At 44.6% G+C, this 72,089-nt stretch overlaps 2 protein-coding genes and 1 non-coding gene across 3 annotated transcripts in view; 2 read left to right on the top strand and 1 right to left on the bottom strand.

Moving 5' to 3' along the window:
• Positions 1 to 4,380, top strand: part of LOC141155575 (uncharacterized) — a 7,855-nt gene extending 3,475 nt beyond the window's left edge. The window contains exon 2 of the mRNA XM_073642444.1: positions 3,706 to 4,380. Within this exon, the coding sequence (XP_073498545.1) occupies positions 3,706 to 4,107 (402 nt within the window). The 3' untranslated portion in view covers positions 4,108 to 4,380. The remainder of the gene's footprint in view (positions 1 to 3,705) is intronic.
• Positions 4,381 to 5,823: 1,443 nt separating this feature from the next.
• TRNAK-CUU (transfer RNA lysine (anticodon CUU)) lies at positions 5,824 to 5,896 on the bottom strand. The gene has a single exon. It is a non-coding gene; the product is annotated as a tRNA-Lys (tRNA).
• Positions 5,897 to 44,174: 38,278 nt separating this feature from the next.
• On the top strand, positions 44,175 to 71,801 carry PPP1R18 (protein phosphatase 1 regulatory subunit 18). Its single transcript, XM_073641786.1, has 4 exons — positions 44,175 to 44,681; positions 52,007 to 53,386; positions 69,088 to 69,280; positions 69,388 to 71,801. The coding sequence occupies exons 2-4, from the start codon at positions 52,151 to 52,153 to the stop codon at positions 69,405 to 69,407; spliced, it is 1,449 nt and encodes a 482-aa protein (XP_073497887.1). The 5' UTR covers positions 44,175 to 44,681; positions 52,007 to 52,150; the 3' UTR covers positions 69,408 to 71,801.
• The last annotated feature ends 288 nt before the right edge of the window (positions 71,802 to 72,089 follow it).

Raw genomic sequence — 72,089 nt, 5'->3', positions numbered from 1 at the left:
CACGTGGACTTGGGGATCCTCTGCCATTCTTCCTTGCAGATCCTCTCCAGTTCCGTCAGGTTGGGTGGTGAACGCTGGTGGACAGCCATTTTCAGGTCTCTCCAGAGATGCTCAATTGGGTTTAGGTCAGTGCTCTGGCTGGGCCAGTCAAGAATGGTCACAGAGTTGTTCTGAAGCCACGCCTTTGTTATTTTAGCTGTGTGCTTAGGGTCATTGTCTTGTTGGAAGGTGAACCTTCGGCCAAGTCTGAGGTCCAGAGCACTCTGGAAGAGGTTTTCATCCAGGATATCTCTGTATTTGGCCGCTTTCATGTTTCCTTCAATTGCAACCAGTCGTCCTGTCCCTGCAGCTGAAAAACACTCCCATAGCATGATGCTGCCACCACCATGTTTCACTGTTGGGATTGTATTGGGCAGGTGATGAGCAGTGACTGGTTTTCTCCACAAATACCGCTTAGAATTATCACAAAAAAGTTCTATCTTCATCTCATCAAACCAGAGAATCTTATTTCTCATAGTCTGGGAGTCCTTCATGTGTTTTTGAGCAAACTTTATGCGGGCTTTCATATGTCTTGCACTGAGGATAGACTTCCATATGGCCACTCTGCCATAAGGGCCCGACTGGTGGAGGGCTGAAGTGACAGTTGAATTTGTGGAACTTTCTCCCATCTCCCTACTGCATCACTGGAGCTCAGCCACAGTGATCTTGGGGTTCTTCTTTACCTCTCTCACCAAGGCTCTTCTCTCATGATTGCTCAGTTTGACTGGACGGCCAGGTCTAGTAAGACTTCTGGTGGTCTCAAACTTCTTCCATTTAAGGATTATGGAGGCCACTGTGCTCTTAGGAACCTTGAGTAATGCAGAAATTCTTTTGTAACCTTGCCCAGATCTGTGCCTTGCCACAATTCTGTCTCTGAGCTCCTTGGGTAGATCCTTTGAGCTCATGATTCTCATTTGGTCTGACATACACTGTGAGCTGTGAGGTGTTATATAGACAAGTGTGTGCCTTTCCAAATCAAGTCCTATCAGTTTAATTAAACACAGCTGGACTCCAATGAAGGAGTAGAACCATCTCAAGGAGGATCCCAAGGAAATGGACAGCATGTGACTTAAATATGTGTTTGAGCAAAGGGTCTGAATACTTATGACCATGTGATATTTCAGTTTTTATTTTTAATAAATTTGCAAAAATTTCTACATTTCTATTTTTTTTCAGTCAAGATGGGATGCAGAGTGTACTTTAATGAGAAAAAATGAACTTTTTAGAATTTACCAAATGGCTGCAATGAAACAAAGAGTGAAAAATTTAAAGGGGTCTGAATTCTTTCCGTACCCACTGTATCTGTGGCACCCTATGGTCACTATTACATGGTTAGTCTATGACAGACCTGGGCAAAGTGCGGCCTGCGGGCCACATCCAACCCTCTGGCTGTTCCAGTCCAGCCCGCAGACCGAGACAGCCGAGGAGCTGAAAACAGTGGCCCACGGGCCGCACCGTGCCCGCCCGCTTGCTGTCACCACTGTATCCATACATGCTGACTACATTGGTTAAGGAGGGGCCTCTGGCCCCTTCCTCCACCGATCAGCGTGTGAAACAGTTGACGCGATGATGGCATTTCATCGCGTCAGCTGTGTACTGCAGTCAGCGTGTCAGCGCACTGGAGACAGGAGCAGAGGTAGAGCGCCTGGGGAAGCGAGGTATGTGGTATATAGTGAAGCTATGTGGGGCTTATACGATATCTAGAAGGAGCTGGGAAGGCTGTGGAGCTTTAATGCTGGACATGGAGAGGCAATGGGGGTCTCATGCTGAACATGGGAAGGCTGTGTGGGGCTCATGCTGTATATAGGGAGGCTGTGTGGGGCTCATGCGGTATATAGGGAGGCTGTGTGGGGCTCATGCTGTATATAGGGAGGCTATGTGGGGGCTCATACAATATCTAAAAAGGGCTGTATTCGGGTTCAAATGGTATATAGGGGGATGTCAGCATATTTAATTCTGCTCAATTTTGAGTGATACAATAAATATTCATATAATTATTAATAATATAATAATTGTTATTAATATTGAGCAAAATTAATTTCAGTCTATTGGTTCGGCCCTCCACAACAGTCACTGTCTCTCATGTGGCCCCTTAGGAAAATTATTTGCCCACCCCTGGTCTATAGTCATTACAATGTGGCTGGCACTATTCTATGGCCCTCTATGGTCACTATCCCATGGTTAGTTGATGGTCATTACAATGTGGCTGGCATTAATCGGAGGCACCTTTATAATCACAATTTTGTGACTGGTCTATGGGTACTACTGTGTGACTAATACTAATCTGTGGTCCCTATGGCCATTGTCTTATGGGTAGTCTCTGGGTAATATTATGTGACTGTTTCCCAATTATGAAGACTATATTTTTATTGGTCTTTGGTCAATATTATGTGGCTGTGGCTGGCACTAATCTGTGGTCCCTTGTGGTCACTATTCTATGGCTGTCTACGGGTACAGATTTGTTGCTAGCACTAATCTGTGCCCCCCCCATCATGATCACCATCCTATGGTTGGTCTATAGGCATTACTATGTGGCTGATACTATTATGTGGCCTAATAGCTACTATCTTATGTGTGGCCTACAGGCAATACTATGCCACTGGCAATAATCCGTGTCCTCTTTATGGCCACTAAGCTCTGGGCATGGCTTATTATGTACACTTTGGTTTCCTATGTACATACAGTCGGTATGGAAAGTATTCAGACCCCTTTAAATTTTTCACTCTTTGTTTCATTGCAGCCATTTGGTAAATTCTAAAAAGTTCATTTTTTTCTCATTAAAGTACACTCTGCACCCCATCTTGACTGAAAAAAAACAGAAATGTTTGGCCACCTCTCCATGTGTGGCCACCTCTCTGCTGCAATTGGGGAAAACTAGACATTGAATTCCTAAATGCTGCCCTTGGACAGAATCAAGGGCCACATCTGGGGTCCATAAAATGTGTCCGGCTTCCAATCACCGATTCACACATTGTGATTTCCTTATATTTAGGTGTGCACTGATATGACAGGTGACTAATACCTAGGATGTCGAGAATTTGACCGCATGCCTATATCACCAGTGCTGAATATTACATATGGTACCAGCCTATCATTAGCTGACAAATTCTCCCAAGGTAATTACATGACCTACATTTGTGTCCTCTTGCATTTCAAAATATGGGACAAGCACTGGACTATTCATTATGTCACATAAACAATGGACTAACTGGTTTCTAATGTGTTTCAGAATTGGAAAATACATACAATTGATATATTGTGTGCTTTGTAACAAAATTTTAAAAAGGGGATCCTGTACCTTTAAATTAAAATAAAATTATGCTAATATAGTTTTTGCCTTTTGCTGCAATAAAGATATAGGGGATGATTCATTAAGGTGTTTACGCCAGAATTCTGGAGAAAAACGCCTTAGTAAGTCGCAATATTTTTGCGCAACTCAGAAGTTGCACAAAAATATTGTGACTTTTAGCATTTTCAGGCCAGTACCATGGCAGCCCCAGAGTGAGCACAATTACATAGATACAGAGAAAAGTACATATTACTAAGTCTCAATTTGTTGGCCTGTGGTGGAGAAGTACAGGACGAGGTCAACATTTCGGAAAGATGTAATAGAATAAGCAACGTTCTGATGTCAATATAATTTTCACCATGTATGTTCCTCCGCAGACCCTAACGCCAAGAATGTCATCTACATCTTCCGCGCTCTTGTTATTTGAGCTTCTCCTCTGCCTTTTCAATCCATACCTGTCGACTGGTCAAAAATGGGAATCTTTTAGGAAAAAACAGATCACCACCTCTGCGGTGATCAACTGTGCTCCTGTCATGGCAGGAGAATGTCCGGAGTCGCAAAACTTCATCTACACACATCCGAGAATCCTGGAGAATGTCTGCCAATATATCACCGGCGAGAAAAACGTCAGCAAAAGCAAAGAATTCAGCGTCAGTACCTGTAAGAAAATGCCAAACACGTCCTGTAGCTACGGGAAAGCAGATGTCCAAATTGGGGTGATATGTCTGACCTGCCGAAACAGGAAACCCGTCCGATTTGTTAAAATGGGAAATTGTTAGTCGGTTTCAATTAAAAATACAATGGTAACAATAAAAACATCAGCTGGCCACATACAAATTAAGCTCTCATATAAGGTTTACCAACAGGAAAATACAAAAAACATTTTGGGTCTCAGAAAAAAACAACACAACACATTTTATTTATTTATTTTTTTTTAGGCCATGTTCACACATAACATAAGTACTGTAAGTTTTTTCTTCTTTTTATCCGCTTGTTTTCTTTAGGAGTTCACACCAAAACATACAATAAAAATTGTTTCTGATGCATTTTTACTGAGCTTTTCGATGCTTTTTCTTCATTTTTTTGTTACTTTTTTAGGACTGATTTGAATCAGCAGGTTTATTTATCCATTTTGTACAGAAAAGTTTTGATTCTGTAACGCGCAACTGTGTTGTTTTTACTTGTGATTTTTCAGGCTCCTTATAGAGGCCTATAGAGAAAAAAGAATGCACCAAAAAAAAAAATCTCACTTTGGAAAAATAAAAGGCAAAAAAAAAAAGAAAGAAAGTAACGCAGCGGAAAAAAATGCAGAACATAATCTAGTTATAGTTTAAAATTAAAGAAATAAAAATGTCGGCAGCAAGAGCCGATGCAAAAATGACAGTAAAACCGCCAGCGAAGGAGCCGCTTCAGAAAAAAGACTGCCTGCTTGCGCCAGCGTCTTAAAGTCGCATAACCTTGGGCTTAGTTGATGGAAAAATAAAAAGTTATAGCTCTTCGAAGGAGAGAAGGAAAAAAATGAAAATGCCCAGTCCTGAAAGGGTTAACCTATGATACCATGTACTGAAAAATGGAAATAAAAAACAATCTTCATATAAGTAGTAAAATGGCGGGTCTGGAACATTTTATTAGGCCGCAGGCTGCCAAAATAATCATCTGCATTAACCAATTGCATAGATGCTACAGTTGCTATTGGAATATAAGACTGTGTTCACACAATGAGTATTTGGTGAAATATTTTCTGCACATGAGGTTACTTGCAGTTTTTTTTTCATTGCATTTTTGAGTGCGGTTTTTATTTGCACGCGATTTTATCTCGTTTTTGTCTCTGTTCGGTCGTGTTTTATAATGTCTGTGAAGCGTTGTGGAATTAATAGCGCTATATAAGTGAGCAAAATAAAGAAGTAAAATATAAAGCTGCTTTGTTTTTGATACTTCCTAGTATTTGGCTTTGACAAAGTGTTATTAATACAGTCATGTGCAGATTACACGTGTTTTTAGTGCGTTTTTTTACCTGTGGGTTTTCCGCATCTAACGCAATTCTATGGGGAAAGTCTGCACATGAAACTCAGCGTACACGCAAGAAAAATTGACATGTGGTGGATTTTAAACAAGCGCGGCAGGTCAGATTAAAAAAGCGTAAAAAAAAAAATAATAATTCAGATTACTACTAAAAAAAAAAATTAAAAATTGAAGAAAAAAAAAATCACAATGGGCAATGACATTTCTATAAATCTCCAACCACTTTGCTGCAGTTTTTTGCAGAACGAAAATATGCAAAAACTCATTGTGAGAACTTAACCTAAGGGAGTGACGTGATTTATGATTGTGGTGGCAGCAGGTAGGTGTCGACTGTCTAACACATCTGGTGCATACTGACCCGTGACATATATATATGTACATGACGTATTGGAAAGGGGTAAAAAAAATATATAAAGTTTCCAGAATTTAGGAGAAAAGTTCGGAGGATCCAGGGAGGCAAAAAAAAAAAATCCCGCCCAACGTGGGGCTCGAACCCACGACCCTGAGATTAAGAGTCTCATGCTCTACCGACTGAGCTAGCCGGGCTGGTTGCTACTAAACCTGGCCTATGTTTACATCTACGTAGGTGACCCACCTCCCCTCCCCCCTCATTGCTATCTGCAGGGACTCAAGTTACACTACATTCCACATATAGGGGTGGAGCACGGACCGGCGCTTTAAGTAGTCACTACTCCCGGGGAATTGGTAATGCCTTTTATTGTGAGCCAAGGCTCATACAGAGGAAATGATAATGACATGACAGTGATGGAAGAAAAGACGGCAATCCCTTTAAGAATTGACCGAGGCCTAGCAAGCATATAAGCCTTTGCTGACTGGGTTGCTCATAGCAACCAATCACAGCGCAGCTTTCATCTTTCAAGAGCAGAGTATGAAATGAAAGCTGAGCTCTGATTGGTTGCTATGGGCAACAAAGACAGTGCTTCTCCCAGACAGTTTAATCGGTTCTGTTTTCAGCCCATAGAAGTGAAGGGGTCGGATTTAATACCACGTGGTCCATGTTTTCATTGCACACGTGTATTTTTTTCATTTTCTGTCATCCGTATTATCATGTTTTTACATGATTACAAGGTATCATAACTACAAGATTATCTTGTTTTTCCCACTGAGAGCAACATGTTTTTACAGAAACGGTTAATGGTTAAGGAGCACTGAAACCAGCAAAGGATATGTTCACACATTGCATTATTTTTTTCCCCACATGGAATAAGCAGGAAAAAACGCAGCGTACGTTGCACGCGTTTTTGATGTGTTTTTGTTACATTTTCTTGTTTTTTTTTTTTACTTGCACACTTTTAAGCGTCATCATCTCACTCTTCCGATTTTAGAAACGCACCGCCATTTTTAAAGGGCAAAAACCCAACAGAAAAGGATGAAAAACTGACTTTTTTTTTAAGACACTCATTGATCTCAATGGGTAAAAAAAAAAAACTACAAATATGCAGAAAGGAAAAAAGAAAAAGTAATGCATGTAAAAAAAAAAAAGAAAATACAAGGGAATGTGATTTTAGGAATCTCATTTACTTTGCTGCTGATGTAAAATGTTGAACAATGATACAAGCAGAAAAAAAAAAGAATACATTTTGCTAGTTGTGAATGGACCCTAAGGGCATGTGCACACGTTGCGAATATTCAGTGTTTTGTTTTTTTTTTCAATGCATTTTTTAAATCAAAAATGAATCCAGCATTTTACAGTACCCGCAAAAAGAATGAGATTTCTGAAATCCACTGCAAATTCTCAACGGTTGCATGTACCTTAAAGGGGTTGTCCACTACTCGGACAATTTCTTCTCAATCCCTCTGTCCCCCCAGTAAAATAAGAACAATTATGCCAGATTAACCGGTAACACCACCTTTCATTTATAATAAACTCTGGAGGCAGATTCTCGGGGAGATCTATGTCGGGCCCATAGATCTTAACAGCTCATTTACATATTAAGTAAGTTAATTAAGATTTTTCTGGAATAACACATTGGATCATAGATATCAAGATATCATTTTATTCAGCTTTCTATGACCTGCGTGCCCATATAGACAGCGCAGGAGGGTTGATCCTAGTGACAGATTCCCTTTAAAAATGTTCACACAATTTACAGGATTGTCCAGCAGGTGTCACTGTTGACTCATTTAACTCAACCCGAACAGAACGATGGGTGGTAAGAAAGGATACAGCGGCAATCATAATTATTCAGCCTCAATTGCAAATTTGGTTCACAAGCAAAATGTTCAAACCTTCGGAAATAAAAACAATGTAAATATAACAAGTAGTGATGAGCGAGCGTGCTCATTTAACCCTTTCATCGAGCACACTCGGGTGCTTTCCGAGTATCTTCAGCGTGCTCGTATATTAAGTTCAAGTACCTGCGTCTGCATGATTTATGGCTGTTAGTCAGCCTCAGCACATGCAAAGATTGCCTGTTTGTTAGGGAATCCTCACGTGTTGAGGCTGACTAACAGTCATAAATCATGCAGATGAAGGGACTCAAACATAATATACCAGCACGCCGAAGATACTCAGAGAGCACCCAAGCATGCTCGGCGAAAGGGTTAAACGAACACGCTCGCTCATCACTAATAACAAGTAGTTTTTCTAAATTCAGCACAAATTGCCACTTTTTTGCTGGTTACTGCAGTTGCAGAATTATTCAACCTAATGATTAGAAACCACATTTGGCTCCAGTACCTGATGTAACAATCAAAGTCTTCATTAGTTGCATCAGATGAGCCGATTTAAAAGACATCAAATACCTGGACTGTCTGGGGGAGTCGTTGACTGTAGTATTCGATTGCAGGTTAGAAATATAATGCAAATTCAAGAGCGTGGTCCAAAAAGTTGTGAGCAGAGATCATTGCCTGGCACAAACATGGAAACAAATACTAAAACATACAAAGGCATTGGAAGAAGTGCTCATTGATCTCCAGACAGAGGACAGACAGAAGTATCCAGAAGCAGGTCACCGTAGGTCAAACTTATATGTGATATTATTTGGATACACATATGCTCCCATATTGGTCTCCTCTGCTAAGGGAATGGGGTAGGTGGAGACTTGTTTGCTTACCTTATTTTGTCCTCTCTTGTTTCTGCACATTTGCTCGTAGTTTCAGCTGGTGAACACTCCCAGGTTTCATCATCAACAACAAAAAAATAAGAAACATGGAACAAATGCCGTTGCAAATTCTTCTGAAGGCAGATGCAGAAGGAAGAGGGCATGGACTGGCTCCTAAAATTGCTGGCTTAAGGTAAAAATCTGTGCCTCACTCTCTCACAGAACAAGGCGAAAAGAACCTGCAGAGCTCGTCCACCTATGAGACTCAGCCTCAGTCTTTCATGGAAGGCCAGGAAGAAGATGCCCCCAATGCAGACTCAGGAGTCCATTTGCTTCCACCTCCTTCGGCAAAACCTCAACTGTTACGCATCTGCCTTGGCCTGGCAGGGCTTCACCACCTTCCCATATGGCTGCTGCCCTATGTTCTGCTCCACGCCAGGTTTTACAAGTGGCCTGGCCTGCTGTCATGATATCACCTGCCTATGCCTATATAAGGCCCACTAAAACACAAACCTGCATCTTGGTAATAAGACTCTTAGTTCCTGTTGCTGCATCAACGCTCAGGACCCATGTGCCCAATCAGACCTGGGGCTTAGAGGATCCACCTCAGAAGAACCCACATCAGTCGTGCGTGGGTGGCCGATAGCCAGCTGCCCACTTTCTCAGGCATAATCTGCTCCCGGGACTACCCAGTTACCTCTCAGATAGCCCCAACCTGTTCATCCAACAAGGCCCAACCTTTCCAATTCACATTTGTCAGCCCTTGCAGGTCTGCGACCTGAAACCAGGCCATACTTAATCTTCAGCTCCCAGATCCTCAGCGGTGGCTAGATGTCACATGCCGAACAACACAGGTTACATGTCGGCACCGGCCGGACGTAACATGGCCACCCTCTCCAGATCACTTTCCCAAGCGAGGATTCCAACAGCAGCTAAAAAAGTCCAAGACCCTTTTTGAGACCTCCATAGAGATGCTTACAAGATATATGGGGAATCTTGTTGGTCTAGATACGATGAACAGTCAATAAAAAAAAGAGGGCGTCCCAATTGATATGGGATAGGCAGGACTTTAATCTGTGGTTGTTAGTTATGATCTTTAGTCACTCCGCACAGCACACCTTTCCGGCAGGGGTCACTGCCCATGTTTTAAAATCGGTGTATTGGGAGAATATCACTACTACACAGGGGTAATTGACAGTATAGGTGGTAGTGCACTGAAAAGATGAGATTCTCCTAAGCCAAATTGGTGTAGATATTCTGAATATGATCTTCCAAAATGGCAATGAAGTAGTAAAGCATGGCAGTGGCTCGGTGATGCCTACCGTGATGCATGACAGTGGCTCAGAGATACCTACAGTTAAGAATAGTGGTGGCTAAGTGATGACTGAAGTGAAGCATGGTGGTGGCTCGGTGATGCCTAGAGTGAAGCATGGAGGTGGCTTGGTGATACCTATAGTAAAGCATGGCGGTGGCTCGGTGATGACTACAGTGATGCATGACAGTGGCTCAGAGATACCTACAGTGAAGTATGATGGTGGCTCAGTGATGATTGATGTGAAGCATGGTGGTGGCTCGGTGATGCTTATAGTGAAGCATGGCGGTGGCTCAGTGAGGTCTACAGTGAAGCATAAAGGTGGGCTCAGTGATGCCTACAGTGAAGCATGGTAGTGGCCCGGTGATGTCTACAGTGAAGCATAAAGAAGCATTGGTGACTCTTTGGGGCAGGTTTGCTTCTTCTGGCACTGGAAACCTGAAGCATGTGGAGAGAAATAAGGATTTATTCAAGTATCAGGAAATCCTAAGAGAAACCATCATACCTTCTGTGGGGAAGATGAAGCTCAGGTGTCATTGGACCTTCCAACAGGACAGAAGAAGTCCTTGAAACCCATAGAATATTTTTGATGGGTTTAGTAGAAAGTGGTTGCAGCAAACCCAAATATTAGTGACCTAGAGGCCAGAATATAACAGTATAGCACCAATTCCATAAAAAGTATAAGCACAAAGGATAGAGGATATAAATCAAATAAACTGTAAATCTTTATTATTATAAGGTAAGCAATTCCAAGAATATACACAAGGTGGTGACAGACAGCAGGTGGATATATATAATACTAGATGGTGGCCCGATTCTAACGCATCGGGTATTCTAGAATATGTATGCGGCCGACCGTGCGCAAGCAGCAGAGCGTTGTTTAAATTTGGCGCAAAAATCGTTGATTGGTCGCGGCCGGCAACCGCGACCAATCAGCAAACCGGTGTTTAAATTTGGCGCCTATATCGGTGATTGGTTGCGGGTGGCGACCGCGACCAATCAGAGAACTGTGTTAGTGAGGAACGGAGAGCTTGTTTAAATTTGGCGCTAAAATCGCTGATTAGCGGCGGTCGCAACCAATCAGCAGAGCGGTGTTTAAATTTGGCGCCAATATCGCTGATTGGTCGCGACCGCCGGCCGTGACCAATCAGCAGAGCGGTGTTTAAATTTGCCGCCAATCTCGCTGATTGGTCGCGGCTGGCCGTGACCAATCAGCGAACCGTATGACTGATGACCGGGCAGTGGCGCCGTCCCTCCCTTCACACTTGTCGGTGGGAGATCAGCGGCCCAAGCTGCTGATCTCCCGACGGTAGCCGCATGGAGGTCAGCGGCGCCGCCCGTCGGGGTACTTGTGCTGTCAGCATGGGGGAGATGAGCGGCTAGCGCCGCTCATCTCCCGGCTGCATCGCCGCTGACTTCCATCCGGCAGATGAGCTGCTAACGGCCGCCATCTTTTTGTGAAATCCCGCGTCGCTGATTGGCCGCGGCCGGACCAATCAGCGACGTGGGATTTCCTGGAGAGACAGACAGACGGAATAAGACGATTATATATATAGATATATAGATATATGATAGATAGATATGTATACACCGCGTGCAGAATTATTAGGCAAATGAGTATTTTGCTCACATGATACTTTTTATACATGTTGTCCTACTCCAAGCTGCATAGGCTTGAGAGCCAACTACCAATTAAGTAAATCTGGTGATGTGCATCTCTGTAATGAGGAGGGGTGTTGACTAATGACATTAACACCCTATATAAGGTGTGCTTAATTATTAGGCAACTTCCTTTCCTTTGGCAAAATGGGTCAGAAGAGAGATTTGACGGACTCTGAAAAGTCCAAAATTGTGAGATGTCTTGCAGAGGGATGCAGCAGTCTTGAAATTTCCAAACTTTTGAAGCGTGATCAGCGAACAATCAAGCGTTTCATGGCAAATAGACAACAGGGTCGCAAGAAGCGTGTTGGCCAAAAAAGGCGCAAAATAACTGCCCATGAATTGAGGAAAATCAAGCGTGAAGCTGCCAAGAAGCCATTCACCACCAGTTTTGCCATATTTCAGAGCTGCAACGTTACTGGAGTATCAAAAAGCACAAGGTGTGCGATACTCAGGGACATGGCCAAGGTAAGGAAGGCTGAAAAACGACCACCTTTGAACAAGAAACATAAGATAAAACGTCAAGAATGGGTCAAGAAATATATTTAAACTGATTTTTCAAAGGTTTTATGGACTGATGAAATGAGAGTGACTCTTGATGGGCCAGATGGATGGGCCAGAGGCTGGATCAGTAAAGGGCAGAGAGCTCCACTCCAACTCAGACGCCAGCAAGGTGGAGGTGGGTACTGGTATGGGCTGGTATCATCAAAGATGAACTTGTGGGACCTTTTCGGGTTGAGGATGGAGTGAAGCTCAACTCCCAGACCTACTGCCAGTTTCTGGAAGACAACTTCTTCAAGCAGTGGTACAGGAAGAAGTTGGTATCGTTCAAGAAAAACATGATTTTCATGCAGGACAATGCTCCATCACATGCATCCAACTACTCCACAGTGTGGCTGGCCAGTAAAGGTCTAAAAGAAGAAAAAATAATGACATGGCCCCCTTGTTCACCTGATCTGAACCCCATAGAGAACCTGTGGTCCATCATAAAATGTGAGATCTACAGGGAGGGAAAACAGTACACCTCTCGGCACAGTGTCTGGGAGGCTGTGGTGGCTGCTGCACGCAATGTTGATCGAAAACAGATCAAGCAACTGACAGAATCTATGGATGGAGGCTGCTGAGTGTCATCATAAAGAAAGGTGGCTACATTCATCACTAATTGTTTTGTTTTTGCATGTCAGAAATGTTTATTTCTAAATTTTGTGCACTGATATTGGTTTACCTGGTGAAAATAAACAAGTGAGATGGGATTATATTTGGTTTTTATTAAGTTGCCTAATAATTCTGCACAGTAATAGTTACCTGTGCAAACAGATATCCACCTAAGATCTAAAAAATCCCACTCCAACTTCCAAAAATATTAAGCTTGGATATTTATGAGTCTTTTGGATTGATTGAGAACATAGTTGTTGATCAATAATAAAAATAATCCTCTAAAATACAACTTGCCTAACAATTCTGCACACAGTATATATATATATATATATATATATATATATATATATATATATACACATTTACATAAGTCCATAGAAATATGTAAAAAATAAATTCATATGGGGCCAATTAATAAAAAGTGCATAGTGCAAAAAATACAAGATGAATATATCAACATAGAAGGAAAAAAAAAAATATATATATATATATATATATATATATATATATATATATATATATATATATAAACATCATACACTTAAAAATACATTGAATACATTATTTATACAGTAGCTTGAGAAAGTATTCACCCCCCCCCCCCCCCTTCTTGGCATTTTTTGTGTTTTGCTACCTCACAACCTGGAATTTCACAGGTTTTTTTTGAGCTTTTGCATTAGTTCATGTACAGAACATGCCTACAATTGTGAACATTTGGTTTTCTTTTTATTGTGAAGCAAACAACAAATAGGACAAAATAACTGAAAACTTCAGTGTTCATAACTAGTGTTGAGCGATACCTTCCGATATCAGGAAATATCGTATCGGATTGGATCGGACCGATACTCAAAAAGTATCGGATATCGCCGATTCCGATACCGGAAACCAATGCAAGTCAATGGGACAGAAATATCGGAATAAAAATAAACCCTTTCTTTCCTTGTAGGTTAATTCTACATGAAGTAAAACAACTAAGAATAATGTAGAATGTATTACATGAAAAGCCGGCAATTCAGCAGCGGCATACACCGGTTCCCGACAATTTACAACAGAAAGAATAGAGCATCACAAATAGATTAGATAGATAGAAACATGTCAGTCACATATATATGAAGTACAGTGATAGTGTTGCTTAATGTACTTGTCATTTAGTGCAAAGGATTTATTAAAAAAAATATTAGTGTTTTCATGCACCGTCTCTTTAAAAAAGCCGGCCGGCAATTCAGCAGCGGTACCCGACAATTTATAACAGACAGAATAGAGCTTCACACATAGATTAGATAGATAGAAACATGTCAGTCACATATATATGAAGTACAGTGACAGTGTTGATTACTGTACTTGTCATTTAGTGTAAAGGATTTATTAAAAAAAATATTAGTGTTTTCATGCACCGTCTCTTTAAAAAAGCCGGCCGGCAATTCAGCATCTGTACCCGACAATTTAGAATAGAAGGAATAGAGAATCATACATAGATTAGATAGATAGAAACATGTCAGTCACATATATATGAAGTACAGTGACAGTGTTGCTTACTGTACTTGTCATTTAGTGTAAAGGATTTATTTAAAAAAATAATAGTGTTTTCATGCACCGTCTCTTTAAGAAAGCCGGCCGGCAATTCAGCATCTGTACCCGACAATTTAGAATAGAAGGAATAGAGAATCATACATAGATTAGATAGATAGAAACATGTCAGTCACATATATAAGAAGTACAGTGACAGTGTTGCTTACTGTACTTGTCATTTAGTGTAAAGGATTTATTTAAAAAAATAATAGTGTTTTCATGCACCGTCTCTTTAAGAAAGCCGGCCGGCAATTCAGCATCTGTACCCGACAATTTAGAATAGAAGGAATAGAGAATCATACATAGATTAGATAGATAGAAACATGTCAGCCACATATATATGAAGTACAGTGACAGTGTTGGTTACTGTACTTGTCATTTAGTGTTAAAATAAAGGATTTATTTAAAAAAAAATTGGCGTGGGGTTCCCCTTAATTTTAGTCTGTAGCGGAGGTTAAGCAGACGGCTGGGGCAGATGTTTGAAGCCTGGGAAGGGGGTAATACCCACGGAGCTTCCCAGGTTACTAATATCAGCCCCCAGCGGAATACTTAGCCTTTACTAGCTAATAAAATGGGGGACCCCCCCCCCAAAAAAATGACGTGGGGTCCCCCCTATTTTAATAGCTAGCAAAGGCTAGGCAGACAGCTGGGGGCTGATATTAATAGCCCAGGAAGGGTGCCATGAATATTGGCCCCCTCCCAGGCTAGAAACACCAGCCGTCAGCCGCCCCAGAAATGGCGCATCCATAGGATGCGCCAACTCTGGCACTTAGCCTCGCTCTTCCACGCTGCCCTGGTGCGGTGGCAGGGGGTAATAGGGTTGGGGTTCATGTCAGTGCCAGCTGCCATGAAGCCCAGGTTAGTAATGATGGGCGTCTATAAGACACCCCCATTACTAACCTACAAAGTGTTAAAAATAAAAAACACACACTACACCCAGAAAAAAATAATTTATTTGAAATAAAACACACCATTTTATTTAATTCTTAGTTTACTAAAAAAAAATAGTTACCTGTCCACGTTCCTGCGCTGATCTCTCATGCACAGCTGTCACATCTGGAGATGGTGACAGCTGTGCATGGCTGCTGTAAGCTCACACTGCCGGGAACACGTCCGCTCCCGGCAGCGGGAGCCACTGACTGAGGTCACCGGAGTGCATTCAGTCAGCGCTGCTCCGGAGACCTCCTTTACGGCACTGCTGTACCGTGGGAATTTCTCACGATACAGCAGGGCCGTAAAGGAGCTGACCGGAGCAGCGCTGCCTGAACTCCGGCAAACCCGCTTATGCAATGACGGGGCTGCTTTACGGCCTCATCATTCTAGCGGCGGCAGCGGTTCAGAGCGGTCACATTCTATGTGGCTGCTCTGAACTGGAGATCATCGTGGGACACTCGTGGACTACTACGGAGGGGTAAGGATAAGGTTGTGGTTTATTATTTTATATTTTATTACAGGAGATCGATGGCTTCGGGGAATTAGGTGTCTAGGTGAGTATAGGTGTAGTTTTTTATTTTTTACTTTATTTTAGGTGGCGATCGGCGGGGACAGGTAATGTATAAACTAATTTATTGTAGGCAACCACTGGCCACCAATGACATGTATTTAATATTTATTGGGGACACAGTAGGGCAATTTAAATAGCAGGATCAGGCTGATGGGAACTACTGCTCCCATCGAGCTGATCCTGCTGGCACGAGTGGACGGGGGACAGACATAGGCCGATGGGAGTAGTAGTGTCACATCGGCCTATGTCTGCCTGCACGCACACACCCCCCAGACATCGCACAGACACCGCACACACCCGCAGACATCGCGCAGACATCGCACAGACACCGCACACACTCGCAGACATCGCACAGACACCGCACACACCCGCAGACACCGCACACACCCGCAGACACCGCACAGACACCCCACACACCGCGCACACCCGCACAGACACCCACACACACCAATCATGACCGGTCTGATGGTCTGGGAGGTGAGGCTGACCTGTGCGACCGTGGGAAAGTTCATGTGAGTTCATGCAATGCAGTCAAGCATGAACTCACATGAACCCTCCGAGGGCACCGTGGCGACTTCAAATGAACAGCTGATCAGCATCACCTGATACCTCAGCTGTTCATTTGAAATAACCGGCGGGAAAGCGCAGCACAGAACGGGAAAGCCGGCGGAGAAGTCTTTTCACTGCCGGCTTCCCCGCCCGGGTCCTTCGCTCCCCGCTCCTTGGTGCTGCGCTCCCCACCCGGTCCTAACTTACGATCGGGATGGGAGGTGGCGAGGGGAGCGGAGGATCGGGGTGGGAGGCTGCGGGGAAGCAGTATGGGGCTGTGTGATTGTTTAAAAGCCGGCGGCTTTTTACCGCGCGCCGGCTTTTAAACAATCAGGAGAATTCTCCCACGCTGGGATGGCATTCTGATGACAGGCTGGATCTCAGCTGAGCGCTGCCATCCAGCTTGTCATCCTTCAGAGACACTGCAGAGCGCAGGCATTATGGGAACTTCTGATTCCGGTATTCGATATTGTAAAAGTATCGGAATTAAGTATCAGAATTCCGATACCGCGAATATCAGCCGATACCCGATATTTCAGTATCGGAATGCTCAACACTATTCATAACTATTCACCCACCTAAAGTCAGTACTTTGTAGAGCCTCCTTTTGCAGCCATTACAGTTGCAAGTCGCTTTGGATAAGTCTCTATGAGCTTTCCACATCTTACCACTGGGCTTTTTGCCCATTCCTCAAGGCAAAAACTGCTCCAGCTCCTTCAAGTTAGATGGTTTCCTCTGGTGAACAGCAATCTGCAAGTCTGACCACAGATTCTCAATTGGATTAAGATCTGGGCTTTGATTAGGCCACTCCAAAACATTTACATGTTTCCCCTTAAATCACTCAAGTGTTGTTTTAGCAGTATGCTTTGGGTCATTCTCTTGTTGGAAGGTGAACCACCGTCACAGTCTCAAATCACTGGCAGACTGAAACAGGTTTTGCTCAAGGATATCCCTGCATCTATCTTCCCCACGACTCAGACCATTTTCCCTGTCTTTACTGCCAAAAAAGCATCCCCACAGCATGGTGCTGCCACCACCTTGTTTCACTGTGGGGATGGTGTTCTTGGGGTGATGAGCTCTGTTGGTTTGGCGCTAGAAATAGCATTTAGAGTTTTGGTGGACGGACTTCTCTTGGCAAGCTTGTTGTGGTACCATGTTCTTTCCATTTGATGATAATGGATTTGATGGTGCTTCGGGGGATCATCAGAGATAGGGATATTTTTTATAACTCAATCCTCACTTTCACTTCTCAACTACGTTGTCTCTAACTTGTTTGGAGATCTCCTTGGTGTTGTTTGGTTAGTGGTGCCTCTTGCTTAATGGTTTTGCAGCCTCTGTGGCCTTTCAGAAAAAGTGTGTATATACTGACAGACCATGTGACACTTAGATTGCACACAGGTGGACTTCCTTTCACTAAACATGTGACTTATGAAGGTAATTGCTTGCACTATACATTTTTAGGGGTTTCAAAGCAAAAGGGGTGAATACATATGCACATGCCACTTTTTGGTTATTTGATCCCATAAATTAAATTTATGCCTACATTTTTCTCACTTAATTTCACCAACTTAGACTATTTAGTGCTGATGCTTTACTCACAAATTAGATTATAAAAATATTTAAACACAGGTTGTAATGTAACAATATAGGTAAAAAGCCAAGGAGGTGAATACTTTCGGAAGCCACTGTATAAATTGGACTAGCAGCATGACTGAAGGTGCTGTCATATATGTACCCATATGTTCAGGCAGAACAACAGTGCTGAAATAGTAAAGTGACAATAGATACTAAGACTAACCCGAAGGCATCTCCTCCTGCTGAAATGGCGCCAAGTCCCAACGCGCGTTTCGGCGTCTGCCTTCATCAGGAGTCAAGGCGTCAGACCAGCAGGGAAGCACAGTGGATGGGATTAATATAAATCTCATGCCCACTATGCTTCTTTTTTACGCTGCGTAAAATCACCGGCAGTGCGGGTTTCCAAGCCCCAGCATGTCAATTTCTCTTGCGGGAATTCTCAGTCTTCTGGCGAAATTCCCCTTAGACTTGCATTAGATGCGGAAAATTCGCAGTTAAAAAAAGCACATGTGTTGTAAGTGCGTTTACGCAGGTGTTTTTAGCCTGGTTTAACCTATTAAATAAATAATTTAAAAAACAATGTGGGGTCCCCCCTATTTTTGATAACCAGCCAAGGTAAAACAGACCGCTGGGGGCTGATATTATCAGGATGGGAAGGTCCTTGGTTATACTAACCCGGTAATACAAAAATAAAAACACACACACAGAAAAAAAAAAACACTTTATTTGAATAAAGACTCCCCACACTATCCCTCGTTCACCAATTTATTGAAAACATTTTTAAAAATCCCATGCAGGTCTGAAGTAATCCACCGAATCCAATGTGGTCCAAAAAAGGATACCTGAAAAACATAAAAAGACAGAAATACAACAGACAGTCCAACGTTCACCAAATTATTAACTAAAATGTTCCCACGAAGCTCCAATGTAGTCCATATTCCCCTCATCTTGCTCCGGAGACTGTGAATAGCAGTAAAGTGATCGCTATTCACAGTCGCCGGGTACTGACGGCATTGCTCATCAACGTCATTGGCTCACCCTGCGCTCAGCGAGACCCGGCGGCTCTGATGAGCATTGTCGTCAGCACGACCCTGCAACTGTGAATAGGGGTAACTTTACAGATGCCGGAGCAAGACTCGGGGAACGTGGACTACGGCAGAGCTTAGTAGGAACATTTTGGGTAATAAATTAGTGAACGAGGGACTGTCTCTTGTTTTTATTTCTGTGTTTTTCAGTTTTTCAGGTATCCTTTTATAGACTACATTGGATTCGTTAGATTACTTCAGACCTGCGTGGGATTTTTTTTATTTTTTTCAATAAATTGGTGAACGAGGGATAGTGTGGGGGGAGTCTTTATTCAAATAAAGTGTTGTTTTTTTTGTGTGTGTGCTTTTATTTTTTATTACCGGGTTAGTAATGGGGGTGTCTGATAGACACCTCTCCATTACTAACACCAGGGCTTGATGGCAGTTGACACCACACAGCTGACATCAACTCCATAAACCATTACCCCGATTGCTACCACGCCAGAGTAACCGGGAAGAGCCGGCCGCGTCAAGCACCTGAATTGGCACATCTAATGTGATGCACCACTTCTGGGGCGGCTGGGAAGAGCCCAATAACCAGTGACCTTCCCAGCCTGATAATACAGCTGTCTGCTTTACCTTGGCTGGTTATCGAATATAAGGGGGACCCCACATGATTTTTAAAATGTATTTATTTATTAGGTTAATACATGTAGTGTAAACTACACACATAAGACACTAATTATATGTCTCACGGATATCTATCTATCTACCCCATATCTACAGTATCTATCTATCTTTGCACATCTAATCTAACATACCAAAGCAAGACAAAAACACATGCGGTAAAAAAGCAAGGAAAAACACAAGCGAGCTGAGCTGCGGGATTCATGCGGAAATTCAGCTGAGTGAAAGCCTGAACAAACACTGATGGTGTGAACGTACCCTTACAGTCACCATTCACCTTGAACATGCTGAGGAATTAACACACGGCACATTATTACAACTTCTGTTCTGTTCTGATGTATTTTTGTAAGACACCAAATAATTAAAAAAAAAGTTTATTTCCTTCCCGTCTTTGGTTATTTTTACTTCACACTTCCTGTAGAAACTTGATGTAATAGAGATTGGCTTCCTCTACAAACACCACGTCTGCCCTGTGTAGCCGGGAATTAGCTTTACAGCCCCAATGTGAAGTTTTGCATTTCTGCAATTTCCCTTTTTTATAATAGAGGGGGAATTAATGGAAACTTTCTCACGCAGCAGTGGACATGTCCTGCTTGTCCAGGGTCCGCACAGAGATTTCTGTGGTGATTTGCATTATGGGAAGTGTCATCTTTACACGAGGCACTATACACTGATATGATATAGGGGAAACTAATTGCCCCCCCCTCCCGCATTATAAAAGCTCAGCTAAACTTATAAGAGTGTGTCTCTGGAGTATAATAAAGCATGTAACACAGGATCAGTAATGTAATGTATGTACACAGTGACTGCACCAGCAGAATAGTGAGTGCAGCTCTGGAGTATAATACAGGATGTAACTCAGGATCAGTAATGTAATGTATATACATAGTGACACCACCAGCAGAATAGTGAGTGCAGCTCTGGAGTATAATACAGGATGTAACTCAGGATCAGTAATGTAATGTATGTACACAGTGACTGCATCAGCAGAATAGTGAGTGCAGCTCTGGGGTATAATACAGGATGTAACTCAGGATCAGTAATGTAATGTATGTACACAGTGACTGCACCAGCAGAATAGTGAGTGCAGCTCTGGAGTATAATACAGGATGTAACTCAGGATTAGTAATGTAATGTATATACATAGTGACACCACCAGCAGAATAGTGAGTGCAGCTCTGGAGTATAATACAGGATGTAACTCAGGATCAGTAATGTAATGTATGTACACAGTGACTCCACCAGCAGAATAGTGAGTGCAGCTCTGGGGTATAATACAGGATGTAACTCAGGATCAGTAATGTAATGTATGTACACAGTGACTGCACCAGCAGAATAGTGAGTGCAGCTCTGGAGTATAATACATGAGGTAACTCAGGATCAGTACAGGATCAGTAATGTAATGTATGGACACAGTGACTGCACCAGCAGAATAGTGAGTGCAGCTCTGGAGTATAATACAGGAGGTAACTCAGGATCAGTAATGTATGTACACAGTGACTGCAACAGCAGAATAGTGAGTGCAGCTCTGGAGTATAATACAGGATGTAACTCAGGATCAGTAATGTAATGTATGTACACAGTGACTGCACCAGCAGAATAGTGAGTGCAGCTCTGGAGTATAATACATGAGGTAACTCAGGATCAGTACAGGATCAGTAATGTAATGTATGTACACAGTGACTGCACCAGCAGAATAGTGAGTGCAGCTCTGGAGTATAATACAGGCTGTAACTCAGGATCAGTACAGGATCAGTAATGTAATGTATGTACACAGTGACTGCACCAGCAGAATAGTGAGTGCAGCTCTGGAGTATAATACATGAGGTAACTCAGGATCAGTACAGGATCAGTAATGTAATGTGTGTACACAGTGACTGCACCAGCAGAATAGTGAGTGCTGCTCTGGAGTATAATACAGGATGTAACTCAGAATCAGTACAGGATCAGTAATGTAATGTATGTACACAGTGACTGCACCAGCAGAATAGTGAGTGCAGCTCTGGAGTATAATACAGGATGTAACTCAGGATCAGTACAGGATCAGTAATGTAATGTATGTACACAGTGACTGCACAATCAGAATAGTGAGTGCAGCTCTGGGGTATAATAAAGGATGTAACTTAGGATCAGTAATGTAATGTACACAGTGACTGCACCAGCAGAATAGTGAGTGCAGCTCTGGAGTATAATGCAGGATGTAACTCAGGATCAGTACAGGATCAGTAATGTAATGTATGTACACAGTGACCGCACCAGCAGAATAGTGAGTGCAGCTCTGGAGTATAACACAGGATGTAACTCAGAATCAGTACAGGATCAGTAATGTAATGTATGTACACAATGACTGCACCAGCAGAATAGTGAGTGCAGCTCTGGAGTGTAATACAGGATGTAACTCAGGATCAGTAATGTAATGTATGTACACAGTGACTGCACCAGCAGAATAGTGAGTGCAGCTCTGGAGTATAATACAGGATGTAACTCAGGATCAGTAATGTAATGTATGTACACAGTGACTGCACCAGCAGAATAATGAGTGCAGCTCTGGAGTATAATACAGGATGTAACTCAGGATCATTACAGGATCAGTAATGTAATGTATGTACACAGTGACTGCACCAGCAGAATAGTGAGTGCAGCTCTGAAGTGTAATACAGGATGTAACTCAGGATCAGTAATGTAATGTATGTACACAGTGACTGCACCAGCAGAATAGTGAGTGCAGCTCTGGAGTGTAATACAGGATGTAACTCAGGATCAGTAATGTAATGTATGTACACAGTGACTGCACCAGCAGAATAGTGAGTGCAGCTCTGGAGTATAATACAGGATGTAACTCAGGATCAGTAATGTAATGTATGTACACAGTGACTGCACCAGCAGAATAATGAGTGCAGCTCTGGAGTATAATACAGGATGTAACTCAGGATCAGTACAGGATCAGTAATGTAATGTATGTACACAGTGACTGCACCAGCAGAATAGTGAGTGCAGCTCTGGAGTATAATACAGGATGTAACTCAGGATCAGTACAGGATCAGTAATGTAATGTATGTACACAGTGACTGCACCAGCAGAATAGTGAGTGCAGCTCTGGAGTATAATACAGGATGTAACTCAGGATCAGTACAGGATCAGTAATGTAATGTATGTACACAGTGACTGCACCAGCAGAATAGTGAGTGCAGCTCTGAAGTGTAATACAGGATGTAACTCAGGATCAGTAATGTAATGTATGTACACAGTGACTGCACCAGCAGAATAGTGAGTGCAGCTCTGGAGTATAATACAGGTTGTAACTCAGGATCAGTACAGGATCAGTAATGTAATGTATGTACACAGTGACTGCACCAGCAGAATAGTGAGTGCAGCTCTGGAGTATAATGCAGGCTGTAACTCAGGATCAGCAATGTAATGTATGTACACAGTGACTGCACCAGCAGAATAGTGAGTGCAGCTCTGGAGTATAATACAGGATGTAACTCAGGATCAGTAATGTAATGTATGTACACAGTGACTGCACCAGCAGAACAGTGAGTGCAGCTCTGGAGTATAATACAGGATGTAACTCAGGATCAGTACAGGATCAGTAATGTAATGTATGTACACAGTGACTGCACAAGCAGAATAGTGAGTGCAGCTCTGGAGTATAATACAGGATGTAACTCAGGATCAGTACAGGATCAGTAATGTAATGTATGTACACAGTGACTGCACCAGCAGAATAGTGAGTGCAGCTCTGGAGTATAATACAGGATGTAACTCAGGATCAGTACAGGATCAGTAATGTAATGTATGTACACAGTGACTGCACCAGCAGAATAGTGAGTGCAGCTCTGGAGTATAATACAGGATGTAACTCAGGATCAGTACAGGATCAGTAATGTAATGTATGTACACAGTGACTGCACCAGCAGCATACTGGGTGCAGCTCTGATCAGCTGCTAGTCAGTGTGCTGATTACGGGTGTGGTGGCTGCAGATCCTGCTGTGAGCTCCTGATCTCTGAGAAACCAACACCTCTCCACCTGGGGACCTGCTTTCTCTCTTTCCCAGGGAGGGAGCGGGTTTCTGGGATGAGTGATGGAGCCAAGTCCCAGGCTTCTGCTTCCCGAACCAGGCCGGCGGGGGGCAGAAGAAACCAGCAACCGGCCTGCATATCAGAGGACTCGGGGGTGAGACGCTGCACCAGGAGTCGCAGCAATGTGGCTCCTACTCCCCCCGGGATTGTGGAGACCCCCAGAAGCCGCAAGGCTTCCAGCATGGAGGAAAAGCCTGACAGCGGCGTGCAAGATGGCGCTCCTTCCGGAGGAAAGCTGAGTGCTCACGGAGGTGAGGCCGACCTCCCTGAGGGGGGGTGGGCGCTGCAGGGACCCCGGGAGTCTGTGTCCACCTATTCCTCCCGGGTCATGATCCACCTCCGTGAGTATGAAGATGCCAGTAAGCTCATCAGGAGGCTCCGGGAGGAGCTGCGCTGCACAAGCCCCAAAGCTGCGGGGGCCTCCAAATCGAGGAAGACAAAACTCCAAGCCGAGGTAAAGCGACTGACCAGTGAAATTCATCTCCTGGAACTTAGGAAAGCCACCATCAGAGAGCAGAGTGGTCCTTTCAAAGAAAAACTTATAAATGAAGACCGCTTTAGAGAAATGGCTGATACCAGAGAGCAAAGGCAGATAGGGCTGCAGCCTGAGAGCCAGGTGGATGATGAGAGTGATGATGACCAGCAGCAAGCCCCACCTGGCAGCCTGCAAAGTCACCCGCAGGCCACGTGCAGCGAGCTCCCTGCAGGACAGGCGACAGTGACATCCGGTCGCAGTTCTGCCGGCTCTGGGGAGGACAGTGACAGCAGCGGCCAGGGAGGGGCGCTAATGGCGGAGATTAAGCTCCTGGAGTCCCCAGTGTGCCTCCAAAACTTCCATCTTGGTGACGATCTACCAGAAGAGGCACCTGGGGGCCACAAAAAGGCAAAGAAGACCAAGCCAAAGCTGCAGGAGGCGGTAAGATACGTATATGCCCCCCTCCCTGTATCCCCTGAGTCGGCGGCAGGCTCAGCTCGCTGTATAAGCCCCGTTGCCCAGCCCAGCCCGGGTTCTGCTGTGGATCCGGTGCAAAGGCGCGGGGAGATTACAGAGCGCTGTAGTGAGGCGCAAAGCTCCGTCTCTGCTTGTAGTAGTGGGGACGCAGCAGGAGGTGCATCAGCCGAGAGGCTGGACAGTGAGGGCGGCCCGGCGGCGGGCGTTCCGTCAGGCTACGATGCTGTGGTGCGCTCCTCAGTGGGAGGGGGGAGCAGCCCCGTGTCGGGGGAAGCTCCGGTAGCCTCGGCGCCTCTGAATGCTGTTACCGCTGATCACTTAGTTGAGAAGCGGCGGCAGTGTGAGGGGGCAGTTGGGGCTGAGCGTTCCGGTCCTCCCACGAAAGTGCTATTTTGTGTTGGCGTCGCTGGTCCGGAAGATCCTGATGCTAAAGATCAGCGGCGCCTAACTGCAGCTAGAGATCAGCGGCACATTATACCAAATGCCAAACAGCGGAAATTACCGACCGATGATGTGGAGGGCACACATAAGACCGGGGGTGAGGTCGCCTCCAGTTCTATGGAGGTGACTGAGCCCCTTGTGCCTGATGCGGAGGTCAAAAGGTCATCCACCATTGTTACTGGTCCAGCAGGAATGAATGTGGTGGTGGGGGTGAATGAGGCTAATTCATTGTCTAGTGGTGTGGTTGCTGGTTTGGTGGAGGGTGAGATGGAGGTGGGTAATGGTGATACTGTTGGGGCTGATGTGGTCACTGGTCCGGTGGCAACACCTGTCCAGAGTTATGCCAGTGTCACCTCCGGGGCAAATAGGGCATCCTCCTCGTCTCCGGGCTTTGGGGACGGCATGTTGCAACGGCGCCTTCTGGAGGCTCTAAAGAAGGGGGAGAGATCACTAATGGTAGAGGGTCGAGAGGTTGATCTATCCTTCTGGATAGAGAGGCATGGCCTCGGGGCCTTCCGAGAGCAAAAAGGGGGGGATACAGTGTGGTCCCTCCCAACAGCCGGGCCAGGCAGTGTGCGTAGGAATGTGGTCCGTCTTCGGTGGAGGGGCAGTGATGCATGTCCGCCAAGGTCTAAAGTTGTGGAGTTCCTGCTGAGGATGGGTTTCAAGGCGATTGACATCTACGCCTTGATACATCCCTATTCCACGCCTGAGTTTGATGTCAGCTTTGTTCGGCCGGAGAGGCTTGAGCTCTTCTGGGCGAATTATGAGTTGGCAAAAAATTAGCCCGGCTGGCGAGACTTTGCCGTTCAGGCAGTGTCTCGCCAAAACCAGATCAAGAAAGTGACCGTGATGACTCGTAACAAGTCGCTTTCTTGCTATGACATCATGACGTGGCTTGGTCGGTATGGAGAGGTGGTGGAGATGCCAAAGAAAAACCGCGACGAGTTTGGTATCTGGTCAGGGGCCTGGACGTTTATGGTAAAACTTAAGCGTTCAGGTGGTACGGTTGCCCACATTCCATCGTCTGCCTTCCTGGGTAGGGATCGTATCCTGGTCTTCTACCAGGGGCAACCGAAGCACTGTCACAGGTGCGGCGACCCCACACACTTCAGTGCAAACTGCACCGTGCAGAAATGCGCGTTGTGTGGGGGTGTCGGCCATCTTGCCGCCTCTTGTGTGGAGATTAGGTGCCACCTGTGTGGTGAGTTAGGTCACCCATTCAGCCGTTGTCCTCGCTCCTTTGCTAATGCAGTCGAGACCCCGGTGGGAGTAAGCCGTGAGGCCGATTCTGCTGGAGAGGGGACTAGCAGGGGTGGGGGAGCTGAGGGGCCAGGGAAGAAAAGCAATAAAAAGACGCCTGCCCAGCTGAGGTGTCTAGACAAGCGCAGACAGGAGAGGGAGCGGGGCGAGCCCCAGACTACCGGGGCAGCCCCTGTCCTGGATGCCAGTCTTGCTGCTGAGGCCCCGAGGGATGATGAGTTGGATGAGGAGGTCAGGAGGATCCACAGGGAGGAAACTGCCTCTGCTTCAGAATCCTCCCATTATGAAAGTATGGATGAGGATAATAAGCGGTGGCTAGAGCACAAGCGTAAGCTCGGCACCAAAAAGAAGAGAAAGAAGGGAGATAAAACATCTTCTCCCGCTCTGACCAAGGTACCTAAGGAAGGTAAAACCGACTCCCCTCTACTTGGTCTTTCTAACCGGTTCCAAGCCCTTGATAACATCTCTTCCTCTGAGGAGGAGGCTGAGGGTGAGGTTCCGGCTTCAGCGGAGCTTACAGGGGGCGCCGAGTCTCCTTCTCCTGGGGATGCAAGGTCCTTGGGGGGAGGGACTGGCCCAGAGTCCGGAGACGAGGACGAAAAAAGAAGGAAAAATGTGGGAATGGACACCTCTGTGTCATTAAAGAGGGGGAAGGATTCCTCCTCTGAGGCAGAGGATAAGGGGAGTGGGAAGAAGAAAGCCATCTAACTTAATCACCAATGATGGCGGTACCCACTCCGTTGACGCTGGCGTACATTAATGTCGCCAGCATTAAGTCAAATATGGCTAGATTTGCGGCCTTTAATTTTCTCAGCCGGGTTGAAGCTGACATTTTCTTTTTGCAAGAGACCAGGCTGCCAAATATGGCAGAGGTGTTTATAGCTAAGAGGGAGTGGAGACTCGGGCCCTCCTATTGGTCTCTTGCGGCTGAGCCGTATAGCGGAGTGGCGGTCCTTTTTACCGCACCGGTAGAATGCCGACAGGTTATTGAGTTAGAAATGGGGAGGTGTCCTGATATTAGATGTCCTCATGAAGGGACAAGAGCTCCGGCTCATTAACATCTATGGTCCCCAATCTAAATGGGACCGGAAGTGTCTCTTTATGAGGATCAAGCCCTACCAGGTCGTCTTTGGAGGGGACTTCAACACTGTCACGAGACCCCGGGATAGAGGAGGTTCCAGAGACAAGCTGACTTATGATAGCGTCGCCCTTAATAGTATAGCTAGTGAGGCTCGCCTGGTGGATGTCCACATCCGGCACACCGCAGGCCACGAGGGGTTCACCTATCATAGAGGTAACTGTAGGTCCAGGATAGACAGGTTTTATTTAAAGGAGGAAGCCGTCTCTTCAGCAGTATCTGTTGTTGAGGTGGAGTTCTCTGATCACTGTTTGATTTTGTTTTCCCTGAATGTTACAGAGACCCCCCGGATGGGAAGAGGCTTTTGGAGGCTCAATTCGTCTCTCTTGGAAGAAACGGAGATAAGACAGTCCTTTGAGGATTTTCTTCAGAGCCAGGTACCCTTACTGGATCTTTGTAGTAGTAAGTCAGAGTGGTGGGAGATGTTTAAGAAAAGGGTGGCGAGATTCTTCTGCCAGCTCTCGAGCCTCAGGAGCCTGGACAGGTACCGCCTGTATCAGGGCCTGAGGAGGAAACTCGAGCATCTTGTCTCAACTGGAGGTAGCCGCGAGGAGATCTCCAGAGTGAAATCTTTGCTAATGAGGTGTCAGTATGATAGACACGCATCTTTGGTTTTTGAGAGGGATTACGGGAAGTACCGCTCGCCCGACCCTTACAGAAACTGCAAGATGTCAGTGAATAGTAAAGTTGTTACAGGACTGGTTGACACTGCGGGGTCCCTGAAAAGATCCAGATCAGGGATCCTGGAGGTCGTCAGATCCTTCTACTCGCACCTCTTGGGGAAGAGGGATCTGGATTGGGATGAGATGTCGGCTTTTCTGGCTGAAGCCGTCCCCGAACCAGGGGTAGACCCCTCTCTTGGCGTTTTGACAGAGATGATCAGGGAAGAGGAAGTTAAGTTGGCGATTGAAGGGCTTGCCCTGAAGAAATCTCCCGGTCCGGATGGCTTAACATCTGAATTCTATGAGACCTTTAAGGACGCCTTGGTTCCCCTCTTGACTGAGGTATTCAATGAGTGTCTTTCCTCGGGCACTCTGCCAAAGTCAATGAGGAGGTCTGCCCTGATCATCTTGTCAAAGGGTAAGGACCCATCTTGCATTGAGAATTGGCGTCCCATAGCGCTTCTCAATGCAGACAGGAAGGTTTTGGCAAAGGTGCTGTTTAATCGGCTGGTGAAATTTGCACCCCAGCTCCTTTCGGGGGCCCAGCATTGCTCTGTTCCGGGCCGCAGTACAATTAGTGCTGTACTCTGTGTCCGAGAGGCGGTGGAGCAGGGTAGGGCTGGCCACTGGAAGGGGTACATGCTGTCATTGGACCAGGCAAAAGCGTTTGATCGGGTTAATCATGAGTACCTCTGGTCTGTCCTTCTGAGGTATGGCCTGCCGGGGGGGTTTGTTGATTGGCTTAAGACCTTGTACCCTGGGGCAGAGAGTTTCCCGCTTGTGAACGGTTGGATTGGCAGCTCTTTTGAGGTTGGGTGTGGTGTTCGCCAGGGTTGTCCCTTGAGCCCGCTACTGTACGTGTTTGCGATTGACCCACTTCTTAGGAGGGTGGAGCGTGGACCGTTGGCTGGGATCGGGATGGACCAGGCAGCACCGGAAGCCACTCTGAGAGTGGTGGCGTATGCCGATGACGTCACCGTTTTTGTTTCCTCTGATGGGAGGCAGAATGGCTGATGTCAGAGGTAAATCGCTACTCGGAGGCATCCGGGTCTAAGATCAACCGGGATAAGTGTGAGAGTCTCTGGCTGGGAGGAGGAGATCCTGGTTTTGATCTCCCGGACACCCTTCCAGAACCCAAAGTCTCTGCAAAAGTTCTTGGCATCGAATTTGGCCAGCTGGATTACCCCAAACAAAATTGGGACAGCAGGCTAGAGATCGCCACTCAGAAGGTGAACCAATGGAAGGGTTGGTCTTTGACCCTAAGGGAAAGGGTAAACCTGATCAAAACTTACCTGCTCCCTTTGCTGATCTATCTGGGCAGTGTGTGCATCTTGCCAGAGCCTCTTTGGACTCGGGTCTACAGTTTGTTCTTTCAACTGTTATGGGGGAATAGACTGAACCTGGTCAAGAGGGAGGTTACTTACCGTACGAGGAGACTAAGAGGGTTGGGTATGGTCAACCCTGTGGTATTCCTTGTGAATACCTTCATTAAGATCAATATTGCAAACCTCTGGAAAGAGAGGGCTCCTCCGTGGGTATTCTCCTGTAAGGGATGGTTTCAGCCTTTCTTCCAGGAATGGGAGACAGGAGGGCACACCGCATGGACATCTCCCGGCTTACGCTACCGTGGTTCTGAAGGTAATTCGCCGGTGGGGTCTGGGAATGTGGGAGGTCAGGACTCTGCCAAGGAAGCTCCTTGACAAAAGGGTTCTGTTGACCCATTTTCAGAGGCCTCTGGCGCTCAGGGATTGCCCAAGTCGGGATCTTGGGGTGGGTCTGCATCTTTTGAATTCTATCAGGATCCCCTCGAAGGTTTGGGACTTGGCTTGGCGCTGCTTCCATGGCAAACTGTGTGTGAGGGACAATCTGAAGTGTAGGAGCTCTGAGGACAGGAACTGTCCTCGGGAGCATTGTGGTACCATGCTTGAAAGCATGGACCACTTCCTGCTTCGTTGTCCCTTTAACACAGAGGTGTACAACAGGGTGGGCGCCTCCATTGGCTGGCCCCGGCTGGCCGGTCTCTCTTATGCGGAATGGGCCTATGGAGCATTCGGGGACCTGGGTGGTCGGGACCGCTGCACCTTATTTCTAGTTAGCGCAGTGGTTAGGTACCACACGTGGAACGCACGGTGCTTAGTATCGACGCAGCGGAAAATCCTCCCAGTGGACGATGTGTTTAGGACCACACTCGGTGACCTGGTGAAGGTGCGTTCTCTGGAGTATGAGAGACTGGGTACACGGAGGGCCGCTCTCCTCTGGAGGGGCTTTTCTTTTAGTGTGCCCTAGTCTGGTCATCTCCTCTCCTGGTGGTGGGCTGCTGCTGACACCATAGATTTTTGTTTTATTGATCAGTAGACAGTGATGTAGGGCTGCAGGCGCCGAACTTAGGCTTTGTCAGTTGTGGTTATTGTATTGTTTGTTTCTGTATATATTGTATATATGGGTTTGGGTGTAGGTGTTAGGTTGGGTGGAGGGAAAAGGGGGGAGGTGGGTTCATCTTGTGGGACACTGGTTATTTGGGTTAAAAACTGGCACTGCCTGATCTGTCCTATGGACGTTGGGAGGGACTGGTGGGCTTGAGTGTGGGGGGTTTTGTTTTGTCTTGTATATATTTGTATAGTTAGTATTTATTTTATTTAAAAAAAAAAAAAAAAATGTATATATTAGTTTGTATATAATTTGTCGGTTATTGTTTATTATATTGTTATTATTTGTTTGGTAACCGGACCAGATGTCATGGTGTAGGTAATTATTATTCTGTATATATGTAGAATATGTGTGTGAGGAGAGAGGGAGCGGCTGGACCAGTTCATTACATTGTTTATTTTCTGGTTATTAATTTTGTTATGTTTCTGTTATTATTATTGTTATGTTTTTCATTTTTATAATAAAAGATCTACAGGATGTAACTCAGGATCAGTAATGTAATGTATGTACACAGTGACTGCACCAGCAGAATAGTGAGTGCAGCTCTGGAGTATAATACAGGATGTAACTCAGGATCAGTACAGGATCAGTAATGTAATATATGTACACAGTGACTGCACCAGCAGAATAGTGAGTGCAGCTCTGGAGTATAATGCAGGATGTAACTCAGGATCAGTAATGTAATGTATGCACACAGTGTCTGCACCAGCAGAATAGTGAGTGCAGCTCTGGGGTATAATACAGGATGTAACTCAGGATCAGTACAGGATCAGTAATGTAATATATGTACACAGTGACTGCACCAGCAGAATAGTGAGTGCAGCTCTGGAGTATAATGCAGGATGTAACTCAGGATCAGTAATGTAATGTATGCACACAGTGTCTGCACCAGCAGAATAGTGAGTGCAGCTCTGGAGTATAATACAGGATGTAACTCAGGATCAGTAATGTAATGTATGTATACAGTGACTCCACCAGCAGAATAGTGAGTGCAGCTCTGGAGTATAATACAGGATGTAACTCAGGATCAGTACAGGGTCAGTAAAGTAATGTATGTACACAGTGACTGCACCAGCAGAATAGTGAGTGTAGCTCTGGAGTATAATACAGGATGTAACTCAGGATCAGTAATGTAATGTATGTACACAGTGACTGCACCAGCAGAATAGTGAGTGCAGCTCTGGAGTATAATACAGTATATAACTCAGGATCAGTACAGGATCAGTAATGTAATGTATGTACACAGTGACTCCACCAGCAGAATAGCGAGTGCAGCTCTGGGGTATAATACAGGATGTAACTCAGGATCAGTACAGGATCAGTAATGTAATGTATGTACACAGTGACTGCACCAGCAGAATAGTGAGTGCAGCTCTGGAGTATAATGCAGGATGTAACTCAGGATCAGTAATGTAATGTATGTACACAGTGACTGCACCAGCAGAATAGTGAGTGCAGCTCTGGAGTATAATACAGGATGTAACTCAGGATCAGTAATGTAATGTATGTACACAGTGACTGCACCAGCAGAATAGTGAGTGCAGCTCTGGAGTATAATACAGGATGTAACTCAGGATCAGTAATGTAATGTATGTACACATTGACTGCACCAGCAGAATAGTGAGTGCAGCTCTGGAGTATAATACAGGATGTAACTCAGGATCAGTACAGGATCAGTAATGTAATGTATGTACACAGTGACTCTACCAGCAGAATAGTGAGTGCAGCTCTGGACTATAATACAGGATGTAACTCAGGATCAGTACAGAATCAGTAATGTAATGTATGTACACAGTGACTCTACCAGCAGAATAGTGAGTGCAGCTCTGGAGTATAATACAGGATGTAACTGAGGATCAGTAATGTAATGTATGTACACAGTGACTGCACCAGCAGAATAGTGAGTGCAGCTCTGGAGTATAATACAGGATGTAACTCAGGATCAGTAATGTAATGTATGTACACAGTGACTGCACCAGCAGAATAGTGAGTGCAGCTCTGGAGTATAATACAGGATGTAACTCAGGATCAGTAATGTAATGTATGTACACAACGACTGCACCAGCAGAATAGTGAGCGCAGCTCTGGAGAATAATACAGGATGTAACTCAGGATCAGTTCTGTAATGTATGTACACAGTCACTGCACCAGCAGAATAGTGAGTGCAGCTCTGGAGTATAATACAGGATGTAACTCAGGATCAGTACTGTAATGTATGTACACAGTGACTCCACCAGCAGAATAGTGAGTGCAGCTCTGGAGTATAATGCAGGATGTAACTCAGGATCAGTAATGTAATGTATGTACACAGTGACTGCACCAGCAGAATAGTGAGTGCAGCTCGGGGGTATAATACAGGATGTAACTCAGGATCAGTACAGGATCAGTAATGTAATGCATGTACACAGTGACTGCACCAGCAGAATAGTGAGTGCAGCTCTGGAGTATAATGCAGGATGTAACTCAGGATCAGTAATGTAATGTATGTACACAGTGACTGCACCAGCAGAATAGTGAGTGCAGCTCGGGGGTATAATACAGGATGTAACTCAGGATCAGTACAGGATCAGTAATGTAATGTATGTACACAGTGACTGCACTAGCAGAATAGTTAGTGCAGCTCTGGAGTATAATGCAGGATGTAACTCAGGATCAGTAATGTAATGTATGTACACAGTGACTCCACCAGCAGAATAGTGAGTGCAGCTCTGGGGTGTAATACAGGATGTAACTCGGGATCAGTACAGGATCAGTAATGTAATGTATGTACACAGTGACTGCACAAGGAGAATAGTGAGTGCAGCTCTGGAGTATAATACAGGATGTAACTCAGGATCAGTACAGGATCAGTAATGTAATGTATGTACACAGTGACTGCACCAGCAGAATAGTGAGTGCAGCTCTGGACTATAATACAGGATGTAACTCAGGATCAGTACAGAATCAGTAATGTAATGTATGTACACAGTGACTCTACCAGCAGAATAGTGAGTGCAGCTCTGGAGTATAATACAGGATGTAACTCAGGATCAGTACAGAATCAGTAATGTAATGTATGTACACAGTGACTCTACCAGCAGAATAGTGAGTGCAGCTCTGGAGTATAATACAGGATGTAACTGAGGATCAGTAATGTAATGTATGTACACAGTGACTGCACCAGCAGAATAGTGAGTGCAGCTCTGGAGTATAATACAGGATGTAACTCAGGATCAGTAATGTAATGTATGTACACAGTGACTGCACCAGCAGAATAGTGAGTGCAGCTCTGGAGTATAATACAGGATGCAACTCAGGATCAGTACAGGATAAGTAATGTAATGTATGTACACAGTGACTGCACCAGCAGAATAGTGAGTGCAGCTCTGGAGTATAATACAGGATGTAACCCAGGATCAGTACAGGCTCAGTAATGTAATGTAAGTGCACAGTGACTGCACCAGCAGAATAGTGAGTGCAGCTCTGGAGTATAATACAGGATGTAACTCAGGATCAGTACAGGATCAGTAATGTAATGTATGTACACAGTGACTGCACCAGCAGAATAGTGAGTGCAGCTCTGGAGTATAATACAGGATGTAACACAGGATCAGTACAGGATCAATAATGTAATGTATGTACACAGTGACTGCACCAGCAGAATAGTGAGTGCAGCTCTGGAGTATAATGCAGGATGTAACTCAGGATCAGTAATGTAATGTATGTACACAGTGACTGCACCAGCAGAATAGTGAGTGCAGCTCTGGGGTATAATACAGGATGTAACTCAGGATCAGTAATGTAATGTATGTACACAGTGACTGCACCAGCAGAATAGTGAGTGCAGCTCTGGAGAATAATACAGGATGTAACTCAGGATCAGTTCTGTAATGTATGTACACAGTGACTGCACCAGCAGAATAGTGAGTGCAGCTCTGGAGTATAATGCAGGATGTAACTCAGGATCAGTAATGTAATGTATGTACACAGTGACTGCACCAGCAGAATAGTGAGTGCAGCTCTGGAGAATAATACAGGATGTAACTCAGGATCAGTTCTGTAATGTATGTACACAGTCACTGCACCAGCAGAATAGTGAGTGCAGCTCTGGAGTATAATACAGGATGTAACTCAGGATCAGTACTGTAATGTATGTACACAGTGACTCCACCAGCAGAATAGTGAGTGCAGCTCTGGAGTATAATACAGGATGTAACTCAGGATCAGAAATGTAATGTATGTACACAGTGACTGCACCAGCAGAATAGTGAGTGCAGCTCTGGGGTATAATACAGGATGTAACTCCGTATCAGTACAGGATCAGTAATGTAATGTATGTACACAGTGACTGCACCAGCAGAATAGTGAGTGCAGCTCTGGAGTATAATACAGGATGTAACTCAGGATCAGTACTGTAATGTATGTACACAGTGACTGCACCAGCAGAATAGTGAGTGCAGCTCTGGAGTATAATGCAGGATGTAACTCAGGATCAGTAATGTAATGTATGTACACAGTGACTGCACCAGCAGAATAGTGAGTGCAGCTCTGGAGTATAATGCAGGATGTAACTCAGGATCAGTAATGTAATGTATGTACACAGTGACTGCACCAGCAGAATAGTGAGTGCAGCTCTGGAGAATAATACAGGATGTAACTCAGGATCAGTTCTGTAATGTATGTACACAGTCACTGCACCAGCAGAATAGTGAGTGCAGCTCTGGAGTATAATACAGGATGTAACTCAGGATCAGTACTGTAATGTATGTACACAGTGACTCCACCAGCAGAATAGTGAGTGCAGCTCTGGAGTATAATACAGGATGTAACTCAGGATCAGTACAGGATCAGTAATGTAATGCATGTACACAGTGACTGCACCAGCAGAATAGTGAGTGCAGCTCTGGAGTATAATGCAGGATGTAACTCAGGATCAGTAATGTAATGTATGTACACAGTGACTGCACCAGCAGAATAGTGAGTGCAGCTCTGGGGTATAATACAGGATGTAACTCAGGATCAGTACAGGATCAGTAATGTAATGTATGTACACAGTGACTGCACTAGCAGAATAGTTAGTGCAGCTCTGGAGTATAATGCAGGATGTAACTCAGGATCAGTAATGTAATGTATGTACACAGTGACTCCACCAGCAGAATAGTGAGTGCAGCTCTGGGGTTTAATACAGGATGTAACTCGGGATCAGTACAGGATCAGTAATGTAATGTATGTACACAGTGTCTGCACAAGCAGAATAGTGAGTGCAGCTCTGGAGTATAATACAGGATGTAACTCAGGATCAGTAAGGTAATGTATGTACACAGTGACTGCACTAGCAGAATAGTGAGTGCAGCTCTGGAGTATAATGCAGGATGTAACTCAGGATCAGTACAGGATCAGTAATGTATTGTATGTACACAGTGACTGCACCAGCAGAATAGTGAGTGCAGCTCTGGACTATAATACAGGATGTAACTCAGGATCAGTACAGAATCAGTAATGTAATGTATGTACACAGTGACTCTACCAGCAGAATAGTGAGTGCAGCTCTGGAGTATAATACAGGATGTAACTGAGGATCAGTAATGTAATGTATGTACACAGTGACTGCACCAGCAGAATAGTGAGTGTAGCTCTGGAGTATAATACAGGATGTAACTCAGGATCAGTAATGTAATGTATGTACACAGTGACTGCACCAGCAGAATAGTGAGTGCAGCTCTGGAGTATAATACAGGATGCAACTCAGGATCAGTACAGGATAAGTAATGTAATGTATGTACACAGTGACTGCACCAGCAGAATAGTGAGTGCAGCTCTGGAGTATAATACAGGATGTAACCCAGGATCAGTACAGGATCAGTAATGTAATGTATGTACACAGTGACTGCACCAGCAGAATAGTGAGTGCAGCTCTGGAGTATAATACAGGATGTAACTGAGGATCAGTAATGTAATGTATGTACACAGTGACTGCACCAGCAGAATAGTGAGTGCAGCTCTGGAGTATAATACAGGATGTAACTCAGGATCAGTAATGTAATGTATGTACACAGTGACTGCACCAGCAGAATAGTGAGTGCAGCTCTGGAGTATAATACAGGATGTAACTCAGGATCAGTACAGGATCAGTAATGTAATGTATGTACACAGTGACTGCACCAGCAGAATAGTTAGTGCAGCTCTGGAGTATAATACAGGATGTAACTCAGGATCAGTAATGTAATGTATGTACACAGTGACTGCACCAGCAGAATAGTGAGTGCAGCTCTGGAGTATAATACAGGATGTAACTCAGCATCAGTATAGGATCAGTAATGTAATGTATGTACACAGTGACTGCACCAGCAGAATAGTGAGTGCCGCTCTGGAGTATAATACAGGATGTAACTCAGCATCAGTATAGGATCAGTAATGTAATGTATGTACACAGTGACTGCACCAGCAGAATAGTGAGTGCAGCTCTGGAGTATAATACAGGATGTAACTCAGGATCAGTAATGTAATGTATGTACACAGTGACTGCACCAGCAGAATAGTGAGTGCAGCTCTGGAGTGTAATACAGGATGTAACTCAGGATCACTAATGTAATGTATGTACTTAGTTTATTAATGGAAAATCTTATTTACTGTGAATTATTAGGTGAAATACCGTATATGACCACCAGATGGTGCACAATGATAAATATAAATGTCAGAAGCCATAAAATATTTATTCTATGTTTTTATTTCATTTCATTTGTACAAAAAGCTGAAAATCTTCCATTGCTGTCCTCTCATGCCCTTTACCTGTTTGCCGGATTACTTATTTCCTCTGACGTTTCCCCTTTCCCATATTTCCTAAGGCTTTAGACATTTTTGTGGAGAATTCCTTTTTTTAATGGACGGTGGCATAAAACAAAATCAGTTTTGGAGCCTTTACTTGATCATGTTTGCCCACCTCTTATATTATGTACACTTGCCTCTATGGAATCTAGGCGGTTCTTGATCACCATTACTTAACCAGAGGATTTATGCTCCATATAAACGTGGATTTTCCTTGACATTTTTTGATAATGTATATTTTGTAATTTTTTGCTAGAACCCTCGTTTTTAGTAAATTCATCTAAATTACCAAAGCATAAGGATAGAATGAGCGTCTTTCGCGCTGGAGGACCCGTCCTGTCCAGCCTTGCATTTCACAGACAACCCATTTGAATGAGCTTTGTGTAATGCAAAATTCCCCCTGTGGAGGCGCTGCAGGGAAGCTGAACACATTACCGCCAGGTTCCCCCCCCCCCCCAGATACCATTTTATCACTGTGAGTTTTAGCAGGGCGACACTAAGGCTATGTTCACACAGAGTTTTTGGAGGCGTTCAGAAACATATTTTTCTATCAGCGACCGTTTCAGGAAGCTCTCCTTTTTGTGAGTTTTCTTAGGAGTTTTTTCTTTTCCTTTTTGTGAGTTTTCTTAGGAGTTTTTTCTTTTCCTTTTTGTGAGTTTTCTTAGGAGTTTTTTCTTTTCCTTTTTGAGAGTTTTCTTAGGAGTTTTTTCTTTTCCTTTTTGAGAGTTTTCTTAGGAGTTTTTTCTTTTCCTTTTTGAGAGTTTTCTTAGGAGTTTTTTCTTTTCCTTTTTGTGAGTTTTCTTAGGAGTTTTTTCTTTTCCTTTTTGGGAGTTTTCTTAGGAGTTTTTTCTTTTCCTTTTTGGGAGTTTTTGTAGGAGTTTTTTCTTTTCCTGAAGTGGTTTTGGAAGATTTCTTTCCCCTGAAGTGTCCCTTGCAGCCTTTTTGATTGGACAGTGCCTCGTTTGGAGCAGATTCCATTAGGAGCTGCTTCGGAGAAAGTGACATTCACTTTTTCTTTTTGCCATCAAGTTGTTTTTTTAAAGGGAGAAAAAAAAGCTAAAAAAAAAAACAGCAAAGGAGATTTCCCATAGCAAGATGTTTCCAATCATTTTTGAAGAGGTTTCTGAGGAGGATTTTGGAAAATATCTGGTAAAAAAAGAAGGGGGACTCGAGAGAGACTGCTGTCATCTGAACGAGAGGCCAAACAGTCATCCAGTAATCTATTTTGTATGGGAGACTGTATAGGATCTGGAAGGGAGATGACAAGAAGACAATCTGATCAATCTGGTCTCCATGCAAATATACCTGTCAGGGGGGTCTGATGCAATCAGTAAAGAGACCATTCAGGGGGTAGTTGAGCCTATTCAAGGGCAACACAAACAAGAAAGAGACAATAGCTAATATGACTATGTAAATCCCACCATTAGTGTCTTTGTTAGCTCTAGGTGACCAAGGAGCAGCAGATATCTCACCAATACTGCACATAGCATTCATATCAATGGATCATTGTATGGTTCAAAAACATTGGGCTGTGACCATCAAACAGTGTAGTCCTAAGGCCTAAGGCCTGCCATACTTATTAGATGGTTGTCAGTAACCAAATTTAGCTTTGGCCATTCCTTCAGCCAACAGCCATCTTGGCCATCTCTCTTCCATACACAGAATCGCTTGTTCGGCTAAGTCTTCAACGTGTTCGGTTACATATTGACTCCTGGAAAGCAATGCGATCTTCAATCTGAAATCGGCCATGCTTCCTCAACTTCTTACCTGATGATCAGTTGTCCAGGACACCCATACTCATTAGATTGTCAGCCAAACCCATCAATATCAGCAGGTTCGGATGACATTAGTCTAAGGTGTATGGGGGCTTTAAGCGTATGAGTCTTTTTGCTGAGATTTTTGAAGTGGAAGTTTCGAGGAGTTTTGAGTTTTTGAAGAGGGTTTTGGAAAGTTTCTGCTCCAAAAAACAGGAGAAAAAAAAAACTCGGTGTGAGCATACCCCAAAGCTGACCATACACATTAGATAGCTGTCGGTCAAATGATCGTCCGGCTCACAGTTATCTCTCCCGCCTCACCATACACAGGAACGCTCGGTTCGGTCTACAGCTCCTCTGTTCTTTATGAGATCATCGTTGGCACAATCACCGGTCAGTGGCTTTCCTCCTGGAGAACAAAATGGTTAAGCCATTGAATTCCAACTGCCCAATCCGTATGTCTTCTGACTTCATCTGTTGGGAGACAGTCTATACGCCCCTATACTCCATTAGACAACTGTTGACTAATCTCACCAAAATTGGTGGTTTTGGCCAACTTTTTTCGAATGTGTATGGGGGCCTTAAGGACACATATAATTCCAAGGAACCAGAGCTTTAAAGGTTCCATGTCACACTAGAACGTAGGAGTATTCAGTGGCAGGAGACACACCGCTCAGTCAATCACTCAGTCAGTAATATTACATTTCCCCATAATTATAAACATTTTGGGTAATAAAATAGGAATATTTAAGTCCCGCCTCTAGGACTGGCCAAACAGGATGGCAACACCCTGTTTGCACAAACCTTACCCTTCATGACCCAGGACATGCCCGAATTGGGCAGGATTGTTACTGAAAATGTGGGACAGTTCTGGCAAGTTCAGGACTATTGGCAGCTATGTATTTCCCCTCCGAGTTTCGATTCAATTTCCATTGAAGCAGAGGGTTGTCTCCAGACAAAGCCGCCATACACAGAAAATAAGTTTCGCCTGGCAGTTATTATCTCAATCCCCCAATTACCATGCTCACTCAGCCGAACATTAATGGTAATTTATTTCATGTGGAGGAGGAAGGATGAGGGACTTGCAGACAACTCCAAAACTGGAGACAAACAACATTAGCCCCCTGGAGTTGTCATCAGAGTCGGGACCAGCCGTACGTTCACACTTTACAGAATTGTTGCAGATTTCTGCCCAGATTTTTGAATCCGCAGCAAAAAAAAAAAAACAGCTGCAGAGTAGATGAAATCTGGAGAAATCTCTATTACACACTGCGGAAAAATACAGTGCGGAAGTTGAGTATGGACGTGATTTTCTGCCCATATGGGGCTCAATAGAAAAGTCAAAATCCACAAAAAGCCCCAATCTGTAGCTAATCCTCAGCTAAATCCACAAATCCATCTAAGATTAAAATAGAAAAATAATAATTCTGAAAGTTTTCCAGAGGAAAATCAGCAAAAAAATCAGCTTAAAAAATTTGTATGACTTGGTGCTGATTTGCCACTTTGTATTATTTCTGCAAAAATCTGCAAGGAAATCCAATCGTACCATTTGCAAAAACCATACAGTGCCCAAAGTTTCCAACTCCACATGCATATCTATAATAGGTGCAGGGGTTGCAGTCGCACCTGGCCCTGGAGCCTAAGGGGCCCAAACGGTCTTTTTGGCCCATGTTCAAAGACCAATACTATTACATACCCATGATAGTTGGAGATTTTGTACTAGGGTATATTCCGAGCTACTATGCTTTGATAGACCTTTTTTCCACTGTAGCATTGCACATGGGAGCCTATTGCTGTTGTATGCCACAAGTTTCAGCCTATCTAGTATATATTCGGATATCCTACTAACGTAGACCTCCTATTCATGTAATGTGAACAGTACAATACTGCTCAGTTCTGCAGTACCAGCTCTAGAGACCTAGATCTTTAGGGCCAGTGGCGCCCCCTTCAGTAATCACAGATGATGTACCTGGTTGGATTCCATATCCATGATTTCTTTCTGGAAGGTTCTCTAGTCTAAAGCCTCATTCAGAGTTACGGTTTTCTCAATCTGTGTCTTTCACAGATAAAACATGCACACATTATAGTTTATGGGGCTGTTCACATTCAAAAAATTAAAAAAAAAAAAGGACACGTCTGTTTTTTATCCAATAGACAAATTAAAATTGCCCATTGAAGTGAAAGGTTCCTCCTTTTGGTAGCTTTAATAAGTACAGAAAAATCACAATGTTTCAACCACACAGGGCCTTTATCAAGCCATAAAAAGAGAGAGAGATGTATATCTCTTTATTTTATGACTTGACAAATTCCCTGAGCACTCTCTTTTTTTATGACTTGATAAAAAAGATAGTGTGCAGGGCCTTTATGACTTGACAAAGGCCCTGCTCACTGTCTGTGCACTCTCTTTTTTATGACTTGATAAAGGCCCTGTGCACTCTTTTTATGATTTTATAAAGGCTCTGCACACTCTCTGTTTTATGACTTGATAAAGGACCTGCACACTCTCTTTTTTACGCAACCAAAACTTTGTGATTTTTCTGTACTAATAAAGTTACCAAAAGGAGGACGTCTGGTGCCCTGGTTCATGGATTTCTCTGTTCTCCGCCATCACGGAAGATCAACTTTCCTCTTTACTCTCCAAGTTAAATCTCACCACCTGTGAACTGGACCCAATCCCGTCCCACCTCATCCCAAACCTCACCAAAGTTTTCATCCTAACCCTAACCCACCTCTTCAACCTGTCACTAACAACTGGCGTCTTCCCCTCATGTTTCAAACATGCCTCGATCACACCCATCCTCAAAAAAGCCCTTCCTTGACCCATCCTCTCCAACTAGCTATCGCCCCATCTCACTTCTCCCCTTTGCCTCAAAACTACTATAACAACACGTTCATTTTGAACTGTCCTCCCACCTCTCCTCCTGCTCCCTTTTTGACTGCTTACAATCTGGCTTCCGACCTCACTATTCCACTGAAACTGCCCTGACTAAAGTCATCAATGACCTACTGCCCGCCAATTCCAAGCGACACTACTCTGTCCTTCTCCTCCTGGACCTGTCCTCTGCTTTTAACACAGTGGACCATTCCCTCTTACTAAAGACTCTCATCTCTCGGCATCACAGACTTGGCCAAAATCTTGGATCTCCTCATACCTAACAGACAGGACATTCAGTGTCTCCCTCTCACACACCACCTCCTCATCGTGCCCCCTATCTGTCGGTGTCCCCCAAGGTTCAGTTCTAGGACCTCTGCTCTTCTCCATCTAAACCTTCAACCTGGGACAGCTCATAGAGTCTTACAGCTTTCGGTATCACCTCTATGCTGATGACACACAGATCTACCTCTCTGGACCCGATATCACCTCCTTACTAACCAGAATCCCACAATGTCTGTCCGCTATTTCATCTTTCTTCTCTGCTAGATTCCTAAAACTTAATATGGATAAAACTAAATTCATCATCTTTCCATCATCTCACTCAACATCCCCCCCGACCTGACGTATCTATCAAAGTCAATGGCTGTCCACTCTCCCCAGTCCCGCAAGCTCGATGACTCGGGGTAACCTTTGACTCTGATTTCTCCTTCAAACCACATATCCAAGCCCTTTCGACTTCATGCCGACTCCAACTCAGAAATATTTCCCGGATCCGTACATTCCTCAACAATGAATCTGCAAAAACCCGAGTGCACGCCCTCATCATCTCCCGCCTCGACTACTGCAACCTCCTGCTCTGTGGCCTCCCTTCTACCACTCTCGCACCCCTCCAATCTATCCTAAACTCTGCTGCCCCACTAATCCACCTGTCCCCCCGCTATTCCCTGGCCTCTCCCCTCTATCAATCCCTTCACTGGCTCCCCATTACCCAGAGACTCGAGTTCAAGACCCTAACTTTGGCATACAAAGCCATCCACAACCTGTCTCCCCCATACACCTAGTCTCCTGGTACTTACCTGCATGCAACCTCCGATCCTCACAGGATCTCCTGCTCTACTCCCCTCTTATCTCCTCTTCCCACAATCACATACAGGATTTCTCCCGTGCATCCACCCTACTCTGGAACTCTCTACCCCAACATGTCAGACTTTCACCTACCATGGAAACCTTCAAAAAGAACCTGAAGACCCAGCTCTAAAAACAAGCCTACAACCTACAGTAACCTCCGCTCCACCATATCGCTGCACGACCAGCTCTATCCTCACCTACTGTATCCTCACCCATCCCTTGTAGATTGTGAGCCCTCGCGGGCAGGGTCCTCGCTCCTCCTGTACCAGTCGCCGACTCGTTTTTGTTCAAATTATTGTACTTTTTGTCTGCTATGTATACCCCTTTTTCACATGTAAAGCGCCATGGAATTAATGGCGCTATAATAATAAATAATAATATTTCTACAACCTTGTGGAGGGTTGCACCAAGTGTGCACAGACGACAGAGTGGTGCATGGGACTCATCTATTGCAAGTACAAGGGTCCATTTTAAAAAAATTACAGCGCACAGATGTTACCGATGTGTTGTCCATTTTTTTTATGGACCAAAAATGGATGAAAATCGGATCCAGCACAATGACGAAAAACGGTAATTTTTTTTCTCATATGCAAAAATAAAAAGACTTCTGAATGAGGCTTTGGGCTGAATCCATTCATCTGTTTTCCACGTTCACATTCTGTGTTTCTCACTTGCCCATCATAGTCTATGGATCCGTTCACACGCCTGTGATTTTTTTATGAACCGTGAATACAAAGAAATAGGGACATGAATGACATCCCGGAGTCATCCAAGTCATCTGTTTGTTTTTTTTTACCATTTAATGGATAGGAGAAACTCAGAATTTTTTATTCTTTTACATACAAGAAAAAATGGATGAAATACTGATGTCAAAAATAGATCCATGGACCAGAAATGGATGAAATCGTATATGGCAAAACAGTTTGTTGTATTTTTTATACAATTTTTCACCACCACCCAATTATCCAGATATTTACGGCAAAGATATTTTAATATTAAAGGTAAAAACGGACATTACTATCCAAAAAGTGCGCCCGTCAGGGAGGACATTTCGGGCAGATCTAGAAGATCTGATGCCGTGTTGAGTCTTTTATTTCACCCCTTCTATGTCCATCGGAGGAAGTTGTCATAGGAAGTGAGCGCTTAGTATCGGAATGTGGTTTTTGTAATATTACCGGAGGCTTTCGCCGCCCCCTCCCTCCGCTCGCTCAGCAGTGCGAGGGTTAATAGGCCTGTATACCCCCCTCCTTCCTTCGTATATCTCCACCCTCCCCCAGTAACCTCACCCACCACCCGCTCTCTCCTTCTGTCTGTGAATCAATTTCTTCTTTCCGCACACCCTTCTCTCCTTGCTTCATTTCAAAGGGGGCTTTTAAGCACAATTTCCTTTTTTAGCATTTTTATTTTATTTTCATTTATTTTTATTTTTTTTTACTAAATCCGTCTAAAAATAAAACTTGTGAAAATCTACCGGGTCCCAGATTACGCTGTGATTTTTTTTTTTTCTTTTTTTGGAAGGACGTTCGCCTTTATGAGTAATGGTAAGGACTAGAGAAGTTGCCGATGGATTCAACCCTCCCGGTCTGTAAGGAGGTCAGTCTTTTCGGAGAAGTTGACTGAGGAATGATCCTCCAGACGTAGCGGAGAGACGCCAAGGATTCGGGGATCTTTTGTGTCCGGCTGTGGAGGAGCCTGGAAGGGGTATGTATATATGGGGTGTATGCGGGTAATGTAGACAGTATGTATACGTGTTGTCATAATAACGGAGGGTATATGGTGTGACCGTCACGGCCACAAGAGAGTCTAACAGAATGTTACGTACCATCAATGCAGAATATATATGTCATGATTTTATATATATCTCTTGTGAGTAACTTTCTTTGTACGCAGTTTACTGTCAGTCTCCGCAGCTCGGATTTCACAGATCGGCCCCGTATACATGGCGGTCTATATGTCCGTATGTGTGGACAGCTGCGCCTTTGTCTCTCCATTGTCTCCAGACAGGAACGACGACTCTAACTGTTCATCTCTCGCAGTCACATCTATCTTGACTGAGGTTTCTGACTGGTCTGATGATGTCTCATTTCACTGTACGGTCTCTCCACCATCTCATTGTTTTGGGATGCTACGTTCCCGCCCCCTCCCCCCCCCCCAACAGTCTGTCTAGGCCCCCCAGATTTATTGCAATGTATGGTGTTACCCGTCTGGTGATCCCATTGTGTTTTTCTTGATCCTTGTATTGTGCAGTCTCGCTCTATTCTCCTTGCACTGTGTTGTCCCATTCTTCTGTCACTGCACAGTATTGTCTCGCTCGCTTGGACATTGCACTGTGCTGTCTCGCTCTATTCTCATTGCACTGTGCTGTCACCCTACTGTCACTGCATTGTCTCGCTCCACTGTCATTGAACTGTGCTGTCTCGGTCTATCATTGCACTGCACTATCTTGCTCTACTATCATTGCACTGCCTCGCTCTATTATCATTGCACTGCACTGTCTTGCTCTACTATCATTGCACTGCCTCGCTCTACTATCATTGCACTGCACTGTCTTGCTCTACTATCATTGCACTGCACTGCCTTGCTCTACTATCATTGCACTGCACTGTCTTGCTCTACTATCATTGCACTGCACTGTCTTGCTCTACTATCATTGCACTGCACTGTCTTGCTCTACTATCATTGCACTGCACTGTCTTGCTCTACTATCATTGCACTGCACTGTCTTGCTCTACTATCATTGCACTGCACTGTCTTGCTCTACTATCATTGCACTGCACTGTCTTGCTCTACTATCATTGCACTGCCTCGCTCTACTATCATTGCACTGCACTGTCTTGCTCTACTATCATTGCACTGCACTGCCTTGCTCTACTATCATTGCACTGCCTCGCTCTACTATCATTGCACTGCACTGTCTTGCTCTACTATCATTGCACTGCACTGTCTTGCTCTACTATCATTGCACTGCACTGTCTTGCTCTACTATCATTGCACTGCACTGTCTTGCTCTACTATCATTGCACTGCACTGTCTTGCTCTACTATCATTGCACTGCCTCGCTCTACTATCATTGCACTGCACTGTCTTGCTCTACTATCATTGCACTGCACTGCCTTGCTCTACTATCATTGCACTGCACTGTCTTGATCTACTATCCTTGCACTGCACTGTCTTGCTCTACTATCATTACACTGCACTGCCTCGCTCTACTATAATTGCACTGCACTGCCTTGCTCTACTATCATTGCACTGCACTGTCTTGCTCTACTATCATTGTACTGCCTCGCTCTACTATAATTGCACTGCACTGTCTTGCTCAGCTATCGTTACACTGCACTGTCTTGCTCTGCTATCGTTACACTGCACTGTCTTGCTCTACTATCATTGCACTGCACTGTCTTGCTCTCCTGTCATTGCACTGCACTGTCTTGCTCTATCACTGTACTGCACTGTCTTACTTTACTATCATTTCACTGCACTGTCTTGCTCTACTATCATTGCACTGCAATTTCTTGCTCTACTATCATTGTACTGCACTGTCTTGCTCTACTATCATTGCACTGCACTGTCTCGCTCTACTATCATTGCACTGCACTGTCTTGCTCTACTATCATTGCACTGCACTGTCTGGCTCTACTATCATTGCACTGCACTGTTTTGCTCTACTATCATTGCACTGCACTGTCTTGCTCTCCTGTCACTCCACTGCATTGTCTTGCTCTATCATTGTAATGCACTGTCTTACTTTACTATCATTGCACTGCATTGTCTTGATCTACTATCATTACACTGCATTATCTTGCTCTGCACTGCCTCACTCTACTATCATTGCACTGCACTGTCTTGCTCTACTATCATTGCACTGCACTGTCTTGCTCTACTATCATTGCACTGCACTGTCTTGCTCTACTATCATTGCACTGCACTTTCTTGCTCTACTATCATTGCACTGCACTTTCTTGCTCTACTATCATTGCACTGCACTGTCTTGCTCTACTATTATTGTAGTGCACTGTCTTGCTCTCCTGTCACTCCACTGCATTGTCTTGCTCTATCATTGTAATGCACTGTCTTACTTTACTATCATTGCACTGCATTGTCTTGATCTACTATCATTACACTGCATTATCTTGCTCTGCACTGCCTCACTCTACTATTATTTCACTGCACTGTCTTGCTCTACTATCATTGCACTGCACTGTCTTGCTCTACTATCATTGCACTGCACTGTCTTGCTCTATTATCATTGCACTGCCTCGCTCTATCATTGCACTGCACTGTCTTGCTCTACTATCATTGCACTGCCTCGCTCTACTATCATTGCACTGCACTGTCTTGCTCTACTATCATTGCACTGCACTGCCTCGCTCTACTATCATTGCACTGCGCTGTTCTGCTCTGCTGTCGTTACACTGCACTGTCTTGCTGTGCTGTTATTGAACTGCGCTGTATTGCTCTGCTGTCATTGCACTGCACTGTCTTGCTCTACTATCATTGCACTGCACTGTCTTGCTCTACTATCATTGCACTGCACTGTCTTGCTCTACTATCATTGCACTGCACTGTCTTGCTCTATTATCATTGCACTGCCTCTCTCTACTATCATTGCACTGCACTGCCTCGCTCTACTATCATTGCACTGCCTCGCTCTACTATCATTGCACTGCCTCGCTCTGCTATCATTACACTGAGCTGTTTTGCTCTGCTATCATTACACTGCGCTGTCTTGCTCTGCTGTTATTGAACTGCACTGATTTGCTCTGCTGTCATTACACTGCGCTGTTTTGCTCTGCTATCGTTACACTGCACTGTCTTGCTCTGCTATCATTACACTGCACTGTCTTGCTCTGCTGTCATTACACTGCGCTGTTTTGCTCTGCTATCGTTACACTGCACTGTCTTGCTCTGCTATCGTTACACTGCACTGTCTTGCTCTGCTATCGTTACACTGCACTGTCTTGCTCTGCTATCGTTTCACTGCACTGTCTTGCTCTACTATCGTTGCACTGCACTGCCTTGCTCTACTATCATTGCACTGCACTGTCTTGCTCTACTATCATTGCACTGCACTGTCTTGCTCTACTATCATTGCACTGCACTGTCTTGCTCTACTATCATTGCACTGCACTGTCTTGCTCTACTATCATTGCACTGCCTCGCTCTACTATCATTGCACTGCACTGTCTTGCTCTACTATCATTGCACTGCACTGCCTTGCTCTACTATCATTGCACTGCACTGTCTTGATCTACTATCCTTGCACTGCACTGTCTTGCTCTACTATCATTACACTGCACTGCCTCGCTCTACTATAATTGCACTGCACTGCCTTGCTCTACTATCATTGCACTGCACTGTCTTGCTCTACTATCATTGTGCTGCCTCGCTCTACTATAATTGCACTGCACTGTCTTGCTCAGCTATCGTTACACTGCACTGTCTTGCTCTGCTATCGTTACACTGCACTGTCTTGCTCTACTATCATTGCACTGCACTGTCTTGCTTTCCTGTCATTGCACTGCACTGTCTTGCTCTATCACTGTACTGCACTGTCTTACTTTACTATCATTTCACTGCACTGTCTTGCTCTACTATCATTGCACTGCAATTTCTTGCTCTACTATCATTGCACTGCACTGTCTTGCTCTACTATCATTGCACTGCCTCTCTCTACTATAATTGCACTGCACTGCCTTGCTCTAATATCATTGCACTGCCTCGCTCTAATATCATTGCAGTGCACTGCCTCGCTCTACTATCATTGCACTGCACTGTCTTGCTCTACTATCATTGCACTGCACTGTCTTGCTCTACTATCATTGCACTGCACTGTCTTGCTCTACTATCATTGCACTGCACTGTCTTGCTCTATTATCATTGCACTGCCTCTCTCTACTATCATTGCACTGCACTGCCTCGCTCTACTATCATTGCACTGCCTCGCTCTACTATCATTGCACTGCCTCGCTCTGCTATCATTACACTGAGCTGTTTTGCTCTGCTATCATTACACTGCGCTGTCTTGCTCTGCTGTTATTGAACTGCACTGATTTGCTCTGCTGTCATTACACTGCGCTGTTTTGCTCTGCTATCGTTACACTGCACTGTCTTGCTCTGCTATCATTACACTGCACTGTCTTGCTCTGCTGTCATTACACTGCGCTGTTTTGCTCTGCTATCGTTACACTGCACTGTCTTGCTCTGCTATCGTTACACTGCACTGTCTTGCTCTGCTATCGTTACACTGCACTGTCTTGCTCTGCTATCGTTTCACTGCACTGTCTTGCTCTACTATCGTTGCACTGCACTGCCTTGCTCTACTATCATTGCACTGCACTGTCTTGCTCTACTATCATTGCACTGCACTGTCTTGCTCTACTATCATTGCACTGCACTGTCTTGCTCTACTATCATTGCACTGCCTCGCTCTACTATCATTGCACTGCACTGTCTTTCTCTACTATCATTGCACTGCACTGCCTTGCTCTACTATCATTGCACTGCACTGTCTTGATCTACTATCCTTGCACTGCACTGTCTTGCTCTACTATCATTACACTGCACTGCCTCGCTCTACTATAATTGCACTGCACTGCCTTGCTCTACTATCATTGCACTGCACTGTCTTGCTCTACTATCATTGTACTGCCTCGCTCTACTATAATTGCACTGCACTGTCTTGCTCAGCTATCGTTACACTGCACTGTCTTGCTCTGCTATCGTTACACTGCACTGTCTTGCTCTACTATCATTGCACTGCACTGTCTTGCTTTCCTGTCATTGCACTGCACTGTCTTGCTCTATCACTGTACTGCACTGTCTTACTTTACTATCATTTCACTGCACTGTCTTGCTCTACTATCATTGCACTGCAATTTCTTGCTCTACTATCATTGCACTGCACTGTCTTGCTCTACTATCATTGCACTGCCTCTCTCTACTATAATTGCACTGCACTGCCTTGCTCTAATATCATTGCACTGCCTCGCTCTAATATCATTGCAGTGCACTGCCTCGCTCTACTATTATTGCACTGCACTGTCTTGCTCTACTATCATTGCACTGCACTGTCTTGCTCTACTATCATTGCACTGCACTGCCTCGCTCTACTATCATTGCAGTGCACTGCTTCGCTCTACTATCATTGTTCTGCACTGTCTTGCTCTCCTGTCACTCCCCCGCATTGTCTTGCTCTATCACTGTACTGCACTGTCTTACTTTACTATCATTGCACTGCATTGTCTTGCTCTACTATCATTACACTGCATTATCTTGCTCTGCACTGCCTCACTCTACTATCATTTCACTGCACTGTCTTGCTCTACTATCATTGCACTGCACTGTCTTGCTCTACTATCATTGCACTGCACTGTCTTGCTCTACTATCATTGCACTGCACTGTCTTGCTCTACTATCATTGCACTGCACTGTCTTGCTCTACTATCATTGCACTGCACTGTCTTGCTCTACTATCATTGCACTGCACTGTCTTGCTCTATTATCATTGCACTGCCTCGCTCTATCATTGCACTGCACTGTCTTGCTCTACTATCATTGCACTGCCTCGCTCTACTATTATTGCACTGCACTGTCTTGCTCTACTATCATTGCACTGCACTGCCTCGCTCTACTATCATTGCACTGCGCTGTTCTGCTCTGCTGTCGTTACACTGCACTGTCTTGCTGTGCTGTTATTGAACTGCGCTGTATTGCTCTGCTGTCATTGCACTGCACTGTCTTGCTCTACTATCATTGCACTGCACTGTCTTGCTCTACTATCATTGCACTGCACTGTCTTGCTCTACTATCATTGCACTGCACTGTCTTGCTCTACTATCATTGCACTGCACTGTCTTGCTCTATTATCATTGCACTGCCTCTCGACTACTATCATTGCACTGCACTGCCTCGCTCTACTATCATTGCACTGCCTCGCTCTACTATCATTGCACTGCCTCGCTCTGCTATCATTACACTGAGCTGTTTTGCTCTGCTATCATTACACTGCGCTGTCTTGCTCTGCTGTTATTGAACTGCACTGATTTGCTCTGCTGTCATTACACTGCACTGTTTTGCTCTGCTATCGTTACACTGCACTGTCTTGCTCTGTTATCGTTACACTGCACTGTCTTGCTCTGCTGTCATTACACTGCGCTGTTTTGCTCTGCTATCGTTACACTGCACTGTCTTGCTCTGCTATCGTTACACTGCACTGTCTTGCTCTGCTATCGTTACACTGCACTGTCTTGCTCTGCTATCGTTACACTGCACTGTCTTGCTCTGCTATCGTTTCTCTGCACTGTCTTGCTCTGCTGTTATTGCACTGCACTGTCTTTCACATTTCCCTCCCTTGTCTGGTCTATCATCCATTGTCCACTTGCACTATGCCGCCGTCTCACTGCACCGCTATTTCCATTCTTGCTCTTCCGTGGTCTCACAGCACTCTTACCCCGCTTTCCTTCTTGATTACAGTCTGTTTACCCCGTCATCCCCTCCTCCTCTTTACACAATAAAATATTTGGCCTAAGTGCATACAATTTTGGAATTACAGCTGTAATCCTTGATGTGGTGTTTACTACTATTCCCCATAATAAACAGATCAGTAATTAACATAGTAAAATGCTTATTAACGCCGGAGCGCCAGATGTAGCGCTGGTGCCAAGTGGGTGACGGATAATTACCATGAGATGAGCTATTGTTAATGTCATTCGGCTGTGAGTTGAATTTTAGATGATGGTTGAATGAGACATTATGTATATATGTATTTCTATATAATATGTTCTGTTATTGTTTTGCTTATTTTTGAGATTAGGGGAACCATTTGATGTGACCACCATAGATGTGAAGAGTATTGCTCCAACTTCTGTTCTTGTGAAATGATCTCCGAATCTAAAAATCCATCTTACTATCGTTTGTTTGATGCTCCTATTCAACTGTGTCTTTCATGTGTTTCCTTTTAAGTCTTTTTGTTTCATGTCGCCATTTCTTTTGCTCTTGAGTCATGATATCATATTGCATTTCCTCAGGAGCATCCCGCTACAGTAAAGAAAGCATCATCTTCTCCTTCCACCATGCCTCCTCCTTGGCAAATATTGATTATGGCGTTTGAAAAATAACCCAGGAACTCAAGTCAACATCCAAGCACAACTCTTGGATTTATCAATTCAAAAATGATGGAGGTTCCAGATTGGAAAGTCCATCTTCTAGAAAGAAAGAGAAAAGAAGAAGAAGAGATGAAAAGGAGAGAGAGGGAGGAAGAGGAACGACTTGCAAAAATGCCTCCATGGAAGAGAGAGATCATTCTCCGAAGGAAGGCCAAGGCCGAGGCTTCTATGCCTGAGAGCAAAATTGAAACCGATGGAGAAGAACGAGATGAGAAAATCGGAGGCTTTGGCGATGAAGAAATCCGGGAGAGTAGGGTCTTGAGAGAAAATATTGGTCCAGTTCAAAAAAATCCATTTATCCAACAGGAGAAGCAAAGACGGATACCAGAATATTCCTGCACTAGGCCGAAGTCTACCACTGAGCAAACAGTCCAACGCTTTCCAAAAGATGATCTACCCAATGAGGTGAAGGAGCAAGATGCTCCATTAGAGGAACATCAACCTCCATCCATTGATGTGAAAGGGAGAGTGAGCAGACTGCTTAGCCGATTTGGAGGCTCAAGGACAGAAGAAGATAGCAGTGACACATGTTTACAACGGGTAAATGGAGAAGGCGAAGGGGCTACCAAAACTGTATTGCCCACTACTCCTGTAGTAGTGGAGCCTGAAACTCAGGCCTCAAGTATTGCAAACCCCGCTCCGCCTTCTCCTTCCTGCCTACTTGCTGTCACGGGAAACCAGACTCTAACTCAGGAAACCACTCTCTCGCCCTACGTCACTCCTTCCTCTTCCTGCATTGACTCGGAGCCATCTGAGCTCTCAAACTGTGTGGCCCTCACGGCCATGAGTGGGTTCAACACCAAACAAAGCATGACGGAGGAAGTTAGACCTTTTCCTTTCCAGCTGCGTCCAGCATCTCCAGCCAGACAATTAAAGCAGACTAGCCAGGTATCTCCGGTTTTGTCGAGGCCAGAAACCTTCAAAGTTAACGCTGCAAAGGCAGAAGAAGATGGCGAAACCGGGCTTAGTCCTTCCAAAGTTACCCGTAATTTCCAGGGCATCAAAAGAGTGACAGGAGAGAGTCAAGCTGTGCAAACGAGGAAAGGCAATACGATTACAGTCAACCCACGAAAAGCTGTCATCTGTGAGAACGGGTATGCTGTAACAGAGACTAAGTCCCCGACCACCAAGCCCGAGTCTGGAAAGAAACGCTACCCAACGGCAGAAGAAATCAAAGTCATTGGGGGCTACCTGGCTTTATCCAAGTCCTGTCTGGCCAAACACAGTCGTGACAAGAAGAAGGTAAGGGGTGGTTTTATCTTGTCTTTTCGTATTGTACTATTATAGCATAGTAGGCCCATTTTTATTTTGACTCATCAACCACAGATGGTGAACACAATCCCAACTGGTGGCTTTTAATATGGTACAATTGCCATTGGGCAACACCCTAAATGCAGCTGCTCTTTTTGCACTTATGCTCTTGTTTTTGGCAATGCACAATCAAATTATTTTTATATATATTACAATTTTATACTTTTTTTTTTGCAATTAAAATGAATGATCCATATGACTTGTGCATTTTCTCTATATTTGTGCACAGATGTCGCTCTCCATCCCTCCTCTCCTCCTCCTCTGCTTTCCCTTCTCTACATATCAACCCCCACTTCTATCTCAGCTCCAGAATGTTATCTCTCACCATTCCTTTTACAGGCTAAAACAAGTTGTAGGTCATATTTAGAGTTAGCAAAAGTTTCAGCTGCAGGATACAGGCAAACTGCTGTCTGAGCGCCGCTCCCTAGCTGCAAGACATATCCCAGTTATTTCTGTATAGTGATCTCCCTCTTTATATAGGGTGCAAACTGTATCAATACTTTAGGTTCCCATTACACCTAAAGTATGTCAAAGCAAGAAATAACAGGTCAGCTTTGGTTTATGAGGAATTAAAGGCTATTTTTACCTGCAAAAACAATTTTTTCCTTCATCCAATGCATTTAAAATGAAAAATATATCAACTTTACAAATACTCTTCATTTAAAAAAAAAGTCCAACCATTTTGTGTCTACAACTTCTATGCGAACCAATGGCGACTCCAGTCATACTCCCTTCTATCTGTCTCCTCAGTCCTTCTAAAATACAAGATGTATTTAAGGGGTTATTCACATCTTAATAGTTGGGTATTATAGGATAGAGCTTGGGAAAACAAGCACTTTTGTAATTTACTGCTTCCTAAGATTTTCAGCCGTTCTTGAGATATGAACACTTTTCTTTTGCTTACAAGTCATTGCCTAGGAGACCCGACCACTGCTGCTGTCTAGCTTGAAAGCATTCAGCTAAAGCTGTTCAGGATCAAGAGGTAGCAGCGTGATCCAGCGATCCTGGCCAGTTTCATAACAGTGCTTACAAGCTGAACAGAAAAGAGCTTATAAGCACTGCGCATGTTCTTCTGTCTAGTAGCGGTGGTCGGTCTCCAGAGCAACGAGCTGTAAGCAAAATAAAATTTCAATAGCTGAAGAACTGCTGAAAATTTTAATAAGTAGTAAGTTACAAAATAGCTTGTATTTACAAGTAACATCCATCTATGCAGATGGAAATAACCCTTTAAGGATGAAGTAGGAAGGGAATATCACTGCAGGATCAGACTACACAGGGTTTATTTGTTGTCTGTTGCCATGGAAACACATTGGGCTGCATAGCAGCTGTAGACATAAAATAGTTTGAAATCCTTAGAGGGGCTGTCCTAGACTTACATATTGATGATTACCTATCTGATTTCAGGACCACACTGTTAATATATCATCGATATACCTGCTGCACGAGTCCACAGCGAATTTTACCTGCAGATAAAATCCGCAGACCTGCTTCAGATGCCTGTGAAATATGATCTAAGCATGGAACACATTGGCACGGACCAGCCGTGGGTCTCCTGACCTGAACTCAGTAGCCTTATAGGTATGTATCAGGCTGGTGAGTTTTGGTCAGGAGAACCGTGGCTGGTCCGTGCTTTGTGGTTTGTGCTCGGAGCTTATTTCACAGACGTCTGAAGCAGCCTCCACTGTGAAAACTTTTTTGACTATAGGTTCAGAGGTCCCAGTGACAAACGCCAAGACACTTGCCTTCGCACGCATTGTTCTTTGAAGGGTCCATGGGAAAATGTCTTCATGACAGAAGTTCCTGTAGATACATGTTCCCATTATTTGCTGTGTACATGTAAATACAGGAAGGTGCTGGCGCTGTGCACAGGAAGTTCTGTGCAGATTTACATAACACGATGTGACTTTGTGACCCTGAAATTACCAAACCATGTCTAATGAAACTTCAATATTCATTTAAAGCCTACGTACACCCTCGTTATGTAGTCAGGTGACTACTAAAGAAATGCAAAGCTCATCTGGTTTTAAGTTTTTTTTTTGCCTATTTATGGTCAAGGTGGGCCTCCTGCAGAGGCATAACAGGACAATAAGTAGCCACAACACCCACCTAATTGTAGGCTGACATTGTAGGGACCCTATTAGTCATAGCAGAGATGGACCCCTCTCTGGAGGATCTCATATGTCTGAGAATTGTACAAGCAGCACTCAGATTTCGATGATCAGTGACTGATCAACCAGTCACCGGAGGATGCAGCTACTTAAAGGGTTTGTCCGGTTAAAATGCAGGATCGGCGATAACTTACAGATCAGTGACGGTTTGACCACTAAGATATACACCAATCAGCAAGACAGGGAATTTTTATCCTGGTTGCAAAATGGAACGGCAAGTTGGATGCCCAACCACCACTCCGTTCATTCTTTATAGGGCTGCCGGAAAATTCTCAGCAGCCCTACAGGGAATGAATGGAGCAGTGGTTGAGCATGCGCACTGACGATCCTTTCTACCGAGAATAAAAAGTGCCCCGTTCTGCAGATCGGTGCATGTCTCATCTGTCAGACTTCCATCAATCAGGAAGTTATCAGCTATTCTGTGGATAGGTGATAACTTGTTTTCTCCGGACATCCCCCTTTAGCAAGAGATGAGCAACCTAGACAACCCCTTTAACAAATAAGTCATTGCAACCTCATCTTCAGTCTGAGGGCCCTTTGATACCCTGCAGGTATAGGAGTCCATGGATCATTGTCATGTAGTGCAACTCTGCAGGCAGCCAGCCATGCAAGTCAGACAAGCTCTAGGTCTAGAGGATAACCACTGTGTTTTTAATGAGGTCTCTTATTTTCTGGTAATCACAGTGGGGGCAACTGTCAACAGATGCAATAAATCAGAGGCTTGGAGCTTTCTGAGCAATGACGTTGCAAGGTGGCTAACGGACACATAGTCGATGGAAGGTATGTGTCACAGAGATGGCTGATCTCTGTGATGTAAGCCGGAATGTTGCTCTAAGCACTAAGAGGTCTGTTTGGTGCACCTGGGGCCGGGTTACTGGCAGCTGTGAGAGATGGGCGGGTCAAGCAGCCCACATAGCTCACCTCTGGGTGTGGTTAAAATATAAAATGGAGGCCGTTGTTTGGCACATGGTCTGTGTTTGGTGGGAGAAGGCGTCCTGTGTGTTGTTCTCTCCAGACAGAGTCAGTGAACTAGACGCTACCCAGCCTGTGTGCCCACAGGATGGGCTAGTCAGAGGCTTTGCCTAAAGGACTCTTTACTTAGTTTGGGGGAACGGAAGGCTGTTTGTTTTCCTTTTGCTTTTTCCTGGGTTTATGAAGTAATAAACCGACATGGACATTTAAAGGAACATGTCTCCTGTTTGCCTCCCAACACACCCAAGTAAGTAGAACCCCCACAACGTATATACACGTCTACACAGACTGGTGTTCACATTCATTGACTGATGAATAATTGGACCATTTCCTTTATGTAGACAGGCCCTTTAAACTTTAAAAAATGCCCTTATATTCTATCTTGTAATACAGTACAGACCAAAAGTTTGGACACACCTTCTCATTTAAAGATTTTTCTGTATTTTCATGACTAAGAAAATTGTACATTCACACGGAAGGCATCAAAACTATGAATTAACACATGTGGAATTATATACTTAACAAAAAAGCGTGAAACAACTGAAAATATGTCTTAAATTCTAGGTTCTTCAAAGTAGCTACCTTTTGCTTTGATGACTGCTTTGCACACTCTTGGCATTCTCTTGATGAGCTTCAAGAGGTAGTCACCGGAAATGGTCTTCCAACAATCTTGAAGGAGTTCCCAGAGATGCTTAGCACTTGTTGGCCCTTTTGCCTTCACTCTGCGGTCCAGCTCACCCCAAACCATCTCGATTGGGTTCAGGTCTGGTGAATGTGGAGGCCAGGTCATCCGGCATAGCACCCCATCACTCTCCTTCTTGGTCAAGTAGCCCTTACACAGCCTGGAGGTGTGTTTGGGGTCATTGTCCTGTTGAAAAATAAATGATGGTCCAACTAAACGCAAACCAGATGGAATAGCATGCCGCTGCAAGATGCTGTGGTAGCCATGCTGGTTCAGTATGCCTTCAATTTTGAATAAATCCCCAACAGTGTCACCAGCAAAGCACCCCCACACCATCACACCTACTCCTCCATGCTTCACGGTGGGAACCAGGCATGTAGAGTCCATCCGTTCACCTTTTCTGCGTCGCACAAAGACACGGTGGTTGGAACCAAAGATCTCAAATTTGGACTCATCAGACCAAAGCACAGATTTCCACTGGTCTAATGTCTATTCCTTGTGTTCTTTAGCCCAAACAAGTCTCTTCTGCTTGTTGCCTGTTCTTTGTAGTGGTTTCCTAGCAGCTATTTTACCATGAAGGTCTGCTGCACAAAGTCTCCTCTTAACAGTTGTTGAAGAGATGTGTCTGCTGCTAAAACTCTGTGTGGCATTGACCTGGTCTCTAATCTGAGCTGCTGTTAACCTGCGATTTCTGAGGCTGGTGACTCGGATAAACTTATCCTTAGAAGCAGAGGTGACTCTTGGTCTTCCTTTCCTGGGGCGGTCCTCATGTGAGCCAGTTTCTTTGTAGCGCTTGATGGTTTTTGCAACTGCACTTGGGGACACTTTCAAAGTTTTCCCAATTTTTCGCACTGACTGACCTTCATTTCTTAAAGTAATGATGGCCACTCGTTTTTCTTTACTTAGCTGCTTTTTTCTTACCATAATACAAATTCTAACAGTCTATTCAGTAGGACTATCAGCTGTGTATCCACCAGACTTCTGCACAACACAACTGATGGTCCCAACCCCATTTATAAGGCAAGAAATCCCACTTATTAAACCTGACAGGGCACACTTGTGAGGTGAAAACCATTTCCGGTGACTACCTCTTGAAGCTCAACAAGAGAATGCCAAGAGTGTGCAAATCAGTCATAAAAGCAAAAGGTGGCTACTTTGAAGAACCTAGAATATAAGACATATTTTCAGTTGTTTCACACTTTTTTGTTAAGTATATAATTCCACATGTGTTAATCCATAGTTTTGATGCCTTCAGTGTGAATGTACAATTTTCATAGTCATGAAAATACAGAAAAATCTTTAAATGAGAAGGTGTGTCCAAACTTTTGGTCTGTACTGTATGTGTATGGACACCTCTTGGACATCCGCCACCAAAAACACAATTTTCTCAATAATTTCACACAAGCTCAAGTCGAAAGTTTTTTTTTCTGCAGGCAGCCCTCTGCTAAAATATATGGCTGTAATGTCGGAGAGAGAATGATGAAATCATCCAGATTTGGCCTTCAATCCGTGGTGGCGAGGGAGTGAATTCACAGGCGGAACTGGGAGCGATGAGTAATAGAGAGTAGAAGGCAGAAAAAAAGGATGTGATTACAGAGAGGGAGACACAGCTGATTGAAGGGCCGAGCAGCTGCGCCAGAGGAGCTGTACATGGTCCATGAAAGATTGTTAACGATTGAACAGTGCAACTTCTCAATTCACAAAGCTGAACGGCATTCCCTAAGTCCATAAGTGCAAATTGCCGCAGTCAACGTTCTTTATTCTGGATGTAGCATTTACTTGAAAAGAAAACCCTCTATGGTCCCGAAGCAAAACTGCCTTTTTGCAATACAGTCCATGTTAGGTCCCAGTCACCAGGAACGAGACTGAGTGGGTATGTCTATCGCCAAAACCTTTGGTGGAGCTACCCGCTTTTCTCGGAAGTAGCAGTCACTTCTACGGGAGTTGCTGAGCTACGCTCGGCTGTTTCCAGAGCCCTACCTCCTATAGGGTGTATCATATTGACAAAAAGAAAAATTATACATTCATTACTAGCAAGAATAAGGCGGAACGTATACTCTAATTCACCAGGTTCTAGACTGTTATAGAAGAGTCACATTGCCTATTTTTCAAAACCTGAAAAAAAAATGTCCTATATCATTACCGTGTATAATATGCACAATTTTGCTGGTATTTTAGTTACATTATCATCTCCTTCCCCTTTTCGCAAACTAGAACAAGCTCATGAACCCTCGATGAGATGCCGTACAGTTTGCCCATAACCCTTTCGCAATCCTACAATGTCTCAGCATTTCAAAACTTCTCTTGTGCTGCACCATTGTGGCCACTTCTCGGATTTCAGAGCCTTCGTATGCACCAATTTCCTACTCCATTGATGTCTTTCAATCCTCAATCTATATACGTATGTTTGGGCCGACCTACTGGGCAATTAGCCCATCCAGCAGTAGTTCTTATGTTTGACAGGTTTTTTGTTGAGCCATTGATCTGCAAGCTTTCACATGACTAGCCGCATCTGCTAAGGTACACACATTCCTCAGTAGCTGTGAAAGTTGCAGAGACTTGCTGCTGGTAACACCTATCCACCTCAATTTCCTCTCTAACATCTTTATTCACTAGTGCAAACAAAAAAAAATGTTGCCCATAGTAATTAATTAGGTTACAGATAATGTGAGTTTGCTACCCAGGGCAACAATCAGGCTAAAATGGGGGAGTGTGTATGTTAGTAGCTATGGTCAAAACATAAGGCAACTGACATTGTCCGGTCTTGACCAGAAGCAATTGATGTAAATGCTCCATGTCCATGACTCGCCCCCTGGGCCGTGGGGCACTCGGAGCCGGGCAATCGGGAAACGATGGGGGTAGTAGTGGCAACCCGGTTCCGTGGCTCAGGGTGGTCAGACCATTGGTAGTCTGCCATGCTCTGTTGGTAATGTCCGACTACGCCACCCGTGGATTGCGGTCAGTGCGAACCGCCGCTGCAAGGCAGACCGCTGGGGCTGATGGTGTATGCAGCTGGGGTAGTGTGACTCCCCACGGGAAGAGTGCGGCCCCAGGGCAGTATAGTAGAAGATGGGGGTGATGGTGTAGGGCGTCCCAGCGCCGTTAGTGCTGGAGGAGCAAGGAGCACACAGACAACAGGTTGCAGTCCAGGGTCTTTACTAGAACAGGTGAACTGACCCACAAACAGGCCCGGCTAGGAGGGGGGGGGCCTGGACGTCTGAGAGCAAATGGGAAATTGGCCCTGGTCAGGGTGAGGGTGTAGGCCTACCGTGCTCTCTGCGCTCCTTCTGGCTATTTCCTCCTTATAGGGTAACAGCCCACGTTCCCGAGCTCACCATGTCTTCTCGCCTGTATGGCCTGCAACTTGGGTCCCTTTCTATTCCCAGCCTGGTACGGCTTTGCTGGTCCCTTCTGGTGTGGCGGAACCTCCGGGCTTCTTAGGCCAAGGAACATACAGTCCCCTGCGGACTGGTTATCTGCTGCAGGAAGTGGAATCTTCACAGCCTCAGACACCAAAGTCTGGTAAATTGGGTTCTTTGTCTGCCAGGACAGGCGCACTTCACCTCTTGTCCCTGGCTTGTGGCTCTCCTACTGCCACACATCCTCTTAGGGTGCAATACAACTGTCTCTCCCTGCTCTGGGACACCTCTCAATCCAGAGACAGGTCATCCAGTTCTCTCTAACCCTGCCCTCAGTTCCAGCTTTTATAGGGGCAGCCTGCTCCCCCTACTGGCCTGAGACAGGAGGTATTGCATGCTAATGTTCCCCTGACTAGAGATCCTCCCCCTTGCTCTCAGACACAGCTTTATTGTATTTGTGGCATCCAGGCCAGGGTGACACATCCATATCCAGGTATAGTTGGGAATCTCCCTCTAATAGTCATAGCAGAGATCAACTGAAAAGAACAGCCCTCGTCTGGTGGACTTCCACATGGTCACTTTTTCATGGGTCTGTCCATAAGGTCAACTATTTATGGGTGATCTGTCCACATCGTCATCTATTATAGTGGGGGGGTCTCCCCCAATAGTCATAGCAGAGATAAACTGAAAAGAACAGCTATTTTCTGTTGGACTTCCACATGGTCATCTACTCTCTTCACATGGTCATCTATTTATTATAGACTAGATGGTGGCCCGATTCTAATGCATCGGGTATTCTAGAATATGTATACGGCCGACCGGGCGCGACTAATCAGCGAAGCAGTGTTTAAATGGGTTGTGCACTACTTTAAATTAACCCCCCAATGTATCCCCCCGGGGCCCCTAATGAATTTTGTAATTACATCATGTTGTCAATACTGGTTGTGACAACATCGCTGACCACGCGGCAAGTGTGAAGGGAGGACCGGGGAGCGAGGTCGCCGGTCGGGGTACTTCTGCTCCCCGCTGACCTCCGTGCGGCAGATGAGCCGCTAACGGCCCCCATCTTGTTCTGAAATCCCGCGTCGCTGATTGGCCGCGGCCGGACCAATCAGGGACGCCGGATTTCCTGGACGGACAGACAGACAGGATAAGCCGATTATATAGTAGACTAGATGGTGGCCCGATTCTAACGCATCGGGTATTGTAGAATAGGTATGCGGCCGACCGGGCGCAAGCAGCAGAGCGGTATTTACATTTGGCGCCAAAATCGCTGATTGGTCGAGGCCGGCAACCGCGACCAATCAGCAAAGCGGTGTTAAAATTTGGCGCCTATATCGCAGATTGGTCACGGCTGGCGGTCGCGACTAATCAGCAGAGCGGGGTTTAAATTTGGCGCCAATACTGCTGATTGGTCGCGGCCAGCGAACGCGACCCATCAGCAAAGCGGGGTTTAAATTTGGCGGCAATAATGCTGATTTTTTGCGGGCGGCGGTCGCGACCAATCAGCAGAGCGGTGTTTAAATTTGGCGCCAATAATGCTGGTTATTCGTGACAGGTAACCGCGACCAATGATCAGAGCGGTGTTTAAATATGGCGCCAATATCGCTGATTGGTCGTGGCCGGCCACCGCGACCAATCAGCGAAGCGGTGTTTAAATTTGGCGCCAATATCGCTGATTGGTCACGGCCGGTGGTTGCGACTAATCAGCAGAGCGGGGTTTAAATTTGGTGCCAAAATTGCTGATTGTTCGCGGCCAGCGACCGCGACCAATTAGCAGAGCATTGTTTAAATTTGGCGCCAATCTCGCTGATTGGTCGCGGCTGGCGGTAGCTACCAATCAGCAGAGCGGGGTTTAAATTTGCCGCCCATATCGATGATTGGTCGGGGCCGGCGGCCGCAACCAATCAGCGTCGTATTAGTGAGGACCGGGGAGCGGCGCTGCCTGTGCGGGTACTTCCGCTGCGAGCAGCTGGGAGATGAGCGGCTGCTCGCAGCAGAAGCATCCCGGCCGGCGGCGCCGCTCCTCGGTCCTCCGTTCACACTTGCCGTCGGGAGATCATAGCGCTGTTTAAATTAGGCGCCAATCTCGCTGATTGGTCGCAGTCGGCCACAGCCAATCAGCAGAGCGTTGTTTAAATTTTGCGCCAATCCCGCTGATTGGTCGCGGCTGTCATCCGCGACCAATCAGCAGAGCGTTGTTTAAATTTGGCGCCAAGCTCGCTGATTGGTCGCGTCTGGCGTCCGCGACCAATCAACAGAGCGGTGTTTAAATGTGGCGCCAAGATCGGTGATTGGTCGCGGGCAGCGCCAGTGACCAATTAGCGATTTTTAACAGAAATGTCCGGACCTTTGTAACACCATGCGGATACTGTGGGGACATCAGCGGCTAGGGTGTCGAGGCAGGACCGGGGAGCGGCGCTGCGGGTCGGGATACTTCTGCTGCAAGCGCCCGCTCATGTCCCGGGTTCTCGCAGCGGAAGTATCCGCACAGGCAGCGCCGCTGACATCCATGCGCCTAGGGTGTGAAGGGAGGACCGGGGAGCGGCGCTGACATCCAATTGGTCGCGGACGCTATTTAAATGTGGCGCCAAAATCGGTGATTGGTTGCGCCCGGCGTCGGCGACCAATCAGCACAGCGGTGTTTAAATGTGGAGCCAAGATCGGTGATTGGTCGCGGCCGATATTTAAATGTGGCGCCCAAATCGGTGATTGGTCGCGGGCAGCGTCCGCGACCAATCAGCACAGCGGTGTTTAACTTTTGCGGTAAGATCAGTGATTGGTCGGGTCCGAAGACCGCGACCAATCATCGAATCGTCTTGGTGAGGACCGGGGAGCGGCGCTGCCTGTGCTGGTACTTCCGCTGCGAGAACCCGGGACATGAGCGGGCGCTCGCAGCAGAAGTATCCCGACCCGCAGCGCCGCTCCCCGGTCCTCCCTTCCGCATGGAGGTCAGCGGCGCCGGCAGTCGGGGTCCTTCCGCTGCTACCGGCCGGGAGATGAGCGCCTCAGGCCGCTCATCTCCCGGCTGCATCTCCGTCCCGCAGATGGGTCCGGCGGTCGAGGTCCTTCTGCTGGTACCGGCCGGAAGATGAGCGCCTCGCGCCGGTCATCTCCCGGCTGCATCGCCGCTGAGCTCCGTCCCGCAGATGAGCCGCTAACGGCCGCCATCTTTTTTCAGAAATCCCGCGCCGCTGATTGGCCGCTGCCGGACCAATGAGCGACGCGGGATTTCCAGGACAGACAGACAGAAAGACAGACAGACGGGATAAGACGATTATATATATAGATGATCTGTCCAAATGGTCACCTAATGCAAAGAGTTGTCTCCCCACATTAGTCATAGCAGAGATCGTCTGAAAAGAACTACTCTCTTCTGGTGGACTTCCACATCTTTGCGTATTTATAGGACTATCTACCTGGCAATCTATTGATGGGTCTGTCTACATGGTCATTATTTATGGGTGGTCTGTCCACATGGTCACCTATTATACAGAGGAGTCTCTCCCTATTAGTCATAACAGAGATCGAAAAAACAACTCTCATCTGGTGGACTTAGTTACCTATTGATGGGTTTGTCCATATAGACTGCTATTTATGGGTGATCTGTTCACATCATCACCTCTTATAGAGAGGGTCTCCTCCAATAGTCGTAGCAGAGATCAACTGAAAAGAACAGCTCTTTTCCGTTGGACTTAATAATAATAATAATAGTTTTTATTTTTATAGCGCCAATATATTCCGCAGCACTTTACAAATTTTAGGGGGGACTTATACAGACAATACAGAATAAGCATATCTCATATCGAAAGGAGTGAGGGCCCTGCTCGCAAGCTTACAGTCTATGAGGAAATGGGGGAGACACAAAAGGTAGAAAGTACATATATTGTATAATGCAGCCTTGATATACTATATAGGATAAATAATAATACATGGACTGGTCACCTGCCAGTATGTGTACTGTCCTGACCGAGGCTATTATGTGCATGGTTGGTATGAACCTGAAGTTGAAGATTTTAATATGGGGGAAAACTGGGATGGACAGAGTGTGTTTAGGCGATACGCCAGTCTAAAGAAACGTGTTTTTAGGGTTCGCTTGAAACTGTGGGTATTGGGAATTAATCGAACTGTCCTGGGTAGTGCATTCCAAAGAATTGGCGCAGCACGTGAGAAATCTTGGAGACGGGAGTGGGAAGTTTGGATTATGGAGGATTTTAGTTTTAAGTCACTGGCAGAACGGAGGGCACGTGTAGGGTGGTAGACTGAGACAAGAGAGGAGATGTAGGGGGGTACTGAAGCATGGAGCGCTTTGTGGGTAAGCGTGATAAGTTTAAATTGAACTCTATATTGGATGGGCAACCAATGCAATGACTGGCACAGGGAAGAGGCATCGGTGTAGCGGTTGGCGAGGAATATGATCCTGGCTGCTGCGTTAAGGACGGATTGGAGAGAGGAGAGTTTAGTAAGAGGGAGACCGATTAGTAGAGCGTTGCAATAGTCAAGATGAGAATGAATAAGAGCGACAGTAAGAGTTTTTGCCGAGTCAAAGGTGAGAAAAGTCCTGATTCTTGAGATGTTTTTGAGGTGTAGATGACATGAATGAGCGAGTGATTTGATGTGAGGAGTGAAAGAAAGATCTGAATCAAAAATGACCCCAAGACAGCGGGCTTGTTGCTGGGGAGTAATGGTTGAGCCACAAACGGAAATGGCAATATCGGGCACAGGTAGGTTAGTGGAGGGAGGAAAGACGAGTAGTTCAGTTTTTGACAGATTCAGTTTTAGGTAGAGGGAGGACATAATGTTAGACACAGCAGAAAGACAATCACTGGTCTTTTGTAGTAATGCAGGGGTGATGTCCGGAGCAGAGGTGTATAATTGGGTGTCATCAGCATAGAGATGGTACTGAAAACCGAATCTACTGATTGTTTGTCTAATAGGAGCGGTGTATAAGGAGAAAAGAAGGGAGCCTAGGACTGATCCTTAAGGAACCCTGACAATAAGGGGAAGGGGAGAGGAAGAAGAGCTGGCAAAACACACAGAGAAGGAGCGGTCAGAGAGATAGGAGGAGAACCAGGAGAGAACAGTGTCCTTGAGGCCAATAGTGCGGAGCATAGTGAGGAGGAGCTGGTGATCCACAGTGTCGAATGCTGCAGAGAGATCCAGGAGAATCAGCAGGGAGCAGTGACCATGGTCAACTATTTATGGGTGATCTGTCCATATGGTCACCTATTATAGAGCAGAATCCCCCAATAGTCTTAGCAGAGATCAACTGAAGAGAACAGTTCTCATCTGGTTGACTTCAACATAGTCACCTATTAATGGGTCTGTCCATGTAGTCTACTATATATGGGTGATCTGTCCACATCGTCACCTATTATAGAGGGGGTCTCCTCCAATGGTCTTAGCAGAAAATAACTGATGAGAACAACTCTTTTCTGGTGGACTTCTCTACGGTCACCTATTTATAAGTCTGTCCACATGGTCAACTATTTATGGGAGATTTGGCCACATGGTCACTTATTATACAGCAGTGTATCCTCCAATAGTATTAGCAGAGATCAAATGAAGAAAACAACTCTCTTCTGGTGGACTTCCACATGGTCATCGCTTTATGGGTGTATCACCTGGTCAACTATTTATGGGAGGTCTGTCCACATGGTCAACTATTTATGGGAGGTCTGTCCACATGGTCAACTATTTATGGGAGGTCTGTCCACATGGTCAAATTTTTATGGGAGGTCTGTCCATATGGTCAAATATTTATGGGAGGTCCATCCATATGGTCGCCTATTTATGGGAGGTCCATCCATATGGTCGCCTATTTATGGGCAGATTGCTGTAGGTTTCAGCAGACCAAATTTAATCAGAAACAGCTTGTTTTAATGAAGGGGTTATACGGATGGTAAAGAACATTTTTAAAGTGTGACAAAAACCCACATTAAACGAGAAGAAACCCATAAGAGGCTCTCAGGAACGTAAAATGAACAATGACACTGTAAAGGCAGGAAGAAGATAAAGGGATGCCATATATAGACAACATAAGGAGATTATCAGTGCCCTAAATGCAAGTCTGCAGAACGGACGCCAGCTGGAGTGTAAACATTTCCGAATACAGTAGTAATATCACAAGTCTGACACTAATTAGAAATGTTACATCGGAGAACAGAATGCCACTCCGCTGATTGCATAACTGCTCACGTCACACTAAACTCCGCTCCATGACACATGGCTTTAGGAAAAATGAACAGCGTGTCATCACGAGTTATTTAGTTAGGAAAGTCGAAAGACAACTATACATTATATTTTTGTGTACTTTGTAGTTTTCCATTCCTTGTAATACCCCGTGAAGTATAATTAATAAACACTCCAAGCCTACGGCAGCGGTGGAAGACAAAGGGATTTTCCACGCCGCTCTTGGAACCCTGAACCTCAACCGTAGGGACAATTCACAAAAGCTAATTTCTGGACATAACCATAAGTCGATTGACTGCATGCAAGTTGATCAATGCTCATTTAATGGGCCCCCTTCCCCTTCAAATAGATGATGATCTTTCCGATGTAGAAGCCACTACCACATTGACTTGTCTATGACCATCTTCTAGGATTTATTACAAGCACTAAGACAACACCGAAAGGCTATGAAGAATTTCAGATGGAGCACAGATTTAGAGAAAACCTTACAAGGGCGCTGGTCAAGAAGAAGGCTAGAGAAGATGGTCTCAGGCCAAACGGTTTAAGGAAGAGTTAAGGAAGAGGAGGGGCAGAGAACTGAGACTTTTGAGAAGAAGGCTCATGACATCTGGGGTCATTGGGGGAGGAGAGACAGCTGGGTAAGAAAGGGAGGGGAGACCATGGAATAGAAGGTCTGGAAATTCCCGAGGGCTGAAGAGACAGAGATTATTGATGGCCTGTGGACAATGGATAGAGGGAATAAAAGGGAAATGCAGACTGTAGAGCTGAGAGATAATAATAAACTCTTTTATGGAGAGGATATAAGAGGTCGAGTATAAGATCATTCCGAGAGGAGAAGAACTTCTGTGACTGAGCTTCTTCCTCTTCTTTCCGCATCATTTTTTCACAATGTTAGGCCTTTTCATCTTTCTTTGCCCTTCATACCTAGCTGAAGCCTCTGTTCCTTTCCAGGAGAGACCTCAGCTTCTTATTCCCCTTCTTGTCTCCCCTACATGACCCCTAACCATATAATCTTGTTAAGACCACAGCCAATTAAGAGATTAACATAGTTAACCCCTTCGAGGTCAGGCCTGGTATGTATTTTTGTAGGCCTACAGAGTCACGCGAACACATTACTATTGCACATATTTGGGAACACAAATTTTTGTGCGCATACAGCATTTACAACTATCTACCTAAATTACAAACTAATGGTATAGTCCCTGTGCCAGAAGCCCATTCATTTACTTGCCGTCACCGCGAGCCACCAGCAGGATTGGATTGCCACAGTGATAGCCCAATTCTGTACTGTGGCAGGGGACTGAAATAGGCGCTGCCTTCGGGAGGTTGGTAGAGAACATGATATCATCAGTGACATCACAGTGACTCCCTTTGTAGAAGGATCTAGGAGGCATTCAGATCACTGCTAGAACCTGTTCACCAATATTTGCCTACTTGATTATGGCCTAAACTGCTTTTGTAGATCTCCTATGTGGTCCGTGAAAAAAAAACCTTAGTACTCCTGAGGACCATGTGTCCCGTCTTCTGTTGAAGTCTTGAAATTTTTTAAGGGGCAGGCTCATCATCTTGATGTTGGATACCTTCCTCTCCTTTCAATGTATTTATTATGAATGTATTTTATGTGAGCCAAGTCTTCTGATAATATAGCCAAAATAAGATAAAACCCAAGAATGGTCAAGATTGGTACTTGAAATGTCATGAGTAAATATCATGGATCAACATATTAGGTCATGGGTTGAACTCGATGGACTCGTGTCTTTCTTCAACCTTAAAACTATGAAATTTGGTTTGACCTAGGATCCACTAGATCATCATCCTTTTTGTTCATGGTCTGGTTTATTACTGATGCTCAGATATAATTGGTTATTCTTCAAATGGTGTTCAGTTTATCACAGTCAATTTCTGTAAATCAAGGGTTGGAAAAATCACAGTGGACCAGATGACCAGTTTGCTGATTAATTTGGCACTTGGATATTTACTAGTATTGTATATTAAGTTTCTTATTGTCATGCGCTAAGACTCTTTGTACCTTCCAAAATGGCCTAACTGGCTAATGAGGACTTTATCTATCATCCCTACCCATCACTATATCAGGCATGTACCTGAGAATGTACCAAAAAGTCCAGCCAAAATTCTTACCCCACCCAATGAACCCTACTTTAACTTGTGAAGGTTCTCCAGTTCGGAAAACCTTCACATTTACACAAGTCAACCCATTCCAGTAAAGTCAATTCTCTCTATTTTTTATTTTGTCATCAGATGAACATCTCCTTTTCGGATGCGGATCTAGAGAGCACCTTCGAGTATCCATCTGAGAGCTCTATGTTAGCAGAATATGGGCCATCAGATGAGCCAGAGGTCCCAGTTCCTCAACTTGCTCAGCCCGAAGATGACGAAGAAGAAGAAACTGCCCTGTTGGGAGGCATCTTAAGAAGGAAAGCTCTCATAGTCGGTGAGTAATATGACTTAAATTTTCTGTTTTGTTTCTGTTTTCTTCATTTTTATCATATGATATTGTTGCACTATCCCATAATATGTCTCCATTCTACTCTGTTGTAGACGAGTCCTGCAAACGCTGAGGAGCAATCACAAAGCGTTTTGGGTACTGAGCACCATGCACCTGTGGATCCTAGTATTTTCCTACCAGTGCAACTAGCCATGATTACCAATGAAACCAACAACACGACCAGTGGGAAAGAAAAGCTGTCACCTTCACAACCAAGCAGTGGACTTGGTCTCTTTATAAAGAGTTGCTTTCTGTAGGCCGATCATTATTTGATGTGGAGGTCAAACCATTCAAACTGTTGACTGATCCAGTTAAGGCAACATTCATTGATCATGGAACCAAAAGTGGCAATACACGATGGTCTAAAGTTGACCAAAACATACAATTTTAACTAAAACAATCGATCATTCACCAAGTGAAACAATGAAATTTAACAACATGAGAAAGTCTTTCTACATATGGATAGAAGTCAGACATGATCAAAGTTTTTGTCTGACAATCATTAGTCTACGAAAGATCTTTACTGGAAGAACATTAACAGAATATTACATTATTCTTCACCTGGTATCATTGAAAATGTATGACCTGTTTGATCGACTACAACAGCCAAGGTGGACTAAAACGTGTAAGGCTGCATCTACATAAGGATTGATTATCAACTGATCGATCATTCGACCATCAACCTACTTTTATCGAATTTGTATGCCCACCTATAGAGCATCTTGTTCAGCTATGATTACCATTATGCCATTTATCTGTAAAATGATCCCAAATCCTTACAGGGAACCTGTCAACACATTTTTACATATAGTAATAGTGGTATGGCTGGGTAGGCATTTGTCCCCCATTACAAATGACACCTTTCTTGTAGAGATCCGATGTGCCAGTCATGACTAATCTAGCGTAGAAGATTTATGGGAGTCAGACAGGAAGTGCACTTGAGGGGCGTGTCACTAGGAAGCAACTTCCTGTCTGACTTGCATAAGTCTTCTACGCTAGATTACTCATGACTGGCACATCGGATATCTACAAAAAATGTATAATGTTTCTTCGCGGACAAGCGCCAATACAGCAATACCACTACTTCCATATACAGAAACATGCTGACAGGTTCCCTTTAAATCGGTGGATGAGTAACAATGACCTGTTCTTAGAATATACACATTACTAGTGAGACTAGTTTTAGCCATATATTAGTATCTTAACATATTTTATTAGTTAATTGTGATAATGTATAGATCGACTTCATTTAGATTTAGCTTGTCTGAATTCATTATACGTTAAAAAAGTTGTACGAGATTAGAAAAACATGGCTGATTTTCTACAAAAAAAACAATGCCCATCTATAGGTTGTGTCTGGTATTGGGATGAATGTGGCTGTGTTGCAATACCACACACAACCACTACACAGGTGTGGCACTATTTTTTTTTTTTAAATCAGCCGTCTTGTAACTATGTATTGTCACTCTAGACTATTAGAACAAGCTACTGTTCCCGACCACTGAAATCATTACTAGATCGAGTCCGTCCCATTATTAGTCAGCATGATCATTTAATTAGTTTCCTTCTCTTAATCAAGTTGCCGGAGAATGTCTTGCTATTACTGGTAACACCAGAGGTATCACTGGTGAGTGATACTCTAGTCTAAGGTACTGGTACTGGTAGTAACCCATATTACACAATTGGAAAAATTGAGTAGGTCGAGAATTTTTTTTTGGGGGGGGGGGGGGGGATTCGGCCGCAGAATAAAGGACTTCCATTGGCTCAGGACTGTCACCGTTCTCGATGAGGACGCTCTGCTTCAGACTAGTTCACATTGCTAGTTTTATTACCGACAAGTATTTCTTTAAACTGTTTTTTTTTTTTGTTATTTTGTATTTTTTTTATATATATATTTTTTCTTAAATATTTTTGTATTTTTTTTTAATACAAGGAAATGTTGATGAACGAGCGTTTGCTATCCAGGCTTTAAGATTTCCTACTATACGCGAGTGCCAAGCCCCTTCTTTACGATTACAGAAACTAATGGGTGGGGGGAAATCACACAAATAGAGACCCCCAGACTGTCCAGCCACCTTGAATGTGTCGCCGTTTTGGTTTTTTTGCATATTTTTACTGTTATCAGTGGAAAATGATGTCCGGAAGTTGTGACTATGAGGAGCCGATGCCTCCTATAAAGTGTTGGCTGCCGATCTATGGACGAGCCGGCATCCCCGAGAAGAAGCTATACTGTTTCACAATGGCGGCCATCTCTTGGGTGGGTGAACGACTCACCGGACATCATTGTATTCCAGCAGAGACAAGTCTGCTTCAATAATGCACTGTGTTTTGCACTTAATTTTGAATGTTTTAATATATATATATGAATGTACGTTTGTCTCCTCATTGTATTTCTTGGATGGATGCAAATCATGACTGCGATTTTTGTAAGTTCGTGCTGTAAAATATACAACTAATGATTCCGACAGCGACCTGGTGTGGACTATTCTGTATCCTTACAGTGCACGATGCCGACAGGTGATGGACGTGATAATGGTCCGTATGGTGAGAGTAGCTGTCCGACAAGATGATCACAAGGGCCCGCCGCTCACTGCTGAAAAGGAAAGCATCATCAGAGACTGACATACTGACCAATCAGGGTTGTAGGTTAAAGGCGTTTTTCATATCACTATATAAAAAAAATCAGAAATCACTTGGACTTATACTATACTCACACATCCTGTAGCGTTTAGGTGACTTTTCAGCAGTGCCATTA

This window comes from Phyllobates terribilis, unplaced genomic scaffold, assembly GCF_046119375.1.
Source record: "Phyllobates terribilis strain yellow unplaced genomic scaffold, ASM4611937v1 Scaffold_7__3_contigs__length_470593459, whole genome shotgun sequence".
Lineage (NCBI taxonomy): Eukaryota > Metazoa > Chordata > Amphibia > Anura > Dendrobatidae > Phyllobates > Phyllobates terribilis.
Note: the sequence above shows the minus strand (reverse complement) of the source record. Positions and strands in the feature narration are given on the sequence as shown.

Coding starts and splice junctions, on each gene's coding strand:
- PPP1R18 (XM_073641786.1), top strand. CDS start 52,151: ATGATGGAGGTTCCAGATTGGAAAGTCCATCTTCTAGAAAGAAAGAGA. Junction 53,387..69,087: donor ACAGTCGTGACAAGAAGAAG/GTAAGGGGTGGT, acceptor TTTTGTCATCAG/ATGAACATCTCCTTTTCGGA. Junction 69,281..69,387: donor AAGGAAAGCTCTCATAGTCG/GTGAGTAATATG, acceptor ACTCTGTTGTAG/ACGAGTCCTGCAAACGCTGA.